Consider the following 60,948-nt stretch of genomic DNA (forward strand, 5'->3'; position numbering starts at 1 on the left):
CAACTTAAACGCAAAAGTTGTAGTTAATAGTGAATATGTATTCAGGCCTACTGAAGTGTGAACAGAATGTAATGTTTTTGGACACTTGATCGCATGTTTTAGTAATTACAACTAAATGAAAATGTATTATTTACCTTTATATTCAATTATATTGAAGTTTAAAGTGCTTTTTCACCCACTTGAGAACATCTTTATATGTCATTTCTTAATTATTGTATACTTCTAGTGTATTGCTGCATGTACTGACAATCATTATAGTAAACTAAAATATCCTTTAATGTCATTTGACACATGTATGTTGTGTATTTCAATATATTTGTAAATTGTAATTACACATTTGTAATGATGAAGTTGCACTTTCGTTTTAAATATGTATTAATTTTAAAATGTAATATCGAATAGGCCTAACACCCTACATTTGAAATTATAATCAAGTACTTTACGTGTGCACTTTAGTATTTTAGTCAACACATCAAAATAAGTGTACTTCTTTAAAGCACAACAAAATGTACGCTAAATTAGAAATACTGTCTCACTTTATATTAAATATCTTTAACAACTACTGTACACTGCAAAAAATGATGGTGATTTTAACGGTAAAAGACTGTAAAAATGCTACAGTGAAAAACTGTTTAATTGGTTAACAGAAAGTTTTCGTACTATATACGGTAAATAACTGTGATAGATCTAATGGTACATTTAATGTAATTTTACTGTAAAATACCGTTAAATTTACAGTTTTTGAAAGTGAAAAAGAGCAACTCATTGTATATTTTACAGTGAAAAAACGTAAATTGACATTCCCACAATTCCCTGCATGACACTTCACATTTGATGTATTTTTGTTAAAATAACTTTCTTCATAGTTTTCTTTTTTTAATCAGTTATGTACATTAGGGTTTCATGTTATATTTAATGTTGTTAAATTAATGTTTACTGCATTTTTTAAATTTCAACATGTTACCATGATGGTGTTTAGTGTTAGTGTGAATTACACTGTGCAGCTTCTATAATAGTATTAATTATCTTGTGGAAGATCTGCTTGTGATGAGCTTTTATTGATCATGTGACTCTAATCACTGCTGAGATTGGTGGTTGTCAGTGTATTACAATGGTATAAAACAGATATTAATACTTCAATAGGACGGTAAATTAACATTATATCAGATAATAAAATACGGTTTATTACTGTAAAATTTAAGTTAAGTCTGTAAAACCAATAACGTTGCTACCGTATATTTGATGGTAAAGTTCTGGCAACCACAGTTGCCAGTTTTTTACTGTAAAAATTACGGTTTATTTTTTACAGTGTAACATTTTAATTAATCATTAGATACAATGCAGTATTTACACACACACACACACACACACACACATATATTTACCGTACCCTTATTCCACCTAAATAGCAGCAAATGTGATTCGCAATACAACATGAATACATTATATGTGTATTATAGAAGTGCATTATACCTAATAATGTTTTGTTGATAAAAGAACGTAGTAACACCAAACATAAAGTGTGGCCAAATACAGTTTTTAATACAAAAAAGTTACTATTTAATGTGTATTAGAGCAGTAGGTAAGTGGTAGAGAGGAGGAGAACGAAATGAGAGAATGGCAGAAGAGATATATTATACTGCATAAAATCGAATAATGACAGAAACAATATATCACATGGAGAGAATGGACAGATAGAGAGATGGCTTTGGGATGTTTCCAGCTTGCCACTGTGCCAACTCACTAAATGACATCACTGAGAGGGAATGTAATAAGTGATTCATGATCAGCTTTGAATCTGATACCTCATTTTCCACACCTGAAGAGCGATCTCGCCTGGCTGTCAAAGTTTTTATATTTTCTCTGATGCATTCATTGATTTTCTATTCTTCTTCATGAATACAGTATTTCTCTTTTTACTTTCACTATTTTTAAATCAAGTTTAATTACCATGTCCATTTTTCTTTTTCCATCTGTTCCCTTTCTTTTCACTCCCTCACTTCCTAACACTAATGGAGAGATGCCTGAGCCAAACCTCTGGACCACATAAGCAGGAAATTGCAGTTTGTTTTAAGAAAATTTGCACATGTAATGATATCTCGATGTTAGTTCTGACAGCGTGCAGCAGCGTGTAATTATTGTTCGAGGTTTGCGGAATATATTCCCATCAGGGTGATCACTTAAAATCTTGGGGCCCATGCAGGACAACATGTTTATGAAGGCCTCCCATAGCTCCATTGAGTATGTTATACCATAGAGCACTTCAGTGGGACCCACTTGCCCCTAAGAAAAGCTCGTATCCATTTATTCATTCAGTAGTCCATACAACTGAGTCATAAACCCTTGTGATAAAAGAAGTACACTTTAGCATACTTTTTAAAAGAGTACTTATTACACGATAGGATATCCTTAAGTGTGAACTGAATGTAATGTAATCGGACACTTAAAGGGATAGGTCACCCAGACTTTTTTATTCTTTCATTAATTACTCACCCTCATGTCGTTCCAAACCCATACGACTTTCGTTCATCTTTGGAACACAAATGAAGATCTTTTTGATGAGAAATCTGAGAGCTTTCTGTCCCTCCGTTGACAGCTACACTACTGACACTTTAACGCTTCAAAAAGTTCTTAAAGAGATTGTAAAACTAATCCATTTGAATTGAGCGGTTTAGTCCAATTTTTCTAGAGACACACGATCGCATTAAATGATGAATTGATTGAATTTAAGCCTTTATTCACATATAAACTCCTGGGAGTACACACACAACACACTTACAGTTTTAAAAAGTGCACTTTGTAATAAGGTGACACTAAAAGTTTTACTTTAAAACACATTTAAAATCATTATATCTTAATCTTGTGTTGTTCTTTAAAGAAGTAGCCTACACTTATTTTGATGTGTTGACTTACACACTAAAGCTCATGTAAAGTGCTTGATTATAATTTTAACTGTAGTATGTTATTTGATAACTGTCACAGACGTGTTTGCAGGCAGGAAGACGACGACAGATTAATAAAGTTCTAAACGTTGTTTAATAACAAGTAATCCAAAAGGCAGGCAGGCAGACAGGCATTAACACAATGCATCTATACTTATCTTTAAGTGGCCTTTGATTTCATTGATATTATATTATCTGCAAGTAAATTTGTATAAAAATATACTTTTAAGATTTTAAGTACAAAAAATGCACATTCACTAAAATGAGGCGCACTCCTTTTTTTCTAGGTAAAACAAAACGATCTTATTCCCAGTCATCTTGCGATATGTTTGGCTGAATGACTTGATCATTTGTACATTTGTGCTGTAAAGTTCACAGTCATGCACATAAATTGCATTTAGTTGTATAACAACTGAGAACCCGACAATAAGCCAGTGTATAGAACAATTCTGTACAGAAAAAAACAGGCATGAGAAGAAAAAACAATCTAAAAAGAGACAAACAAATAGACAGAGACAGAAATAGAGAGAAAATATTCTCCAGGTTTAAATTACAGTTGTTCCAAGATTTCACTTCTGGTCACAGATAATGTCAAAGTTTACTTAACCGTCCTGGAATATTTTTAACTGATGTAAACAGTCTGACCACAGAAACAATGAGAGCATCTGTTTTCTAGATGACTGTTCCTATAAAACTCATCAAATGATTCTTCATACTTGACCTGCTTACAGTAAACAGCAATAAATCAAAAGTTTATTCACTGATCAGAAAAAAAGTCTGAATAAGAGAGTATCTTGTTGACTTTGTTTTGCTTCAATTGTAAGATGACAATGGCGGTTGTGGTGGTCAGTGGGTCTATGGATAGAGCTGAATTCAATAAGCTACATTTATTTCTTATTACAACACTGGGGAAGGACAAATGTGCACATTAGGAGAGAGAAAGGGAGAACGAGAGAGAAACATGCCAGTGTTTGAGGTTTGTGTTTCCTTTGGCCTCCTCTATGGAATTCACTTATTTGTGGAAATGTTAAGAATTCAAGTAATGGGCCCTACTAAACACAGAAAAATAAATGCAATGCTCAGCATATGAAGAACCATGACAACCATAACTGTGAACGATCGTCTCTTCTCTCTCATTTTACCTGAATCTTTGATCAAATAAATGTAGCCTTGGTGAACATAAGAGACTTTTTCCATTTATACATATTCTATATATCTATAAATCATCTAAATATTCTTTATAATCCAACATATAGAAAGCTGTTGTCATTGACAATAACATTACATTGCAAGGTTGGTTCATGTTCACATATCAAAAGAAATAACCTCAAGAAAAGTTCATATTGTCACACGAAGTGTGGCAGGCAACACGCACGAAGAAGGAATACTTTAAATAGTCTTTAATAATAAAGGCAGGAGATCGCTTGGAGTACAAAGGAGATAAACCACAAGGCTAGGAGATAAACTGAAGGCTTATATACACATGGGAGGATAATCAACACAACAGGGAACAGGTGTGGAACTCAATTAACGTCCATAGAAACTCATGCCATAAACAACTAACAAAGTCCAACAGAGGAGGGAGGGTGCACGTCCTGATTTTGCCAAGTTAGACTCATTCCTAGGTCAACATATTTTGTTGATCCTGGAACAACATTCCTGTCTGAAACTGTAATCATAACCAATATCTCTACCCCTAAACCTAAACCTACCCATAAGTCATCCCTAAAATCAGAGGGAAATGATAGGTGAATAAGAATAACACTGATGTAGAAGCACCTAACCCTGGTTGTAAGCATAAACTTGACATAAACTGTGAATTTAGTCCTCAAATCTGAGGGGTTGATTGGAATGTTGTTCCAGGATCAACAAAGATGTTGATCCAGGAACATGATGCACTTGGTGAAATCGGGTTCTACGAGGGAGGGTGGGGGCTAGAGCTGTAGAGGTAGGCATAGAGCTGGAGAGGGATGTGACCAAGGTTGGACTGGCAGAAGGAGACACCATAGCGGAGGATCCAAATGACAACATAGAGTACATCCAGGACGAAGGCCCATGGTGGGAGGAGCCATAGTGGAGTCAGAGGTCTGTCAACCATTGAGCCAGGAGAGCTGGAGACCTAAGCGGACACGAGGAGACACAGAGACTGGGCGACACCGTAAGTCCTAGAGGCCAAGGTGGAGCTGCTGTGACGAGTGGCTGAGGTGGAGCCAGTGTGCTGGAATACTAAGGAGGAGACTTGGAGCTGGGCTGGACCATCAGAGATGAAGGAGACTTGGAGCTGGGGAGGACCAGAGGAGACGAAGGAGACTTGGAGCTGGGCAAGACCAGCGGAGATGGGAGATTATGGGGATAACTTCTTCTACTTCCTCATCAAATAATACAGAGGCCAGGCACAGCTCACCCTCAGCAGCGAGAGTGTTCCCCCATGCACTCGTAGGCCATGAGCACACCCACTGGGACGGGCGATGTTGCCAGGTCGCACATCTGGTCAGACATTCTGTTGGGCTCAGGCTCCAGGCTCTGTGTCTGTGGTGGATCCTGGCATATGCTCCATGCAGGGCATATGTTTGGAACTCATATGTGTGGAGTTAACGTCCATAACGTCCAACGTCAGTTAACGTCCATAGAAACTAACAAATGGAATTATTAGCCGCTTTTCCACCGTAGGGATGGCTCCAGTTATATTTCCACTTGAGCTTGGTCCGGATTGGCATGGAATTGAACGGTTAAGCAACAAGAACAGCTATTAATGGCTACATGTTCAGGTTCATGCTGTCGGAATGTCGAGAAGATGCTGTTTTCTGCTTAAAACCAATCCACTTTGCATGCACTTCCAAGGAAGAGGTCTTGGGCTCAAATTGATATGGTTAAACGGACATCATTATTACTGTTCGTATCACTGAAATTCATGTAAGGTAATACGTGTTTTGTTTCTGACATGTGCTGTAAGAGGTAGAGCAATCACAACAGACTGGTGCATCTGACCAATCAGAGCAGAGTAGGCTCTCGGAAAGGAGGGGTTTAGAGAGACCAAATTGTTTATCAAACCATTTCAGAAAAGAGGTGATGCTGCAATGCTTTGGAATGCACAGCTTTGTATGATGCGTTGATGTAATTTCCAGTGAAACAGGAAGCTAAAGTGGGATATATTTAATGGCTCCTCCCCCTTTTAAATAGCCACTAGCGTTTAATTTACCTCACAGACTGCAAGTTGTACTTGACAGCACCATGGAAGCGAATCTGAGCGCTGATGATACGTTGGATTCAATAGTAGAGATGTGAATAAATTCTAGCCATTTCATTCTTAACCAACGTACAGTTGGAGAACGGAATAAAACTTGAGCGTTTGAGCAACGGAACACACATCTCCAACCACATCTCCTTGCACCATGTCAATGGTCGCTTTGACCAGTTCGTATTTATAGCATAGGGGGCGGGACGCTTTAGATTCTAGAGAGAATTTGATTGGATGGAAGATGTGATGAGAAGCTAAAGTCCAGCAAGTTTTGAATGCTTATATCTCCTAAATGTGAATTTTGACATTGTTTTCGAACACACCAGCTTATTCATAACCTTAAGGCTAACATATTCATACTAAAAGCTTAAAAACTTTTTATTTCAGGGGGCCTTTAAAGGTGCCATGCATAAAATATCCTACTTGGCAGAAATCACTGAAATAGTTGATAAATTGCATCACCTTTAAAAATCAAAAACTTACTTTTTAGAAATGGAATTTTTTCAATAAGATTACATCTATGACATATAGGCACATGGAATTTAAACTATAATTATAATTTTTTTTAAATGATCTTTTCATCACCCTGGAACATCCTTTGTTTGTCATGAGTTCTTGTTTATCACACACATTGACATGTATAAGGTCATAATCAGTGATCCACTATCCACTTTTACACAAATGGAGAAAGTCAAGGTATCAGCTGAAGATTCGTGAGCAAGATTTTCTTTTTACACTATTCCACCCTGTGAAGCGGTGCCAGATCATGTCTCAAACATGACTTCCAAATTGCCGTCACTGTCACTTTGATCTCACACCCCAACTGCCCGCACAAGCGCTAAAAGTGTGCATGTGTTTATGGTTTTTGCACATTTGAGAGTGTGTGCTGAGACAGTAAATATTTAGTGTCTATACAAGAAGGTGTGAATGTGTGTTTGAGGGTGTGTGTGTGTGTGTGTTTTGCAAGGAGGATGGCGGCTTTCTTTGGGTGACTTGATCAACAACTTCCATTACCAAGAGACAGTCTTTGTAAGAGTATCACAGTTTCACACTGACAGTCCAGCCTGGGAAAAACATGTTCTGAGATCTTCCATGGAGTTCCAGCTGTCACTGCGGCAGCCACAGATGTCACCCTGGTTATGTAGCCTATAACTGCAATCATGGACCATCTAAGATTTCCATTTGCACGTTGGTGTGAATCTCAGCACTCTTGTCCTCTAGCACATTTCATAGGGCATGCCATTCTGACCTCATTAACCTTAATCAGCAACTAATCTCTAAGTGCATGCCTGCATTAAAAACATATGAGCATATGATCTGTCTTTGTTGGTGCACCATAAGTTAAAACTAAAAATAAACTAAGTTAATGTAGTACCATTCAAACATTTGGAAATACCTGACTTGATAAAGGCTTAAATGGCTAAAATTAATTTGGTAGACAAATTTAAACCATGGATATCCATATATGCATGTACTGCAAGACTTCACAATAAGGTTCCATTCATTGACATTGGTTAATGTATTATGTCATGAACTAACAATGAACAATAATTAATTTGCAGCATTTACTAATCTACAGTAGCTTAATATTAATTCATAAATACAGTACAACTCATTGTCATTTCTTCATAATGCATTAACTCTTGTTGAAAATGTATTAAATACACAGAGAAAAGATCATCAACAGAACAGGGAACAGGTGTGGACTAATTAGAAATGATATATCATATATTATATATATTATATAGAATAAATATCTGGACACAGGTAAAACAGAGACCAAGAAAACCAAGACTAGAAATAAAACAAGACAGTGAAACAGAACTTCACCCAACTGTATTGCTAGAGTGTTGCCTAATGGTATAAAGGAGTCCATCCACAAGCCTATTGATTCTTTAGTGTAGGTACAGTATACAGGATTGTAAGACTTTTTTATTGTTTGTCAGGTGAAAATTCAAATTCAAATTTGTTTGTATAGCGCTTTTCACAATAGGCCTACATATTGTTTCAAGGCAGCTTTACAGAAAGTGCATTTCAGAAATGTACGTAGAAAAAATACAGTTAGTTAATCATGTATAAATTTAGGGCATAACATATCGCTGGCGTGGAGTCGTCTTTTCACAGGCGTTTAGTCATCTCTTCACAGGCGTTTAGTCAGCTCATCGCAGGTGTTGGGGCATCTGAAGTCTCCGTGAGAAAATCATCGGTTACACTTTATTTTAAGGTGTCATTGTTACAGTGTAATTATATATTTAAGTTCTGAGTAATATTAAGCAACTACATGTACTTAGGGTTAGGGTGGGATTAGGATGTGGTTGAGGGTTAGTTATGTAATTATGCAAAATTTACTGTTATTACTATGGTAAGTATGTGTAACATATGTAACAAGGACACTGTAAAATAAAGTGTTACCAAATCATCTTAGAAAAGTGATAGCACTCCTCTCCATAACAAGCTGTACAATTTGAGATGCCATTTATTTGTGTAAGATGAATTATATAAGTTTAATACTTAGGTTAGAAGACTTTCTAGCAATAGATAGTGATGCTTGCTTTAGTCCTGTATTAAATGATTCTAAAATGGAAGTGTCTCAAACTAAGTGTACAGTATGTCTATGCATATGTATAAGCACTTTCAAAATTACATTAACCTCTCTGAAATGTTGTAGGGCTGACCGCAGTCTGTTAAAGTGTGAAGCAGAAGGCTGAAGTGGAGGGTTTCATGAGAGTATTCTGTTAACAGCCATATGTCAGCTTGTTAAATGAGATTAGAGAGCACTGTCTGTGCCGCTGTGGTGAAATCTGAACCTAATAATTTCAATGTAAAAGAAGATACCCGAAGAGGGGGCCTTCAGATGGCGGTTTGGATAAAACGGCTTAATATCCACCACTAAACACTTAAGAACTGCAAATTAGTCCAACACAAGCAAAATCTCTAAGCAATTATGCCTATTGTATTCAAAAGCAAGATCAATTGTTATAAACGCTCTTTCAACCAGTATTAGAACAGACAAGATCATTTGTAAGAGGTGCTGACACCACATAAAGTCCTCTGGAAATGTAACATGTGTTGTCAAGCCCAGAGGAGAATCTCCTCATTCATATAAAGCATTCTTGTGTATTTGCCAGCCTAATAACGAGATTTATTTCAAACTGTATGGCATATTGGTATGCACAAAATAGTTTACAGGAATGCCCTTGCAATGGAAGTCTATGATGCAAAGCAACGATGTGCACGTCACATTTTTGTTAAAGTGCTTATTAATTATTTAACATAAAAAAAATTGTTATTTGAGCTGTGAAGATCCATTGTCCTTCAGCTGCTGTTATTGTCTGCAATGTAGAAATTAGCCTTGCATAGCCAGGCCTTCAGACTGACAGCAGAAGTTTTAGACTCCATAGCAGCTTTCCATTGGCCAAGGACCACCCAAGAGGATGTCCGAACTCATGTAAAGCAACCAATCATAGTTCACTGTGTTCAGCGTCATGTTTAGCGGTGCGAAAATGTAAAGTCGATGTATCCACGATAACAAACCCGGCTTGCAATTAATTCGAGAACGTCCTGAAAGTCTACCACAACAATGGTGCTGTGACCTTCACATATTTTGAAAATCCAGCGTTTAGTTGAACCTGAATAGCGTTTATTTTCACAGTTGTAAACACAACTTTGGATACAACGGCTTTCTTTTTCTATGAGGGGGTTCGGCATCACAACGACTTTGTTTCCAGACGGACCATTGAAGAACACGACACACGTTTCCCAGAAATCCTGTAGGATTCAATTAATCAGATTATGACTTCGAAACTCCCGAAGTTTTTATCATTTTGTGTGCTACCTGCATCAGATGTTCTGCGAACTGTCCGTGGGCGTGACGTTTGAGGCTGAGACTACGTAGAAAAAGGATAAGCGTGTGCCCATCACTCCTCACATGCTATAAGAAAAACATTTTTGATGACGAATGGGTAAAAAATATAGCACTAAAGAGTATAGGCCAAGTTAATATTCATTTTAACTGAGGTATGAGTTTTTCTGTAATCAACAGCATGTCACAGATGCTGTTCACAGAGCTTCACTTGTGTTGAACCCAAATTAGGGTGACCATACATCCCCGTTTTCCAGGAACAGACCCGATTTTGGTGTCCTGTCTCTCTCTGAAGCTGTCCCCGGAAATGTCCCCATTTTACGTTCAAAATAGCCTGTGAATACACTGCAAAAAAGCCTGACCAATATAGCCTGCTGGTTACCAGAGAAATCGTCTATTGATTGTTTTCACCAACAGAGGAGGCTGCAAGTCACACTGATTACTTCATCGTACGCTGCTACTTTAGCCATGAAGAACTTAAAGTCAAAAAGACAAAAAAATGTATGGAATATTGCAGTATTTATTGTAAATGATTTATCTGTGCACGTCATTATTTATCTGCGCCCTTGTAATCTTCAATCAAAATAACTTCCCCTTCTTTTTGCAGGGACATCTCTTGGCGGGGCAACCTGTCACTCACATGAAATCACAGCAATAACAAACCACAACATCCAACGATGCACTCAATTTCTGATGGTCAAAATCAAGTCCCACCCTACATTATTTCTTGTTCGAGAAGCTGTTTCCCTCAAATATACTTCACAATAGGGACTATTGCAACTTTGTTTCTTGTCAACTTCAAGGATTTCTGAAATGGATTCCAGGGACATTTTCTATTTCAGTGGTCAAAATATAATAAAATGCAGGACAGCACTTGATTTTGTCTATCAGGAATGAATTGGATCATTGGATCGTTGTGGTTTGCTATGGCTTTGATGATCTCATGAATTCCGCACTCACGCCAGTAAACACGTCATCAGTGAAGAGATGTCACTGCAAGAGGAAGGGGAAGATATTTTGATTAAAGGTTATGAGATTATGATTATTAAAAAAAAAAAAATCATGTGCATGGATAAAAGAGACTCAGACACGTTCAGGCACACATTCCAATAACGGAACAGTCTGTGGCATGATGAAGAGCAAAGCAGCATAAAAATATTCACATTTAATAACGTCAACCTTTGCCCATAATGCAAACAGACGAGGCTTGTTTTCCTAATGAAACCACTGGCTATTTCAGTCGGTTCCCGTTAGTCGGGGACAAAACACTTGAGCATGTGGTGCAGGGTGCAGCGCAGTGGGTCTGAGTCTGTCTGGCCGGACCACACCCAGAGATTTCCACCCGCCTCGGGAGAGCTTGTGTATCACACAGCTGAGGTGTCATCCAGGAACATGGAGAAGAAGGGCAAATATCTGCACCCTGTCACAAGCCTCTTTCCCATGCCGTGCCTGACCCCATCCTTCATCATATTTCATTAATAATCCCCCATGACAAGAACAGGATTTATGATAATCTACTTATGAACACAGCTAAAATATTTACCAGCTCACATAAAAAAAATATTCCTTTGAAATGGATAAACTTTCTTCACCATGGATGAGTTTATCAGTGCAGTTGCTCATATAAGTCATTTTCCCGCCTAATATACAGCAGTATCTCATTGTGAACAGTGACCTCTGGTGTTCGGATAGCAATCAGTAGATTCTGCATCTTCAAGAGTGTTTGGAAGTGGCGTCTGTTTGACAAGCGTGTGTCGGCACTGCAAGCCAGTGGCAGAACTTTCCACTGAGCTCTGGTGTTATTTTAATGGCCGGTTTATTGCTAAAGGGACCTTATCATAACTGACACAGCAATTCACACAGACATTAAAGACATTAAGATATATATTTTTTAACACATTTAGAATTTCAATTGGCCATTAGGTGTTTCTTTTCGATCAGACTTCTGTATATGAGGAAAAAATAAAGTATAGACATGGTAAAAAACATAGTCGTTCAGAGCATACAGATACATATCAAGTAAGCGACTAATAATGTCTCATGTCAAACTGTTTAAGACGTACCGATGAAACATGCTAAAGTTCATGCATCAGTAAAGCATCAGTCACTGAGATCTGTGACTGTAAAAATATTTAGCTAGAGACACTAAATTTTAAATTATATTTTCAAAAAATGAACAATTTCAGAAAAAAATATTAACATGTCTATTAACAGCACAGCAACAGCACATTATTTTGCCAATCCATCAACCATCAGAAAAACACACAATTCATAATCTTTCAAACCAATGCTCAATAAAAGCACTTGATATTAAAAGAAAATAACACTACAAAATAATAATAATAATATGTATTATTATAACAAAAAAACTTAAAAGTACAGTTACTGTAAGCTCTTTTCTTCAAAAATGTGAGCTTACAGGAAAAGGTCTGAAAATCTAAAAAAAAGGGGGGGGGTTAAGTTAGTTAATAAAACCATTTGTTTTGTTGTGCAATATATTCTTATTTTGTCACAGAAGAGTGCAAGATTTGGATTTTTGCTCATCATCATCCAGTCCCGCTGACAATTTCTTCCTATTTGGGTCATTAAGCTCATCAAAGAGTCCACTGTCAATCATCTCCTGTTGCCATGGAATTGGCACTGCCCCTGTACTGAATTCCTTAAAAAACTTCTCATCATTGGCATCAAATTCAACCCCCTTAACCTCAGAGAAGTCCCGGATATCACCTGTGTCTTTAGCGTACACAACATTGGGTTTGGGCACCCATGGAGGTGCAATAAGCCCCGCCTCCAGCCGAGGGATGTTGATGGATTTGAAGATCTCGTGTTTCCGAGGGTCATCCCTGTGGGCAAAAAAAAAAACAGTTTACAGTCAGAAATAAGGCATATACGGATAAATTTATGGTTACGGCATTAAGTTTACCTGCAGTTTACCTAAAGCACTAACTCAACTCCTGGAGGGCCACTGTCCTGATTGTAGCTCCAACTATCTCCAAAACACCTGCCTGGAAGTTTCTAGTAATCCTGAAGACCTTGATTAGCTGGTTCAAGTGTGTTTAATTAGAGTTGGAGCTAAAGTCTGCTCAAGCTCCACACAGAGAGGCCTTTAACTCGAGCCCTTATGTTGTCGGTGCGGAGGCGCAAACCACTGAGCCACCTATCAGTCCCAGTATACGAGTCTTTTGAAGCCATGCAAAGCATTGTGATAAATAGACCAAAGTCATATTATACTGAAAATATTCCCCTCTGTCGCAAACCAAAATCAAAAGTGGAGCCAAGACTGAAAGGGTTAGTTCAAATTCTGTAATTACTCACCCTCATGTTGTTCCAACCCCGTAAGACTTTCGTTCATCTTCGGAACACAAATTAAGATATTTTTGATTAAATCTGAGAGCTGGCTCACTCCTCCATAGGCTTCTTAAGGGATCGAAACTGACCGCCCCAAAAGTTATGAAAGACATTGTTAAAATAGTCAGAGTGACTACAGTGGCTCAATCTTAAATTTATCAAGCGACGAGAATACTTTTTGTGCGCAAAAAACAAACAAAAATAACGACTTTATTCAACTAATCATTTCCTTCTCTGTTCGGCCGTGATATTTCACGTAGTGAAACTACGCAAAGCTTCTAGGTTGTACGTCACGCATCACACACATGACCAGCGTCGGCCAATAGTGAGCCTACGTGTGACGTGCAACCTAGAAGCTTTGCGCAATATCACTACGTGAAATATCACGGCCCACAGAGAAGGAAATGATTAGTTGAATAAAGTCGTTATTTTTCTTTGTTTTTTTGCGCACAAAAAATATTCTCGTCGCTTGATAAACTTAAGATTGAGCCACTGTAGTCACTTGGACTATTTTAACGATGTCTTTCATAACTTTTGGACCGGTCAGTTTCGATCCCTTAAGAAGTCGGAGGAGTGATCCAGCTTTCAGATTTAATCAAAAATATCTTAATTTGTGTTCCGAAGATGAACGAAAGTCTTACGGGGTTGATACAACATGAGGGTGAGTAATTACTGACAGAGTTTTCATTTTTGGGTGAACTAACCCTTAAAGGTTGGAATTCGATGACATCAAAGGTCATTGGGTTTTGCAGGCCTTGTTTCTAAACCCATTGACATTAAATCTGGTGTGACACATCTGTCGGCACCATGTTTGATTTGAGAGCTGAAGATTGTCAGTGAATAATAACTAAAATTTGAGTCTGTTCACTCAAAACTATGAAATGACTTCAGAAGACTCAAAAGTGCATATTGTCTACTTCTATTGATTAGATTTTATGGTTTTTGGCCATTTTTTAACAGATGTGACAGGAGCTGCATAAAGATTCTTAAAACAATTCTCCTTCTTTGTTCAATGGGAAAAATTGGATTTGGGCTGCCATAAGGGTGAGTAAATATTGACAAATTTTTCACTTTTAAGTGAAAGTGTTCCTATAACAGGATTCAAATAAAAATTTTAGTGGGTTGAAATAGTTTCAGCAACAGACATTGGGAATAGTATTATATGTTAAAATGTAATTTAAACCTATGAGCAATGAAGCTGGTATTAAATATCTTTGTGTCTTCACCCACAGAATGAAAAAAGACTCAGAGCTATTTTGTTTTAACATTCATGCTTTGCTCCATCCAAACCCAGTGCTGCGGCTCCAAAACCACTGCTCTCAATGAGAAAGGCTGACAGAAATGGCCTGTTTCTTCGATTTGCTGCCACACTGGCTTAAATTTGCTGACAGAGTAAAGCTTCTGCTCCTCTGTTGGCACATGGAGGGCAGTTGGACTGACCATGTCCTAATAATGACCTAGAGTGGAAACAGTGTGTCCTCTTGCCATGAAACACAGAAACGCTGCCACTTACTTGCAGCCGAGGCGATCTTCAATGTTCTTTTTCAGAAAAAGACTGATGATGTCCTTGGAGGGGGCGTCAAAATTTTCATGTTCAAATTTGCACTCGTCTTCAAGAGTTCTCCTTACTATCTCTTCTTTAGTAACCTTCTCTTTGTGATCTCTAAAGGGCAGACGGCCGGCCACCATCTCATAGATGCTGCAGCCCAAGGCCCACCAGTCCACTGACGTACTATATGGTTCACGCTTCAGGATCTCTGGCGCCATATACCCCTTGGTGCCAGCCTACGATGGAAAAGACAACAAGAAGGGTTATGAGAAAAACCATTCAGCCTTCTTGAAGCCACCTGAAAAAGCATTTCAAATCATATTTAAAGCCATCTATCATGGTACAAACTCTTTGACCTCTTCTTCATTCTCACTAAAATCCCATTTCAGAAGAGATTCCTGAAACAAGTTACAGACACAAAAACAGTCTCTTTCCATTTAACCAGTATCTCCAGGGACTTAAGTCAAACCCTTTGTAAGGGTGTGCTCTGCCAAGCCAGATGCCAGCTTTGAGTAATACTGTGATTAGCATTAGCAAGGGCTTATTCAATGTTTTATGGTATTGGCAAAAATATTTGTTAATAATGAAATAGTCAAATATTTCCTCTTTTTGCCACTTGGAAAAATTAGCTCAGTGTTTTAATTATTAGAGTCAATCAAAGTTTTACCTGTGTCGTCATGAAACAGTTAACAGAATACTGAACTTAGTCAAGTTATTTGATACTCTAGTGGTTTGTAAAATGGTTGGATGGATTTCATGGGTTAATTTTCTTTTCAATTATGTGTGATGTATAAGGTACACCAAAAGTACTCGATTAATTCAAAAGTTATCTATTCCAATTACATCAATTCTAAACTTACTATGACAGGATTTAAATAATGCAGCACTTTAGGCCAGTGTTTCCCAACCCTGTTCCTGGAGACACCATTACTACGGCTGCATCAGAAAATGCATACTTCACCACAATATAGTAGATGAAAAACAGTATGAGAAACAGTGTTTGTGAAACAGTAGGCAAAATGTACCCGAATGACCTTCTACTTCTGGCAAAATGTATTTGATGGACAATTTACTATCCCATGAGGCCATGAGAGAAAATTTGTGAATGGCAGTAAAGCGTTTCTAATGCTGAAAGGTCACATGACAATGACAACATGACAAATGTAGTATGTCTGGATTACATTCATACAACACACATTCATACTATACAGAACATCGCAAAGTAAGTACCTCAGTGGACATGTTATTTTTGGATACAGCTAACACATTTTCAAACTCTTTCTAATCAAGCACCTCTGATGCAACGCATCAGTTTGTTAGTGGAGACTTCATAGATGGGTCAGATAAATGAGACGTGAAATGTGTACATCCAAAATGTGTACTGCTGGTGTAACGGAGGCCAGCTAGTCAGAGCTGTGCAAGTAAACCTCACTTCTCTGGCGTGCTAGCAAATTACGCTAGTGGCTGCAGTCTTTAGTGTCCTGTTAGTGTGCCCGTCTCCCATGCCAGTTGATGTTGGTTCATATTCTGCTCAAAATTGCTGCTCAATAATGGGTATGCCTCCAGGAACAGGGTTGGAAAATATTGCTTTAGCGCAGTTGTAGCCAACCCAGCTCCTGGAGAACTAACCGGGAGTTCAGCTTCAACCCCAATCAAACACAACCTGATGCAGTTAATCAAAGTGTTCAGGGTTACTGAAAATGACAGGCAGGGCTGTTAAAGCAGGGTTGGAACTAAAGTCTACAGGAAGGAAGTCTCCAGGAGCAGGGTTGGCTATCCATGCTTAAGCGTTATAGTATCAATAAGTACTTTGCAAAGCTGTAAGCACTCATTTATGATTGGGGGTAGTACTGGGACTTTTTAGGACTCAGGTGTTCAGCAGTTACCTTTTCAGGTGCCCACGTATACTTTAAAGTTCAGTCTTCAAACTTTTCATCTACCAGCTCAGATTAACCACTAGTCTACAACTTCACCTCCCACATTTTCCAGGGAGATAATATTTTCTTCATAAAAGCTTGTATTATCTTCCTGTCCTTACCTTTTGAGAGATAGTTTTCCCGTTTGGTAGTTCCACAGCTAGGCCCAGGTCTGACAACCTGCACTGGCCCTGACTGTCCAGTAGGACGTTTTCTGGCTTCATGTCACGGTACACAATATCCATAGCATGTAGGTGTAGGATACCAGTGGTGATCTGAGCTGTGTAGTGAATGATTCGCTCCATCTCAATGCCATTATCCCCAATGTGGTAAATGTGGTACTTCAGATCTCCTCCATTCATCAGAGTCATGACCAGACACAGGTGTGTCTTTGTGGTAAATGCATAGGCCAGGTTCACCAGAAACAGGCTGTTCACCTTCTCCAAGATTTGTTTCTCCAGAAGAGCCATCTTTTCCCCACCTTTTTTCTTCAGGCGTTTCTTGTCCAGCTTCTTGCAGGCATACATCTGACCCGTGTTTTTGACCTGAACAGCACACACCTGTACAGAGAGAGATTTAAAAGAACATTAAAAAGAGAAACAATGCTGTTGTTGAAATTGAAAGTATTGTTTTATACAAAACAATACTGTTTTTTTATTATGGAAAAACACAGAATATGGGGCGGCAGTAAGAATACACACTTGAAAATCTATTCAGATGAAGGAATTATTTTATTATGTGCACTGAATATTATGTCAAAGGTATCAGGAGTATTATTTCCAGGGGATTTTATTACAGTTGGCATTTGGGATTCAGCCAATGTATTACACAATTCATCAAAGGATATTCACCTTGTGTATTGTCTCTTTAGTTTTGTCTTAAATGTGAAGCAATCTGCAAAATATTTCCTGTAATTCGAATGAATTTCCAGAACATTCTCCCCATCTGCCAACAATTGGAATAACCACAAACTCACACAGGTAAGTATGGTGACAGTGGACATGCCAGCTTCTGAAACTAATATAGCAATGTTTGATACCACAGCGATTAAATATTAAGTGAAATCAACCTATGAATGGCTGTATCTGCATATTGAACATATTGAATCCTGAGCATGAGGGAGAAGTTGAGCTTTTCCTACTGTGACATATCCAAATGAAACTTCTTCTTGAACAAGGAAAAATGTAGAGCATGACTTGAATTTGTCCATCAGGAATTGATTGATTGATCTCATGTAGGTGATAGGTTGTTATTGAAAATGTAATAAATTACTGTTTGTTTAAAATCACTTGCCTTTTCTGTTGACATCACTAAACAAGCTACTGGACATGATCTAATCCATTCCTAATGGACAAAATCATGTACTCTTCAACATTTGTTTCTCATTTAATATCCTGCTTCACTCTGAAATACCGTTTGAAATATTTCACTGTTGAAATATATAATAACATAAAATTACACACATGACCTCTAAAAGTTAACAAAAGGATAATAGCAGGCAATTTAGTTTTATAATAAACATTCATAACACATGATGTACTATAACTGTAACTAGAGTTAAACTGAACAATAACTATCAAATTATTCAAGCTGTTAACCAAACCAAGAATCCGCAGCTAAAACAGAGAACTTCTAAAACAATTCATTTTTAATATATTTCAACAGTAGGTTTGTTTGTGACAGGGTAAGAGGTGCAAACACTCACCTCTCCAAAGCCTCCCTTCCCCAAAGTCCTGAACTCATAGAAGTATTTATCAGAGATGGGCTGCTTCTCGAATTCCTTCCACTGCACAAATCTCTCAAAGAACGGGCTAGTCTGATACTCATTGAAAGGGTTTCCTCTCAGAAACTCTTGCGTGGCTTCTTTCACCTGTCCCATCATCACTTCCTCAAAGTCCTTCTCAGAGACGGCTTTACACTTCTCCACCATGTCCTCTGTCAGATAAGACAGGAAACTTTTGGAGTCAGTTTTGCAGAATTTGTTAATGATATTCTGCCTGGCTTTTTCTTTAGCACCTGCCTCTGCTAAATTCCAGTCATTCAGCTCCTCCAGGAACTCTGCAGCGGCAAGGTATTCTGGATTGGAGGCTAAGAGGAACTGTTGGAAGCATGTTTTCCCAATGGGCTGCCTCTCGCAGATGTCCTCAAAGTCCTTGGGAATATCTGCACACACCCTTGTACAGTTTTCAAGTTGGGGAAGAATTAGGGTACGCCTTCGTTTCCTCATCTCCTTGTCGTCTTGACTCTGTGCTTTCAGGTAGGCTGTGTTTGCCACTAGGTTGCCCAGTCCCCCCATGTCACACATGGCTGTGGCGAGGTGAAGGGTCAACTATGTGATGCTGCAGGTAACAACGAAGGACATGGAATATAGGCAGCACAGTGGCAAGCTGTGATATGCAGATGAGTCAAAAAGAATGGGGCTTCAGCATCTCAAGTCAGAGTCTTCCCTGTGCCACTCATGTAATTGCTTAGTCAGAATTAAAAACCTCAATAGGGGTTTTCTCTTAAGTAAGTGTCTTTGTATGCTAATTCGTGGATACTGCTCACGGAAGGAACTTATGCCGTACCCAACTTAAGAGGATTTGTGCTATGTTTAGCCACAATGCTAAGGGATAGACAATGTAATTGTTGCCTGATGTGCTCAGTCCTCTACTGTCAACTTCAAGTTCGAGAAAATAACTTGATGGGTTTCTGAAGAAAATGTGAGTGGTGCTTGCCCATGCAAAATTTGCTGCTGTAATGCAATAGGGTGTTGCTATCCAGTTTTTAAGCCAGTGGTTCTCAAAATTTTGCCCAAAATGTATCTTTTTTTTGGATCTCTACTTTCACGATAATATAAAACTCTCCTGATATTAGAGTAACAATTACAGAAGAATAACATAAACAATATTTTGTTAACTTTTGGAGCTTGGAAAGGTTCAGTTCGAGCAGATGTTTATTTTATACCATCATCACTGTCCTCGCCATAACTAATTTCCCAGTACATTCAGCATCTGGCTCATATTCACTATCTCAAAACGATAATTTTCAACATCTTCAAAATCAATATTTCGATCGCTAACAGCTTCTTCACCAGATCCACAATCAAGTGACAGTGACACTAATATTTGATTGCATTCAGTACTTCAAGCACTTCAGTACATTTCAAGTTGTGCTGATGATACATGCTATTCTTTTGTTTTCTGCCTGCAGTAACTATGAGTGAAACGTCACTTCATCATTGTGTATCAGACATTGTCACCTTTTGGAATAAAGGTGAATTGGACTTATTCAGTCATCTAAGATTCATTATTGTCATATACTTGGGTAGTTAGAGACCCTTATAGGCAAGGCAAGGCAAGGCAAGGCAAGTTTATTTATATAGCACATTTCATACACAATGGCAATTCAAAGTGCTTTACATAGAAGAAATTAAAGTAATCAAAACAAGAATAATTAAAACAGTTTAGAATAAAAAATCAAATAAAGTAATACTGGTCCACCCCTATCTGAGATTATATCTTATACACCCCTATCTTATACAATGTTTTACAAAAGAATTACTTGGGAAAACAGGCATTCTTTTATTATTATTTTTTTCTTGTGTTGTTTATAATGAATTGATTAAGGAATACCAAGAAGGTTGATGTCTAACTTTAAAAAATGAATGAGGAGGAGGGTAGTTATCGATGTCCTTGATCAAAGACTCAATGTATGTGTTCAAGGGTTAATGATGCATGATTACCTGCCAGATGATAGTAAAATAATAGCTCTTTTTATGTTTGAAAGTTTAATACTTTTAGAGGTCTATTCAAATTCTGAACCCTATGTATGAGCCACATTAGTGATGCCTGCCTTAGCTTAACTCCAATTACATTTTATTGATGCTGTTATAAGCTCATAGATCTTCGTTGTTTTCAGTTCTTTGAGTCTGAAGACTTTAGAATCATACATGGGACAGTTTTAGAGCTCATTATGACAGTAGAATGAAAATAAGCCTTCATTATGTGTAAACATTATAGTAAGATTACTTGAATAAATTGCTTGACTGCTTTAATCAAGCTTTGTGCACTGGGGCAGCCATGTTAGCATTACTAGGTTGTCTGGCAGACAGCTGTCATATTGCAATGATGCAGCCTTACAGTACTTGCATTTATTAAGATGGCAAGCTTTTTCTTTTTCTAAAATAAAAATCTGTAATGAAGTGTTTTTTTTTTTTTTTGTTAAATGAGTGAGAACAGATAGTAGCCAACAATATAATAGACATAATTAGACATTTAACCCATTTATACTAAGCTGTACTCTTGATGATATGCATGATGGGCATTGGGTATAGACTGCATACATAATATTCAATGAAAAAATATGTTGGGCAAGCCTTATTTCAAAAGCAGGTTTTATGTAGTAGAATGCTGCCAGACCTGAATGTGAACTCCCTAAAAAAATGTCTAGCTTTATTCTGTTAACATTATCTATAGCGTGCACAGCCTCAAGTATTTTTACATTAAGTTATTACATTACATATTGTTTATACAGGACACTTTTGTCACACTAGCTGCTTAACATGTCATGTCAACTACCAAATACAATTTAGTGTATAATATTTAGTCTCGATTGCACTGTTGAGAAAAGCCCTTAACCCCAGAATGCACCAGGGGGGATATCAGTACAAACAGTTTACAGTGCCGCTGGCTGAAAAACCTGCGTCACATTTCTAGTAACTAAATCTTTGTCTTGGAAATTGTCCTTATGGGTTCCGGACTAATCATAAGCACTCAAATCCTGAGCTAATTGTTTCACTAGAATTAGCAGAGGATGGAGCAATAAGAAACGTACTGCCGGAAGACTCACGAAATGCTTTTTCACTGAGGTCTCAGTGTTGCATAGAGATTTTTTTCCCCAGTTTTGTGCGGTAAAACATTTCATAGATAGATTACTCTCTTTGCAAGTACTCATCTAAAAGTAAAATTTGCCTGCAAGCCAGCTTTATAAATATTGAAGTTTATTGATGACAAGAACCATTCCTTTAAATCTGCCCATTGAGGGATTTTTAGAGACCTGTACACTAATAATGAATAATAATTTAAACAACCATCAATATATAAAACGTAAATGCTCACCAGAAATACTTACAACATGATTTTGAAAAAATCCTCATCCAGTAATCAGTATCACACACCAATAAAACATTAAATTCTTTTTGGAATTTATTTCTAGCACACTTAAAACACGCATTCATAGTACAACTTCAGTTAGAATGTCACGCATGATGCCACAAACACCCAAGTGAATCTGCTGTTTCCCGGAGCTCTTCTGGCTGGTTCTTGTTAATGCTGTGTGAGGTGACAGAAGGGTAAAGCTAACCAGTGTCACCTGGATTTCTGCCTACATCCATGGTTTCACTTTGACAGTCAAATACATGCAGATAGGTATTCCTACACATTCAGCGGCTGGAGATGATCTGATATTCAGTCTTGTCTCCCTAAGGGGAGAAGTGCCAAAGTGGACGGAGGAAATGTGGGTACAAAGCTCCAATCCTCACTTGCCGATCCTCTGTACCACCCAGTCCTGTTGGCATAGTGGGCATCTATTGTTCTGCTTGACCCAGAGGGACATGCAGCAGTTGTGAAAGGAGTGGTTGCACTCTCCCCATACCACTGAGAGAAAGACAGAATAAGAGACGGTGATGTTTTGGACCCCACTGACTTTTATTGTAAAAAAAAAAATAATAATAATAAAAAAAAAAACACCCAGACATTCCTCAAAATATCTATTTGAGTTCCACAGAAAAAAAATGTGAGGGTGAATATATGATGACAATTTTCAGTTCTGGGTGAAATACCTCTTTAAGTCTTTGCTGCTATAAATATCATAGTGTGAGACTGTGCTTTGATTTTACCAGTTGTCTAACCTACCAGTGTGGAGGCAGGGCGCGTTTGATGACACAAATGAATACTATGGATTGTGCACTTGGTCAAGGTACTTAACCCCTGGTTGCTTCAGTTGGATTGCCACTAATAAGTGTTCTGTAAGTCATCTGTTCTGTAAGTCAAGTGTCTCTGATACAATCATCTGATAAATGACAAGGTCTTTTTTATTATTATTGTGCATTAAAAATTAGAGAAATAAAGAGATACAATGTGACAGAAAATATTAGTGAAGGGCAAACTGTAATGGCAAAGGACTGTGGTGCCATCTGCTTCTAAGGGCTTAATGCAATTTATTAATTAGGCAGGTAATCAGTATGCCAGCAGTAATGTTACAGTTGACTCACCAACGCAGTCCTCTTGTTTGTTTTCTGCCTGGCATCTCAAGCATGCATCTGAAATACATTAAATACACACCGTTCATAAACATACCTAGTTCTTTATATTCATTTAGGACAGAAATAAGTTTTAATCTAAATCATGTTTATGAAGAAGTCACAGTTTGAAGTTGTGTACAATTATAGTTTGATAAGGTTGAGGTGGACACTAGGCTACATTATTTTGCTTGTCTTGGTTTGTCTCAAAGCCTGAACTACCTACCTAGATTGCATTTTGGTATATTGTTTATTTATAATAAACGCATTTGAATGACAATGTTCAATGAAATGACAAGTGCATTTTGCACATTCAACGCAATCTTCTGGACATTGTTCGATTAAGTGTTTTTTTGACGTCTGCGTAGATGCATTAGCAGTTGAATTTGATGCAGCATTTCTGAGCATCACAGGTGTTCAAACGTTCGCTTCAATATTCTTAAAGATTTTATTCAGCAGGTTACAGCATCATATTGCTAGCACATTAGGTTTGGCAATGTTTGTAACGTTAGCATCATAAAGGTGTCGATTCAAAGAATTGATTCACGTTTTTGGGCAATATAACGTAAGTTACAGGTTCACTCGAACGTTTGAAGCGGCATTTAAACGACATATTTTGAGCAGTGATGGTGGTTCATTCGAACGAGCGATGAGCATTACTGTTGCAGAGAGTTTCGATTCTCGGATTTCTCGCTTTTTTTTTTTAGAACTAACGTTAACGTTAGCAGGTGCATTTGATCGTAACACTTTGGCCATAATACGACTTTCCAACGTTTGAGTCAGCATTTAAACGACCACTTATAATTTCCACAAATGTTGTCTGTGTAACGTTAACGTTAGGCAGCAGTATGATCATTCACTTTTAACGGTTCACAAGTTTTAACTGTGTCAGACGAACGCCATCTACGTTCATGGTCTGTTGAGGTTAACCAGCTAACAGTCACATAAATGCTAAGTTACCTCAGGTAACGTTAGCTTGTTAGCTAGAGACACACTCACCCATTACTTGAACCCGACAAATAGCGCAGGTGTCGCACTCCACGTCCCAACTCCACATTGCCACAGCATTCCACTTCTTGAGGGAGAACATCTTATCTCCCCCTGATTTGGATCCAGAAGAACTGCTGTGAGTGTGCGCTAAACCCGGCTCATCACCATCGTCCATCTCCGCCATGGCGAAGAGGCGCAGCAGAAACAAAATGGCTGGGATAGGCGGGTCTGCAGACACGTAGATCGGTCTCTCAGTGGAGTTGTCTGTTAACAGGCCCCTGGATGGATGTCTTAAAATCCATGCCTAATACGGTGTTTTTAACACACGCGGTCAAGTTCATTTTTACCATTTGCTCTAATTTCTCCAGATTTCTAATTTATCTTTTTGAAACAAGAAAAATGAAGAGTTCAGAGAACAAATTGCATATTTTTTTAATTCATGGAATTATTTTTGGAATTATGGTCTGCATTTGTACTGTATTATAGTTTTCATGGACATTTATATATATATTTTTAATTTATTATTTGACTTGTTCCATGTCTTTGTTTAACCTCCACAAATTTTATTAAATGTGGAGAATTAGGTCCTACACACACACACACACACACACACACACACACACACACACACACCAATGTTAGAAAAAATGTTTATTCATTTGGTCTTACATGCAAGCATTATTATTTAGCTAAAAAAAATGTTGAAAATGACAAGCAACATGCGGCATGCACAAGAGTGCTGTTGTTGTGAATTTTAACATGGCTATTGCCTAAGTTCATGCCTACTGCCGAATCATGCCAAAAGTGCTATTGATTATTCACTATCCCCCATTTTCCATGATGCAATTGTGACATCACATTATTCACTATCCCCCATTCTCCATGATGCAATTGTGACATCACATCAGTAAAATATATAGGCTACTGTCAGGAAAACAAGGTAAAGGAATAAAGAATATAAGACGACATTCATTAAAGTATAGCCTACATCCATACAAAATAATGTTTACGAAGGATTTTGAAAGTTTTAAAATTCTAAAAGAAAAATCTTGAAAATTGGAATGAAGTGTGGCACTTTTTTAAATCAAGGTCAATAAATTAAAAAGGTCAATTTGCTTTGTTTTTACAAATTCATAATAATGTATTGCAGCGTAAAAGTAGCCATTCAGAGTGCTGAATACATTGACATTAACACTGACAACGTTATATATTAAATCATTTTCATCCTTTCGGAAGCAATCTCTTCAAGGTTATATGACCCTATGTCAACCCTGTTACCATGATTTGGGCTAAATTCACAAAATTTTGTTTAAAAATAAAACCCTTTCTAAAGACACAATTATTTCAACTTTTTGTCTACATTTTCTCTGTATAGCCTACTACACAGGCATTCAGTACAATAGTAGCCTGCTATTTAGGCTGCTGTCGATGCAAGTTCCATTGTTATGTTTGTCTGTAGGCTATTTGTTTTTCTTGTAGGCCTACTTTAATGATCAAACTTTGTAAAGTAAATGTATTAGCCTATAGCCAACACAATAGCATCAACATGCCAGCGCCCATGAGGGGGCGACTCGCTCCACTTAGAATAAAACAGCTTTTTTCTAGTCAGCTGTATGGATTTTTCACCTTATACATGTAGGCTACCCTCTCATATGCGATCATTTTAATTTATCAAAAGTACTTTTGTAATTTTTTTTTGTGCAGTTTTCCCCGCATAGGCATACAGTGTCTAAAATCTTATAATAATTTATTTTAAAAATCACCTAATAAAATTGAAAAAGGTTTCTTTGAATGACTCGTAATGATGTAGCTGTGACATCATCACACATTCGATTTGTTGAAAACACTTGACTGAAAAAGCTTCCCAGGAATCCGCGGGTACTTTTACGAATCAACCGCACACTAGAATTCGCTTCTTTAATAAAAAATAAGTTGCGGAGAATTTTGCTTAACTCTGGATGATCACATCTATTCCTAGTGAGCGGCTCTTTCGTGCGCCAGTCATTCATGAAGACAGCAAACCGATGTCCACTGATCACACTTCTGTTCATCAACGGATGAACACCGACATTGAAAAGAATCCTTTACCACGCTTTTACAAGAGGTGAGTTCTGTTTATTGGACATTTTGGAGATAGGCTACATAGAAATGCTGCAACATTAACCAAGTTAAGCAAAGTTTTAGCCTACCACTAGTTAAGCTAATTGTTTTCCTGGTTTTTGTCATTGTATTTATTTAATGCTCTAGCTGTAGCCTACATGTAAGATAAATGATTGCCACCCTCTCTGACAAACTGACATGTTAAATGCTCCTGAAGGATTGATCTGAAAACATTGATACATAATTATAAAGAAATTACATAAATAACTCTGTTGTTTGTCACATATGGCTATTTTCTGACAAATTTAATAATTTGGACCTAATGGAAGGGGAATTAGGGCAATAACCACTGCATCTGCCTAGCTGGAACTGACAAACTGAAGATTATGATGTGACCTATGAAACATTTTGAGTCAAAGGTTCACAAATGTCTTTTTTCTTCTTGACTTTCATCTGTGGTCTTTATGTGGTCTGTTTTTGAATAATTGGTTAGCATTTCAGCAAGCATGTTATGGATTCTTGTAAATCTATGGCAAATTTGAAAGATTTAACCACTCATTGTCTACTCTGGCCAGTCCTACTTTTTATTTTATTTTATTTTTTTAGATTAATGTCACTCAAAATACAAAGATGAAGTTGTAGATGCTTGTCTTGAATTTTAAAGGGAAAACATATAATACATAAATGTGAAGAAGAGAACATTGACACTGATTTATCTAACAGTAGTTAGATGCCCCTTGGCTTCTTAAATGAGTTTTTTTTCTTGAATAACAAAGACAGCATTAGTGTAGGAGGACTCATCAATCTCTGATTCAGCGCTGTTATTGCTACGGAAACAAACAAAATAATTTTAATTAAAATAATTGGTATTAAATTAAGCAATTTAAATGCAATCATTCAGGCGCATCCTCTAGCCTATTCTTCATAGTTTTTAAACTACTTTTAAACGACTCTGTAATTTTTTTGGTCAATCTTAGATGATTCACATTAAGAATGTTTTTTTTCAAAATTAATAAGCATCTTAGATCCATTAACATGTACTCAAGTATAATCTGAAAAAGAGATTATAAACATCTCATCTGTACAGTGAACAGTCATTCCACAGTGTTTGGACACTTAACATTTAAGGGTTTCATTGCAATACTAAAATATCATGAACCAAGTGTTATCTGCAAATATGCTGCTAGAGGTTTTATCTGAACTATCGTTACTATTTATATTTTTTTGCAGCGACTTTAAACCAACTTGTCCCAAAGTTTTTTTTATGAATTTATGAAGTTCTTCTCAAGTTCACTGAGGTGTCCTATCAGAGTAATCACAGGTGTAGTTCATCACATGTGAACATGATCCAATTTGTCAACCACCAGATGTCCAAATATTTTTTGATTTCATGAAACTTCTTCATTCTGAATCTGAACACAGCCTCGGAATCCCATGAGGATGATATGCAGCTAAACATTTTATTAGTCAAAAAAGTTCATTATAGCATGATAATGGCCAAGCTAACAGGCTTCGTTCTTAATATAATTCAAAGTAGTTAAATTAGATACTAACAAATGTAGACAACTATATTAAACTATTCAAGGGGACAGTATTTTTAAATACATTTTAAAATCTACAAAATATTTATAATCATATTATATCATTATGCCTCAACCTATATAATATGACTCCACAAAGATACCTACTGTATACAATTAACTGCAGTTTTCAACCAAAATTACCACTAGTGGTGGTAAAACACACACACAATAAAATGTTTTTTTTTTAAACAGTCTTTTAGTACGGTAAAATATTACAACTTATTTTGTGTGGTTCCTGCTTCCTTGCACCATATACTATATTATGATCTCTCAAACCACCTTTACCATAGTTTGTGATTTGTGAACTAATTAATTTTGTCATTTGCATCACATAACCAGCTCCGTATATTAGTGATGCGCGGGCCGACTCGTAACCCGCGGACCCCGGGGTAATTGTCACTGTATTTGCGGTGCGGGTTGGGGCGGGTCATTATTATTGTTTTTTTAATCCATGTATGTTGCTTGCAATTTCCAGCCTATATTAAATATTTGGGAATATCTATTTTCGTATTTTATTAGGTTATTTGATAAGGTTACAATACGAATGCCGTAGCAACTATAAACCTTTGGCGTCACGTGACACGTCACGAAAGCAGCACGCCAAGCAGCTCCCGCCGCCAGCCACGACAACAACAACGGAGAAATAAAAGTGAAGATGGAAGACGAGGTGCGGGAGAAATTAAGGTCGGGAATTAACCTGATTAAATTGAAAAGAAAAATAAGGTTAGGCTGCTAAATCTAATGTTTGGGAGCTGTTCTCAGAAATAGACAGCAGGAGACAAGTAGCTAGATCGGCTACCTGAAGTGCAACTCGTGTGAAAAATATACAAACAATAGCGCCACAAAACGGGCACTTCCAGCATGTCAAGACATATTTGTGGGGGGTCTAAGAAATAAAAAATGGTTTAGCCTATTAGATGAATACAAACGCTGCTTTGTAAATGTTGAAAATGTTTATTAGTATCTAATTAATATGACCTGATTTATGATTCATATTCATAATCGTCCCTTGTTGTTGCCAGTTTACAGGGCGATGTTTCCAACCACTTTCAGGCTGAAATAAAGGCTGTTTTCATTTATATTACAATGCCTATAGTATGTCTATTTAACGGTCGCGGGTGCGGTGCGGGGCGGGTTGTAAAAATAGATACAGTGGTGCGGTGCGGGCTGGGGCGGGCCAAATAATTTCATAAAAGCGGGACCCTCAGGTTGGGAAAAAAGCCGACCCGCGCATCACTACCGTATATGGCTTTTCTGATATAGTAAACTTGCTCGATAGTTCACCTGGTACAGCATGGCACTTGCAATATGAAGTGCTTTGTAGGTATGAAACATGAGTCACAATAAAAAAGATCAAATATTTTTAGGATCAAGCTAAAATGGCATGGGTGCTTCAGAAAATGAGTTTTTATCTCACAATTGCTATTGTTAATACTATCTGTTAGGTCTATTTTAGGTTACATTTCCAAACTACCATGATATGTTCAACAGCCAACATAATAAAACGGTGCCAGATTCACATTCATCTGTTTCAGATAAAACTGCTTTTAGCACCACTCACTGAACATTTCTCTTTGAAAGTGTTGCGAAATGTGCAAGAAGCAAACATTTTCCATTGAGGCTGGGTTGCTTATCTCAAACAAAGGGCATTGATCAGGGTGACACATGATGATTTTTTTTCTGGTGAAAACAGATACTTTTTGAAGAATCTTTACTTAGGTCTTTTCATACAACAGCAGTTCCCTTTTTGTCAGTCATGTTCGACGTTACAGTACGTCAGAGTGACTGACGAATTGGGATCTTGCTTGAGATTGCTTCAACATCAGAAAAAGCAATTTCCCTAAAAGAGTAAACACGGGTATGACGTTGCATATTTAAATATGTCATTCCACCCGTGTGTTTCTGGATGCGGTTTGTTTCCTGGCCCCGTCTGACAGCCACGATCTCTGCCTCACGTGTCTGGGCCGTAAGCACGCTGAGGTGGCGTTCCTTGAGGAGTCATGCACCCACTGCAGGAAGGGGACCATCGCGATGTTGAGATCAAGAGTTCCCCTCTGCTATTGTCAAGCTGTTTCTTTTTCCTGCACAATTTTCCCGCTTAAAAGGGACAGACACATCATTAACAAAGGCCTTAACTGGATTCCACTCTTCTTTTTATTGCATCAATTATGATGAATGTTCAAATAGGCAGACAGAAGAAAGGTGAAAAACCTTTAACAGAAATAAAAATACTAAATATGTAAATTAATTGCAAGTAAATCTTATTAAACATCTGTTGTTGTCATTTAGTTCTTTGTATCTCTTTTGATATGCAGCATTCTCAAATAATATTATTAATATGGTTTGAGTATAATCTGCAACATACACAATCCATAAAATTAACCATAACACTTTATCACAATGTGTGTATATGAAATCAGATTAATTACGTTATTTTAATGATCTGCTCAATCACACGTGAACTTCCGAAATAAAATTGTCACTCTCTCCCGCAATTAAATCGAAATACAAACAAAAGTACACAAATCTATTCACCAGTAACTTAATAACATTAATATTTTGCACGGAACTAAATTTCAGTTTACAGTTGGAGCGCTCCCGCCCGGTGAATCCCCGCGAACCTCCCTCTCTTTTCCATCGCAGGCTGTGGAGTTTCAGGCTGTGGTTGCTCGTCCTTCTCATGGAGGACCCAGCATCTCATTCGGGGCTCCTGTGGAGGACCGGTGTCTATTGCTGCATCGGAGGACAGGCTAGAGTTCTCTGGGGATGAAGATTTGGTTGCGCTGCCCCCTTCGGGGAGAGTGGCATTGTTTGAGTCCGACCCGGAGCTGACTGCGATGCTTTCCCGGGCTGCCGCAAGTGTCGGGCTCAAGTGGAATCATCCACGTGTCCCGAACCTTCGCGGTTAGACGATTGGTCGGGGCGTGCTGAACAGCTGCGTCCCGGTCTAATGCCAATCTTCTTTTCTGCCAGCAATTGCCCAGCTACCTCCTCAGCTCTCACTTCCCTCGATGGTGGGGCGGTTAAAGGTAACATGGAGATCCCACAGGTGGAGTGTGCAGTTGTGCCCGCAAAACAGCGCAGCTGGACAGGCCGCCTCCGCCCTGCATGCCATGGTCCTCCAGCAAGTATACTAGGCCAAGGCGCTAAAAGAGCTGCACGAGGGTAGTTCTGACCCCGGGTTGATTCAGGAGCTTGCCTACAGTCAAGGACCTCACCCTTGACCGGGCGACGAAAGTCACTGCGCGGTCCCTGGGGCAAACAGTGTCCACGCTAGTGGTCCAGGAATGCCATCTCTGGCTGAAGGAGGTAGACGAAGTTCGCTTTCTCAACTCCCCCATCTCCCAGGCTGGCTGCTTAGGCGACGATGTTGAGAACTTTGCCCAGCAAATTTCGGCAGGACAAAACACATCCTGCTCCGGCGGGATGCTGCTGCCAACACATCATCTCCGTCAAGGCCAGAGCAGCAGCCTTCACCTAGGCCACAACATCGAGCTCCCCGCAGGAAGGTGATGCAGTCTGTTTTGGCGTCCGCCAAAGCTGCAGGCAGCAGTCCCCGAGATGGGCAATCCCGAGAGCAATCCTCCCAGTGAAGGACCAGGCGGAGAAACTTTAGTTTTTTTCACAAATAGTTTATTTATGTTCTGCCGAGGTTACAAGGGGTGTGGGTTGACTGTGAGCGATGCAATGCCTTGCCCCTCTCTCCCCCCTCTTCTTTTGCCATCAGGTAGGAGTCTGCGGTTTAAGGACGCAGCACTTTCTCACGTATCTCCAGCCACTCCCTCACAGGAACCATGGAGCCAGCCACTCCCTCCAGCTGCTCCCTTGATGGTTGTGCCTTACTGGCCCACCCGTACCTGGTTTCCAGAACTCATGCTCCTCACAACAGCCCCTCCCTGGTGGATTCTCCTGAGGAATGACCCTGTTTTATTTAAGCTTTGCTTTGCATGGAAGTGGAACCTCTTTATTGATTGATGTTCTTCCCGCAGGGAGACCCACGTACAGTAGATGCAGGCAATGTCGTGCTTTGCTCCACCCTGAAAGTGAATGTTGCTGCTGTATGAGACGGTAAGTTGAGACGGTAAGTCTCTGGGGAAACACGACTTAATCATTAGGTCCCTGAGAGGTGCCAGGAGGTTGAATCCTCCTCTGCCATGCCTCATCCCCTATTGGGAACTCTACCTGGTCTTGACTAGGGATGAGCATCGTTAAGAAATTATCGATATCGATGCCATTGTCGAGTCTGCTTATCGATGCGATTCCTTATCGATTCCCATATCGATTCCTGTACCATTTGCTGAACACTTACAGGGTGGCTTTGAGAGTTTTTGGCTTTGAATGTCTAATTTAAAGTGGTTTTAGAGAATGAAAACCAAGTGTGCAATATCTAGGGCCCTATGAAATCAGTTTTATTTTTTCCCAAATTCCGTTTTATTTTTCCCAAATTCCGTTTTCCGTTTTAATTTTTGGGACTTCATTTTTTTTACCCTTTACTGTTATTTTAGTCATAAAAAGAGTGTGCTTTTAAAGTTAATGATTAAAATGTATACAAATAAAACAGAAATGACCTTAAATTACAGACATTTAGTGAGTAGCCTTTTCATGACAAATAGGCCTACTGCATGATGCCACATGACACTGCACTCTTCAAGTAACAACAACATATGGTTATGAGCTTTAAACTGTCCAGTAAAATAAATTATATTAGTTTATATAAGTTTAAATAAAAGTCACACTCTGTCTCTCTCTCGTCGCTCGCGGAGTTCGCTTCGCTTTAGTCCAGTCCGGCGTCTCATAGACAGACGCGGTGTGTGTGTGTTTGTGTGTGCGTGCGTGTATGTGAGAGAGACGCGTGAGTGATAGAGAGACGGAGGGAGAGCGGGGAAAGGAAATACAACGGAAAGAATACGCTGCGTGTTTTAAATAGCATAAAAAAATGAACGAAACGCAATATGTGGCGGCCGGAGTTGATTTTGTGGCCGCGAATGAGTCTATGTGTGGGAAACACTGCATAGCCTACAAGTCACATGCGAACTGCTTGGCTCGGTACTGAGGGCTTATAGCGTCGAGTTTCTTAACTTTTTCGCAGACGAAAGCAGAGCCGTGGAGAGCCGCTTCGCCATGCTTTCATTGTTTTGATGCCGTCATTGGAGCTGATACCCAGATTTGCTTCCCCCGGTCTGCATTAAAATGAAGCCACACTCTCGATCGTCTCGTAGCCATCGCGCTTTTGGGGGATTTAAAAATCCAGTCGCATACTGTAACGTCATGCCGCGACGCGGGAATGGATGGAACGGAACATTCGGAATCGTTAGTGGAATCGTTAACGTGTGGACGTGTACGATTCCGATGGATCGGAACGTTTGGAACCGGTTCCAAACCGGAACCTGGAACCGATTCCCAAGCCTAGTCTTGACGGCCCTACAGAGAGCACCCTTTGAGCCCTTGCAGTCAGTAGAGACTAAGTTCCTGTTTCTCAAAACAGCGCTCCTGACTGCACTCACATTCATTTAGAGCTTCTCTAACACGGCACCTCTCTGGCAGACATGCGCAGAGCTGCGGGCTGGGCGACACCTAACACATTTGCGAGATTCTACAATCTCAGAGTGGAGCTGCCATCTTCCTGTGTGTTGAGTACAAACAGATAATGGGCCCTATCTTGCACCCAGCGCAAATGACTTTGTACACTGACGCATGTATCATTCGTATTTTGCACCCACGCAAAGCGGGCTTTTCCCTCCACAGACGCACGTCGGTAAACTAGGAAATTAACTTGCGCTCCCTGGGCAGGTCGGCGCAAAAAGGAGGCGTGTTTCGGCGCAAACATTCCCTAGTGCTACTTTGCAGTTCCAGAAAACAATTCCGCCACTGACCAGAAAAAACCTAGTCTAAAGTCAGCGGCGCGTTGCGCGTTGTTCATAATGCTATTTTAAGCGCGCATGCTTGGCCATAATGTAGCGGGTGCACAACGCGCATACACTTTGATTCTCTCATCAACACAGGTGCAGCAGTTTTTATTTTTTGCAAATCATACATTTATAACACGGAAAAATATTAACACATGAGGGAAATCATTGTGGTGTCCAAGAAGATGTTTTTTTCCTCCCACGCCTGTTTAACCGACGCTGATTTGGGTGGGTTTCTCCCATCCCCATACAACGTCACTTATCTGTCTTTCACTGCCCTGACAAGAATGTCGGTCTCCTCGGCTGTGAACCGCTCCTGGTGCGCACCTGATAAATCCGCCGTTATAATAACAATCCGCCATGCAACATGCGGACCTGCTCTTAAAGGGTATGTTGGGTGACGCACTGATTGGTTTATTTCACGTTACGCCCAAACCACACCTATGAATAATGAAGCTATTTCAGACCAACCCCTTTTAAACTTGCGTCGGGCGCAAGAGTCATTTATCCCGCCGGTAAAATAGCAATAGCGCCCAAGACCCGCCCACAAAGTTACTTGCGCTTCGCGCTTGATAATTGCGTTTCAGATCGTTAAAATAGGGCCCCATATGTGTGAGGAATGGGTCACGTGACGTTCCTCAAGGAGGGAATGGAGACATTACATCCTGTCGCCCCAACTCCTTTACCCTTCGCTGGCACAGTCGGGAATCCGTTTCGGCTCCTCGGCAGAAAACTTAATGTGAGCATTTGAACACTGCCTTATATACCCGGAAGCGGGGAGCAGATTGCGATGCAAATCTCACTCGCCAATGTGCATTGGCTTGTTCTGTTACCACTCCAAGGTTATTGGGCTCTCAAGCGAGATCCTGATTCATCAGTCGTTCTGACGTAACGTCTTCGTTCCTTCCTTCGGGGATTACATTAGTAACCTGGACGTTCACAAAGACTATGTGTCAGGGTTCTGTCTCTTCGGTCTGTTTATTCTTGGATTGGTGATAGAGCTCTGACACTCTGTCTTGTCACTCATTCTTTGTGTGCTCTGTCTTTTGTTTGCTCGGGCCATACACTCTTCTGTCCGCGTGTGTATTGTGTTCGATGTAGCATGCATTTCGTGATTATTTCGGTGAGAGCTTTCATTGGCTGCGTGTTCGTGTCATGTTTTGAGCACATGGCTTGTGATTGTGTTCACTGGCCATGTGCTCTTGTTTTTGTTATGTTTGGTGTAAGCACATAGCACATAGAAACAAACATGACAAGCCATGTCTCTCCTGTCTATTGTCTAACCCCACCCTTCTTTTTATCTGATTATTGGTTAATTTTCCACACCTGTCCTCCCATTATAATAATAATAATAATAATACATTTTATTTATATTGCACTTTTCTTGTACCCAAAGCGCTACAAGTACAGTACAAAAGTAAATAAATTAATAAAAAAACAAGAGATATAATACAATATGCATCCAGTGTCACCAATTAAGACACAAACACCTTCTTAAAAAAGACGGTGTTTTAACTGTTTCTTAAAACTTGTTAATGTTGTAGCATTCCTAACAGTTAAAGGAAGTGCATTCCACAACCTGGGGGCTGCCACAGAGAAAGCTCTTTCACCCATCATTTTCAGTCTGCAAGAAGGCTGTTTGAGTAGAAAAGAGTTGGCGGAGTGGAGAGATCGAGAGGGCATATATGGCGTAATTAAATCACACATATATGATGGTGCAGTTCCATATACAGCTTTATATGTTAAAATACGAGTTTTGAAATCAATACGGGCATGGACTGGAAGCCAATGCAGGTTCTTAAGCACACCAGAGATATGCTGACGAAAAGGAGTATGTGTAAGAACACGTGCAGCTGAGTTCTGTATGTGTTGCAGTCGCTTAATAGACTTTGCAGGTAGGCCAAGATAAAGGGCATTGCAATAATCAAGCCTAGAGGTCACAAGTGCATAGACAAGCCTTTCAGCATCAGGTAATGAATGAAAAGGCCTGATCCTGGCAATATTCCTTAAATGGAAAAATGCTGATTTTGAAATGCTCTTGATATGTGCTTCAAGTGTTAAGTGAGAATCAAAAATTACACCAAGGTTGCGAACTTGAGGTGATGCAGATAGTACATTATTTTCAATGTCCAAATTAAATTTTTTACCATTACAGGTAGCTGCAGGGGTACCAACTAAAAGGCTTTCCCGTTGCCTTGTGTTTTCCCCCTTGGGGTAGTTTTTGTTAGCATTGTTTTATTTTTGATTAATAAAAGACCATATCTGTATTCTTGAATCCTCGCCTCATCCCTTTACCCCAAACCCTGACACTATGATCCAGTAATTTATCAAATCTAAAATGTGGGCTAAATACAAGGGGAGATACTTCGTATAACTACATGTTTTGGTTTGAAAGTGACTTCTGTGAGCTGTGCGTCATACTTTGCTACACTGTCTGACAGTAGATAATGGACCTTTTTTTCTTCAACAAAATGTCACTATGTTTACACTGGTTACTTACCACTACTGTGTTTTAAACAAGTATGTTATTAACATTTTATTTTCTCTCTGTTGGAATAGGTGGAGCAATGATGACATTCAAAGGCACACATTGGCTAAGAGCCGGCGCATGGCTATGCGAAGACCAGCCTACATGTTTAACGCCCGTTACAATAGTCTGACCTTAATTGAAGAGCGTTTCCTAGAGGCAGCTGAGTATGGAAATATCCCTGTCATCCGTAGAATGCTGGAAGAACTTCCGGAAATTAATGTCAACTGTGTGGACTACATGGGCCAGAATGCATTGCAGCTTGCAGTTGCCAATGAGCATCTGGAAGTGACAGAACTCTTGCTGAAAAAAGAGAACCTGGCCAGGATAGGTGACGCTTTGCTTTTAGCCATAAGTAAAGGATATATTCGTATTGTGGAGGCCATTTTGGTCCACCAGGCCTTTGCAGACACAACCAAACTCACTAGCAGCCCCCTCCAGACAGAGACACACGACGACTTCTTTGCCTACGACGAGGATGGTACTCGGTTTTCCCATGATATTACACCCATTACACTAGCCTCTCATTGCCACGAATATGAGATTGTGCACATTCTGCTAAGGAAGGGTGCTCGCATTGCACGCCCACATGACTACTTCTGCAAATGCAACAGCTGCCTTTATCACCAGAGGCATGACTCTTTTAGTCATTCACGTTCCAGAATCAATGCCTACAAAGGGCTGGCTAGCCCTGCCTACCTATCCCTGTCCAGTGAGGACCCAGTACTGACGGCTCTAGAGCTTAGCAATGAACTGGCTGTACTAGCCAACATAGAAAAAGAGTTTAAGGTAGGCATAATAGGATGTAGGAAGAGGAAATATAGATTGTATTATTAACCCCGGGCCCTCACTAGACATCCCCCATTTTGGCAAGTGGGGCATAAATGACATACCCAAAATAAAAAGGTTGCTGCTCATAAGTCATTCTGGATAGATACATGCGAGCAGGACAAGGCCGAGGACAGTGAGCGATACGAGACTGGTGTGTCGCATAGGTGTCGCTCATTATCAATCATGCCACTGGCCTCACGCCATTCTCCCACGGCCCTCGGCCTCGTACTGCTCGCCACAATACATAATCAACATTTATTTAAAAAGATGACACTTGGGAGATTACAGTTCCAGACTCAATTACTCAGACTGCTATTAATATGGAGATATATAAGCTCAAATATAAAAATAAAAATATTAAGAATATAATTTTTAAATCTATACAAATATTATATAAATGTGATATAACTCATACCCATAATTAAAGTATGGTCTTGCTTCATTTCAAATCTAAGGAATTTTATCTCTAAAACTATGCATTTTATTAATCATTTCATAAGATTATATCGTGTGTTTTTAGAGAAGGCTAATAAATGGTAATACAATTATTTATGGCCATTATAACTCTCCTGCACTCTAATGTCTGGTGCAGAGAACTGCCCGTTGTTAGAACCTCTGCCTGTATCAACACCACTTTCATCCCAGATTTGTTAATCTACCTATTACCTATTACCTGAAGTCTTTCTAAAAACAAAAGAAAAAAGAAAGAAAGGAAAAGGCCTAATATGTGAATTCTTGTAACAAAATAGTGAAATAGGTAGGTCCTGGCGCAACAGGTGGGTTAGAGCTACAATTAGCATCAAGCTATAACACAATTTAAAAGATTAATATTACACTTTTACTCAATTCACTTTAAACCACCAATGAGTGTTTGTAATAACTTCCGATGATCATTTAATATGGATTTTGGTCATATAATGTTGTTGAAATATGTTATATTTACCATTTTTTATGGAGCTAATCATTAGACCTGCTTACCATGTATATTGTAAACATTCCTTATTCAAATGAATATACCCCAAATCGCATGAAAATCCAGATATGGAGGAGTACTCGTGTCACATGACTTGACTCAAGTCTGACTCGAGTGGCAAATTTAAGGACTTGAGACTTGCTTGACTAAATAAAAAAAAATTACTTGACTAACCTTTGACTTGAGATCCAATGACTCGAGACTTGACTTGAACTGTATGACTCAAGAATGACTTTATAATATACATTTTTTATATAAATCATCGCAACATCAATTGATGAACAAAATTAAAGCAACTGCGTGATTGCGTGACGGTGCAGAAGCACAGAAAAAACATACAGCGCGGTGAGCACGCTAAATACAAAATAATCTCCCAGCATCGTTTCTTTTTGGATATAAACACTTCGAAATTGACCATATTCATAAAAGGAGATTTGCTGTACGCATAATAACTGGAAAGGGATATCGGACAAGACCATCACAACTTCGAACTTCATTCACCACCTGAAAAAGTAAGCTATGGCTTGTTTAACCTGTTTGTTAATTTGACTAACGTTAAATCCAGAGAGAATAGTGGTCAAAACAGCATGCCTCTTTAAAAATTATGTTTTCAAATGTAGCTTAAGGCTGTCAATAGATTCAAATGATAATTAATGATGTGTATATAACGTGCATAAATTCACAGACATTTGCCACAGTTTCTTTCAAATCATAGTGCTTTAATGCCAAATATGTCGCTCTTTCCAATGACGAAAAACAACATAAAAAACTGTTAATGATATTTTGTTTTATGTTTGTCTTGAAGCAGGGTCAGACGTTATCAGCAAAATGCCAGAAGAATTAATACAATGCACCCAAAATTCAAGATATGGTGGAAAAAATTTCCTTATCGTTATTTTTATATTTATAACATTATATTAAACAATATTTCCAGCATATTGGCGCGATTGCAAATGTGATAATGATTTTATACAACAGTTCAATAAACAAAGGGTGAATATTGTGATGTGACATTTTAGACATAATATTGTCATTACTCTCTGTTTTTGCTCTATTTCTCCAACGACAATAGTTCCAAACAAGCCACAGAAAAAGAGTTGAGTTGCGCGTATCTGAACGAATCCGGGGGTTTTCTGATTCAGTGACCCAGTTGCTTAGTTCCAGAATGAATCTGCTGTTTTGAATTTTAAGAAATCAATTGAATGAATGCCTCTATGACTCGTTCATTAAGGCGGTGATTTGCCGCCACTTACTGGCGGTTTTAATTTCATAATTAAAAATATAATTTATTATTTTTTAGTGTCTCATTTTTTCTATATTAAAATTATTATATTTATATCATTAAAGGGCTCCTATTATGCTCATTTACAAGTTCATCATTTTGTTCAGTGGGTCTAATAGAATAGGTTAACATAATTTAATGTTCAAAAACCTCATTCTTTTTCTTATAATTTATATTGTTGCAGCACCTGTTTTCACCCTCTGTCTGAACGGTCTGTTTTAGTTTCGGTTTCTTCAAAAGATGTCTTCTGAAAAACCCAGTCTTCTCTGATTGGTCAGCCTGCCCCCATCTGTGGTGATTAGTCTACTGCTTAGAGCGTGGGTTGGAAATGTAACTTCCCTTTCCATAACCATCGAGTCCCAAGTCTTCCTGAGGTCCTGTAAATACTACTGTAATTACATTATCAGTTTGAGCCAAAGTCCGATAATGACAGTTTCAAAGCACCTTCGCAAGCACAACTTAAGCAGGACATTTGAAAGTGGATTTTTTTATTTTTATTTGATGCATCTCTTACATTTCAGTTGTAACTCATTTCTCTTCATCATGCTAAAAACTGTATGTCCGTTAACGCACTGGATTGAAATGCATTGTTCAGGAAACAGTCGTTAGAAAAATGTCGAGAACACAACAAAAGGTTGTGGTTGTACGGCTGAGGAATAGTGTTAAAAATTAATTTAAAACATTGATTCTTCAATTCCTCTGCCTTTGGAAGTCCAGGTAATTGTTGTTTCCTTGACATGACAAAAACTCTCCCTATAGCCTTATAAATATCGTATGCAAATGTGTTACATGGTAATGTAGCCATGTCATGGAAATAATGGCAGGACTACAGACAAGGCATTTGATTTCAGTTTAGCGTTTTCTGTTGGAGTGATTTTACTTTGTGGTTTGAAACTTTGCAGTTTACATGCACAAACAGCTACTTGTACATGTAAGTGTATATATATATCACTAAATGAAAGGTAAAATAAAAAAAGCATATGTCCCCTTTAAATGATGGAACATGAAAGAATAAGATATTTCCCAACGTTTCAATAGGTTTTATGTCATTGTCAACACAGTAAAGAATGAGTGTGTCCAAACATTTAATTGGTTATTATCAATAGATAGGTATATTGATATATTATTAATATCAGACAGGAAGTTAGAAAAAAGACAAGCAACAAATGGGTTTAAGAAATATGATTATTTTAACTTTTTATGCAGAGTGCATATGGATGTGGGTGTGCAGTCTTGCCTGGTAGTTAGTGAGTTTGCAGCCTTTGCCATAGAGTGGGTGGATTTGCTCTTCTTGCTTATATTATTATTGATGGGTGTAAGGTTTTGTATGCAGATTCAGTCTTAAACAGATGGTAAGCCTGCTCTCTAGAAAGAAATGAAAAGCATATTATCTGCTACGAATAACATGCCAGTTGCATTCAATTTCCAAGTATTAAGGATATCATAGGTGGCAAACTTTTGCTGTAACAATAATTCTGGCAAGAAATGTTTTTGTAACACTGCAATATCTTTCATGAAGTCAATTAAGTGAGTGGCACTCACCCAGGCTGCTGGTGGTGTGGGGATATTTTCTTGGCACACTTTGGGCCCCTTAGTACCAATTGAGCACCGTTTAAACGTCACAGCCTACCTGAGTATTCTTACTGAACATGTCCATCTCTTTATGACCACAGTGTCCCATCTTCTGATGGCTACTTCCAGCGGGATGACGTGCCATAAGCTCAAATCATCTCAAAATGGTTTCTTGAACAATGAGTTCACTATACTCAAATGGCTTCAACAGTCACCAGATCTCAATCCAATAGAGCACCTTTGGGATTTGGTGGGACGGGAGATTAACATCATAGATGTGCAGCTGATAAATCTGCAGGAACTGCGTGATGCTATCATGTCAATATGGAGCAAAATCTCAGGAATGTGTCCAGCACCTTGTTGAATCTGTGCCACAAAGAATTAAGGCAGTTCTGAAGGCAAAAGGGGGTCCACAACCCCTTTTGGGTATAATAAAATGGACGGTGATGTTATATTGTGGCCACAAATTAATAATTAATTTCCTTGTTTTATTAATTTGTTCCCTCGTTTTAGCAAATTGTGCCCATCTTTAATAATTCATTACCTCTTTTAAATCATGGCCACGAAGTAATAATTCGTTCCCTCTTTTACTAAGTTGTGGCCACGTTGTAACAATTGTTCCCTTGTTTTAGTTAAATCAAAACGAAAATTAGCATGATTTGCTAAAACAAGGGAACAAATTCAAGTCATGGGAATGAATTCTTAATTCATGGCAATAATATATATATAATTATAAATTATTATTATTATTATTTTTGTCCACATGTCATTTGTGGGGCTCCGTAGAAATTTACTTGAAAAAATAAATTCACATTTTATTTTAAGGTGTGTTTAGGCTCAAAATGGTGTCATTTTTTTATCATACTTGTGTGTGTATATTTTCAACAGATCTATGCTAATTTCCATTCACAGAATGATTATAAGAAGCTGTCAATGCAATGTAAGGATTTTGTAGTTGGACTTCTGGATCTGTGTCGGAATACAGAGGAGGTGGAAGCCATTTTAAATGGAGACACAGAGACAGGTGGCCACTTTGACAAGAGTGGCAGACCTAATCTAGTTCGATTAAAACTGGCCATCAAATATGAGCTGAAAAAGGTGGGTTTCTCTCATAACAAACATTAATAATGCACACAATGTTTTCGGTAAGTGATATAGTTATTAGGCAGATTGATTCAGAATGATAAGTGCCCTTCAGTGTTGAAATACACTGTGGATGATAGTGCAGTAATATTAACATATCTGTTTACTGTCTCTCTGCCTGCTCTTATGCCTCCTACACAGTTTGTAGCCCATCCAAACTGCCAACAGCAGCTTTTGTCCATATGGTATGAGAATCTGTCTGGGCTCAGGCAGCAGACCACAGCTGTCAAGTTACTTGTGGTTTTGGGGGTGGTGGTTGGACTTCCCATCCTGGCTTTACTGTACTGGATAGCACCCTCAAGCAAGGTCAGACTGCAGTAACCTCCATCTTTAGTCAATGTGAATTCAGCCAAGGCATTGCATTCTGCTACATAACAATCATTCAACAATGCAATTTCTTTTTATTTGTTTTGTGCAATGTTTTTAATTCTAGATGGGGAAGATCATACGTGGTCCTTTCCTAAAATTTGTGGCACACGCAGCTTCTTTCACAATCTTTCTTGGCCTTCTCATCATGAACGCTGCTGACCGTTTTGAAGGGACAACTCTCTTACCAAATATGACCATCCACGACCACCCCTCCCAATTGTTCCGCATGAAGATCACACCTTTTACTTGGATGGAAATGCTGATCATTTCCTGGGTCGTAGGTCGGACATCTCACTGTGTTACACAACAAATCAAACATTTATTATAAATCACATCACGATCTCCGGTTCTGACGGTACCACTTTTAGCATGGCTTAGCATAGATCATTGAAGTGGACAAGACCATTAGCATTTCTAAAAAAAAAATGACCAAAGAGTTTCGATATTTTTCCTATTTAAAACTTGACTCTTCTGTAGTTACATCGTGCACTAAGACTGACGGAAAGTGTAAAGTTGCGATTTTCTAGGCTGATATGGCTAGGAACTATACTCTCATTCCTGCGTAATAATCAAGAAACTTTACTGCCGTACCATGAGTGCAGCAGGCGTAATGATATGACGCAGCGCCTGAAAATAGTTCTATCGAAACTCTTTGGTCATTTTTTTTTTAGAAATGCTAATGGTCTTGTCCACTTCAATGATGTATGCTAAGCTATGCTAAAAGTGGTACCGTCAGAACCGGAGATCGGCTGAATGGATTCAAAAACGGTAAAACTCAACAGTTTAACTCTGGGGGAGTTGTAAAATGAGCCTATTTCCAAAAAAAGTGGAGTATCCCTTTAAGGAAAGTTCCCACAGTGATGTACTAAAATGAATCCCAAATGACTGCTGCAAGCACACAACGAATCAGAAGGGACACGACTCTTGAAACCGTCTAACAGCTGTCACATCTGCCTTATCAAAATATATTGGATATATATTTGTAAAAATGATCTGTAAAAGAGATATAGTTCATTTAGAAAAAAATAAACTTTCACTAGACTCAAACCGTTTGCTTAAAAATATCAGACACGAAATGACTGGGTGCATGAACATTTTTAAAATAAAACTAATTACCTCTTTCTTTCTTCCCATTAAAGGAATGATTTGGGCTGAATGTAAAGAGATATGGTATCAGGGTCCTCGGGAATATCTGCTGGAGCCTTGGAATTTGCTGGACTTTGGAATGTTGGCCATTTTTGTGACTTCCTTCATTGCTAGATTTATGGCATTTTGGCATGCAAATGTTGCACAGAGTTACGTCGACAAGCGCTACACAGATCTATCAAACATTACCTTGCCCCTGGAGATAGAATACTATCGTCTTGGTGAGTACTGCTGTCAAGCTTCACTGAAGAACTAATGCTTCGTCCATTTAAAGGGGACCATTTATGCCCCTTTTCAGAGTTTAGATTTTGTTTTTGGTGTCTACTAGAATAGGTTTTCATACTTGAATGTTAAAAAAACAAAAACATTTTGCACATATTTCACATTGTTGCCACGTAATAGCACCCCTTTAAAAATCACTTTGCTTTGTTTTGACATTATCACAAGAATGTGGTCTATGAGGGGTCAAAACTGCCAAATAAATAAATAATGATTATGTTTTCAACAACATTACCTCAACAATGCAAAGATATTTTTGCAAAACATAATTTTTTTGTTTAATGGAATGTTGATCATACATAATATTGGATAATAGCATCTATCAAGTAAATAAATGTAATATGCTTATTTATGCATTTATTTATTTACATTTTTGTATTTCCCACTGCTATATTATCTACCAATATGATAATGAGGTGGTGGTAAAATTACCTCTATTAGCTGATTGATTACGGAATGTGCATTCAGCTAAACTCTGTACACAAAACATATGGGATGTTCTTTATTATTTGCTTAAAAAATAACTTTAAACACAATACTACACATATCGCTATTAAGCATCTTCTGAAATAGTACAGAACAAGCATTGCTCATGGATATGTAAGCCAATGCAATCATCAAACATTAACCAGCATATAAATCAAAACTGCCTCACGTTAATGAATGAAATGTTGACCTATGAAGAGGTATAAGATTGTGAAGCTTTGGGGGTGTTGATGGACTCGACACCCATGTCGATGTTTGTTTGTTCCATCTATGTTTTGAATCCCTTCCGGATGAAGTCTTTTACAAAAACGCGATTTTTCTCAGCTTTTTTTAATGAAACCAGCAATTTTTTTTTTTAAAGCAGAACCTCTGTTCTTTCTTTTAATATATTTTATGTTCACATATTTAACAAAATATTTTGGGGGCCATGAAATTTTTGTGAAAATGATCAAAAATACTGGCGCTGACTGGCAACTTAAAGGGTTAGTTCACCCAAAAATGAAAATTAAGTCATTAATTACTCACCCCCATGCTGTACCAACCCCGTAAGACCTTCGTTCATCTTCGGAACACAAATGAAGATATTTTTGATTAAATCTGAGAGGTGGATCACTCCTCCATAGGCTTCTTAAGGGATCGAAACTTGACGGCCCAGAAAGTCATTAAAGAAAATGTTTAAATATTCCATGTGCCTACAGTGGCTCGACTATAAGTTTATCAAGCGACGAGACTACTTTTTGTGCGAAAAAAACACATAAATAACGACTTTATTTGACTATTCCATTACTTCCTTGTGGGCCTGAGACGAGAGTTCAAGAGATTTCCACGACGCATGCGCGAGAACTGAACAAGAAGTAGTAGAAGAAGAACGTCCTCTTCTCAGTTCTCGCGCATGCGTTCTGGAAATCGTCTCGGGTTATGACTATAACCCTTGTTCCCTGAGAAGGGAACGAGACACTGCGTCGAGAATCGACCTTTGGGGACGCTCCCTTAGCGTGCGCCTCTGAAGTAAAAATGAAACTAATCTAATCCTGATTGGCGTTGCGTCCTGACGTAACATGTGACGGCATAACCGGAAGTATAAAAGTGACACTGACGCACACACATACCAGCCTCGCGATGAAGCAAGACGCTCTAAGACCTCAAGGGGCGTGGCAGAATGACGCAGTGTCTCGTTCCCTTCTCAGGGAACAAGGGTTATAGTCATAACCCGAGACGTTCCCTTTCGAGGGAACTCGACACTGCGTCGAGAATCGACCTTTGGGGAACGAGTGCCCACTAGGCCACGCACCGAATAGGCCTGTCCCGGAGTGAAACTGTTTCAGGCACTCAGCAAGGACTAAGTACATGTGCGCCAGGCGTACTGGGAAGGTGAAGACTGTAGAACCGAATAAAAGTGTGTGGAGTAGCCCAGCCGGCTGCCTCACAGATCTCCTGCAGGGGCACTCCCGAAAGGAGGGCCCTAGAGGAAGCCATACCTCTAGTTGAATGAGCCCTAACAGCTAAAGGTGAAGGCATATCGCGCACCCTGTAAGCTGAAGTAATCGCCTGAACGATCCAATTACTAATCGTTTGCTTTGATGCCGGGAGCCCCTTCTTAGGTGACCCAAAACACACCAATAATTGGTCCGACCTTCTCCAAGAAGAGGACCTCTCGAGGTACACGCTCAAGGCTCTGACAGGGCAGAGCAAATGGAGCTTCTCTTCTTCTGCCGACACATGAGGTGGAGGATGAAATGCCTGAAGGACTGTAGATCGAGCCGTATGAGTTGGTACTTTAGGCACGTAGCCCGGACTCGGGTGCAAAAAGGCCTTCACTTTGCCAGGGGCAAACTCCAAGCAAGCTGGTGTCACTGCCAGGGCTTGGAGATCTCCCACCCTCTTAAGTGAGGTAATAGCTAAGAGAAATACCATTTTTAGCGTTAAATCCTTAGGCAAAGCCGACTCTAAAGGTTCGAAGGGGGCCAGGGATAACCCTTCAAGAACTATAGCCATGTCCCAGGCAGGAACCCTGGACCTGGTTTCCGGTCTCATCCTCCAAGTTCCACGGAGAAAACGAATGACCAATTGGTGCCTCCCCAAAGGCCCATCACTTACAGGTGCGTGGAAAGCCGCAATGGCAGCCACGTACACCTTAAGCGTGGAAGGGGAGAGACCCGCAGAGAAACGATCTTGAAGAAATTCCAGAACTGAAGCCACCGGGCAGTTGACTGGATCTAACTCATGTTCTCTACACCAAGTGACGAACACATTCCACTTGAGGCCATATAATCTCCTAGTAGATGGAGCCCTAGAGCTAAGTATGGTTTCAACCACCCTGGCTGATAGACCAGCATTTAGGTACTGAACCCCCTCAGAGGCCAGACCCACAGCTTCCACAGCTCCGGGCGAGGGTGGAAGATTGTGCCCTCCGCCTGAGACAACAGATCCCTCCTCAGAGGAATCTGCCATGGCGGAGCTATCAGGAGTGATATTATGTCTGAAAACCATACTCGGGTCGGCCACATTGGGGCAACCAGAAGTAGACTGATGCCCTCTTGACGAACCCTCTCCAGGACTCCCGGGAGCAGAGCGATCGGGGGAAAAGCGTACAGGCGAAGCCTCGGCCAGGCCTGTACCATGGCATCCAACCCCAGTGGGGCTGGATGTGAGAGGGAGAACCAAAGTGGGCAGTGGGACGTCTCTCGAGACGCGAATAGATCCACTTCCATTGGTCCGAACCTCTCCCATATCAACTTCACCACATCTGGATGAAGTCTCCATTCCCCGGGCCTCAGCCCCTGCCTCGACAGGATGTCTGCTCCCTGATTCTGAACCCCCGGAATATACATTGCTCTGATGGACAGTATCTTCCCTTGGGACCAAATAATAATCTGATGCGCCAGTCTGCACAGAGGGCGCGATCTGAGTCCCCCTTGTCGGTTCAGATAGGCTACCACTGACGTATTGTCTGATCGTACTAGGACATGGTAACCTTTGATGTCTGGGAGGAAGCTCCTCAAAGCCCTGAACACAGCCATCATTTCTAGACAGTTTATGTGCCAAGATAGATGATGGTCCAGCCACAGACCCCTGGCAAAGCGGCCGTCCATGACCGCGCCCCAGCCAGTAAGGGATGCGTCTGTCGAAACGATTTTTCGGCGACATGATGCTCCCAACACTGGCCCTTGGGACAGGAACCAAGGTTTCTTCCATATTTGAAGAGAACGAAGGCATCTGCGCGTTACTCTGATCATACGAAATGGATTCCCCTTGGGAGAAAACCCCTTGGCTTTTAGCCACCACTGAAGAGGCCTCATATGCAGAAGGCCCAAAGGAATGATGTTGGATGCCGCTGCCATGAGGCCCAGCATTCTTTGAAATTGCCTTACAGTGATGGCCTGACCTAGCTTTACTCTTGAAACCATAGATAGGATGGACTGGACACGTGCGGGAGACATGTGTGCCCGCATCGTAGCCGAATTCCATACCACACCCAGGAACGTTGTTTCCTGAGCTGGTTCCAACACGCTCTTTTTCGTGTTGAGTCTCAACCCCAAATTCTGAATATGGCCAAGGACGACATCTCGATGCCGAACCGCCATTTCTCGAGACTGAGCCAGTATAAGCCAGTCGTCGATGTAATTCAGTATACGAATGCCCTGGAGTCTGAGAGGAGCCAGAGCTGCATCCATACACTTCGTGAACGTGCGGGGAGAGAGTGCTAGGCCGAACGGAAGAACCCGATATTGATATGCTTCGCCCCCGAAAGCAAACCTTAGGTACCTACTGTGACATGGAAGGATGGAGACATGAAAATAGGCGTCTTTTAGGTCTATTGTGACAAACCAGTCCTCGGACCTGATTTGATTCACGATGATGGGAATCGTCAACATCTTGAACCTGAATCTCCTCAGAGACCGATTCAAGTGTCTCAGATCCAAAATCGGCCTGGGCGGGGGGCGGGCGGGCAGCCCTCGGAGGTCCTATTAACTCGGCTAGGACCTCTTCCCTGAAGCCCTCTTAGCCTGAATGACGGCCCTCAGGTCGCCTTTCTGGCCAGAGGATTTAGAATGGGAACGTTTCCTCTGTTGCCAAGCTCCCGCGGGAGGGGCTCGAGAGGAAACGCTCTCCTTCTGCTCCAGGCGATATGCGGAGCTGGTGGACGGCTGAGACTGGCCACTTGGACCAGCCTTCCCAGATTTAGAACGTCGGGGGAGATATTGTTGAAAAGCTGCTGATTGTTTTTTCGTCTCCTGAAACCTGTCGACGACAGAAGATACTGCGTCGCTGAACAGGCCAGAAGACGAAACTGGGGCATCTAATAAAAAGGAACGATCTTTATCCTTCATACCCGACAAATTCAACCATAAATGCCTCTCCGTGGCCACCAAAGCTGACATGGAGCGGCCAATTGCACGGGCCGCCTCCTTAGTGGCACGGAGAGACAAATCTGCTGCTCTTCTCAATTCAGCAACATCCTCAGGTGTTGGCCCCTCCCCCTCATCCAAATCTTTTAGGATGTCGGCCTGGTACGCCTGCAAAATAGCCATAGAATGCAGGGACGCACCAGCCCGACCAGCCGCCATATAAGCCCTGCCCACCAATGCAGAAGTGTCCCTGCATGGTTTGCTGGGCAGCGCCGGGGTTTTAAGCGAGGATGCCGCTTCGGGAGAAAGATAGCTCGCTAAAGCTTCCTCCACCCGCGGCATCCTGCCATAGCCCGCCTCACTCGCACCCATAACGTTACTATAATCACACGAAGTGCTGTGCGATATACGAGACGAGTGAGGCTTTTCCCAGGATCTCGTGATTTCTCTATGGAGATCTGGGAAAAAAGGCAAACCCCGGCGCTGAGGTTGTGAGCGGTGCTGCAGAAATCTCTCGTCTAATTTACTCTGACGAGTCTCATCCTGCTTATTCTGTGGCCAACTAATGTTGAGTTTGGCCATCGCACGCGTCACAACCTCCACCAACTCCTCATACGCGGAAACATGAGCTGGCGAGTGTGACTCATGATCCGCGCTCCCGATGCTGAGCACATCTACTTCCTCGGAAGCGGACAGCTCAAGCACCGGGCACTCGTCACAGGCAGAAGAAGCCGCAGCGCGGGCTTCTGCACCGTGAGCGAGTGTCAGAGAATCTGCAGATGATGAACGAGAAAGTGCCTCGGCAGTCTCGTTCTCATCTGCGAGATCCTTTTGCGATCCCCACGATCTAAGCCTCCGCGCCGCCTCAACGGACGCGGGACCTGAACCGCAAGGATCGCGAGCTTGACCATCTTTAGAGAAAATAGCCAAGCGGGAGCGCAGCACTCTTAATGGGAGTGCTTCACAATGTTCACAGGCAACTCCCTCAAGAGCTGCCTGTGCGTGCTGCGCTCCCAAACAATTCACACACAATGAATGTGTGTCCCCACCCGTAATATATCTGGGGCAGGGGTGCACACATTTTGTAAATTGTTCACTCGCCATAATAACACTTTCACTCAGGACAAACAACAGTAAATAGGACAGACAGTTTCAACATAGAGCGCTTGCTGAAGAGCGATAGCTGGTATGTGTGTGCGTCAGTGTCACTTTTATACTTCCGGTTATGCCGTCACATGTTACGTCAGGACGCAACGCCAATCAGGATTGGATTAGTTTCATTTTTACTTCAGAGGCGCACGCTAAGGGAGCGTCCCCAAAGGTCGATTCTCGACGCAGTGTAGAGTTCCCTCGAAAGGGAACTCTTCAACTCTCGTCTCAAGGCCCACAAGGAAGTAATGGAATAGTCGAATAAAGTCGTTATTTATGGGGGGGTTTTTCGCACAAAAAGTATTCTCGTCGCTTGATAAACTTATAGTTGAGCCACTGTAGGCACATGGAATATTTAAACATTTTCTTTAATGACTTTCTGGGCCGTCAAGTTTCGATCCCTTAAGAAGCCTATGGAGGAGTGATCCACCTCTCAGATTTAATCAAAAATATCTTCATTTGTGTTCCATAGATGAACGAAGGTCTTACGGGGTTGGTACAGCATGGGGGTGAGTAATTAATGACTTAATTTTCATTTTTGGGTGAACTAACCCTTTAAAAAAATAAAAAAAAATAAAACATTGGCGGGGAAAGAGTTAAAGGGATAGTTCATCCAAAAATTAAAATTCTGTCATCATTTACTCACCCTCAAGTGGTTCCAAACCTGTATGAATTTCTTTCTTCTGCTGAACACATAGGGTGAGTAAATTATGACAGAATTTAAATTTTGGGGGGAACTATCCCTTTAATGAAGTGCAAAACTAATGCAGACAAGTGGGAACACAAATGTAGCAGCTCACACTTTTTCCACCAATGACTTTCCATGTTAAATTCCTTCAGCTTGACCATTTGAAAAACCTGTAGAAAAGACCAGATTCTCAGCCCTTACAAGTTTCCTTTTTATATATTTCAGCTCGTGTCCACTGGGTTCCTTCAGACCCTCAGCTGATCTCCGAGGGTCTTTATGCCATCGCAGTGGTTCTGAGCTTCTCTCGGATTGCGTACATCCTGCCGGCAAACGAGAGCTTTGGGCCCTTGCAGATCTCTCTGGGCAGGACTGTGAAAGACATATTTAAATTCATGGTGATCTTCATAATGGTGTTTGTGGCCTTCATGATTGGAATGTTTAACCTCTACTCGTACTATCGTGGAGCAAAGCAAAACGGTGCCTTCACAACGTAAGCAATGCACATAACTGGTTGATTCACATTAATTCCTTTGATGATTGTTTATCTCTTCCTTTGTAATCGTATCACATCCATGTCTTTATTCGTTATATAATTACAAAATGCCCAGAGCCTTTGGCAGCAGTGCACATGGACATACTGGAAGTAGGCGTTTGGCAAATTCAATTATCATGACTACCACACCATGACCATGTCCATGTGGACATGAGAGTCCTGGACTCTTCATGCTCTTGATATTTAAAAAGCCTCAGGTCGATATGAAATAGATAAGTAATTCACCGAAATACAAAATTAATTCATTAAAAAAATGTGAAATCATAATTGGACTGTTGTGCCATTTAGTAAATACAGTAGCTTTTTAGAACATATATGCGAGTTGCACCAACCCAATATCATGAGAAAATGTAACTATTTTATGAGTTGACGATTTTGCCTGAATTTTTACATGAAAACTTATGATTTTTTTAGAAAAAAGAAGTATATGTACTCAAACATTCATATGTTTATGTGTATGCAAGAATTATCCTTATCATAGCAAATCTTTTATTGATTTTTTTTAACGGACATTGATGAATAAAATACTAATATGTAACATACCCCCAGACCTAAAGGAAGTCATCTGTTTCTTCTCTTTCTTCTTCTCCAGTGTGGAGGAGAGCTTTAAAACTTTATTCTGGGCCATTTTTGGACTTTCTGAGGTCAAATCTGTCGTCATCAACAACGGGCACAAATTCATCGAGAATATTGGCTATGTACTTTATGGAGTCTACAACGTTACCATGGTTATAGTCTTACTCAACATGCTCATCGCCATGATCAACAACTCATTTCAGGAAATTGAGGTAATCATATTATGAAATGAGATTTGTGAAATGACCAGACGTTAGGATAGGATAGTACAGGCCAAGGGTAAATGTCCAGACCCCATCATTTCCCATTCGTATTCCTTTTCAAATGAGATATACTGTTACATTTGTTAACACAATGGGAAGTCCTCTTTGGTCACAGTAGAACTTTTCTCTCATCATCAATCAACAATCATTTGTTTAATAAATTACAGCCTGTTTGTGTACACTGTGTAGAAACAACTTGTCAAAACTGGCTGTTCACAATGTAATACAATAGCATCCAACAGTGAAATATAAATTGGTCATGCATTGATTGGAACATGTACAACAAATATAGCTGCTGCTGTAAAGTAAGAATGTCCTTGTTAATACGATTTATTGGGCCAGGGAGGTCTGATAAGGTAACAGGAAACAGAGGAAGTTATTTTTGATGCATTTTATTGCCAATCTGGGGATCTCATTATTTGAACATTACTTATATGGTAACACACTTAAGTGTTCAAATCATACTGTTTTAGCATGCTATGGTTTTATCAGTGCATTTATAGATGCTATAAAAAATAATTCCAGTTCCATGTCATTTAGTTCTTGCGTATGCAGGGGAAACTGGGGCTAGTGGTCACATGGGGAAGTTCTATATCTTAGTAAAGGTTTTGAGTCTTCCTACATGTATTACTGTGATTTACATATATGCATTTAACATATACTTTTTTCCAAAGTGACTTAGTTTTTTAGTAGTCATATTTGAGGATATGTTAGGACATCCACCAAGGACATCCATAGCCGTTTTCAACTTAATGGATGACAGGTTGTGGATCTATAATGTTTTTTTAGTTGTAGCACCCCCTATTGGCGGAATTTTATGAAACTTGGTGCGAGTCCTCAGAATGTCCTGTTGTCTTTATCTGTCAAGTTTCATTAAAGGCCTAGTTCACAAAAATCCAAAAATGAAAATTCTTTTATTAAATTACTCACCCTCATATTGTTCCAAACCCGTAAGACTTTCGTTCATCTTCGGAGCACGAATGAAGATATTTTTAGTGAAATCTGAGAGCTTTCTGTTCCTCCATAGACAGCTACGCAACTGACACTTTGATGCTTCAAAAAGTTCATTAAGGGATCTTAAAACTAATCCACATGAATTGAGCGGTTTAGTCCACATAAAGGTCTCAGATTTGATCAAAAAAGATCTTCATTTGTGTTCTGAAGATGAACAAAAGTTTTATGGGTTTGGAACTGCATGAGGGTGAGTAATTAATTACAGATATTTCATTTTTGGGTGAATGACACTAAGTTTGGACATTGCGTTCAGCAGCTTGGTAAAAATGGGCATTGCCTGACCAATTAATTAACTTAAAACTTTGCAATGCTTCGACAAATCAAAATTCTGTTGGTAACTTTTTGCCAGCACCATCCCTAGCTGCTGTGTGCTTATTTTGGGGAAGATCAGAGCAACGCCCTTGCAGGAGTTGAACTTTTGGGGTAAAAAGATTTGTTTCCAGCCCTTAGGTTTCCAAAGTTATGATCCAAAAGAGCAAATTGCCGTATTATAGCAACACCTAGTGTCGGACGGGTGTGTGTCTGTGCGCCTAAGTAGCGGTGCACGACTGGGACCATCCTGCCAATTTTGGGGTCTTTACGATTTATGGTCTCTGACGCCCATACACTTTTAGAGCAGAACAATAAGGAAGAGGAAGAAGAAAATCAGTACCAACTCAATAGGGTTGCAGCACCTTCAGTGCTTGGACCCTTAATTATGGGCCACTCTATATATGTATCAAATTGTATGCCATTTCCAATGAAACCATATAATATATCTTTGTGACAGAACGATGCAGATGTGGAGTGGAAGTTTGCCAGGGCTAAGCTGTGGTTCTCTTACTTTGAGGAAGGAGGGACTCTGCCTGTGCCGTTTAACCTCATCCCCAGCCCAAAATCAGTCATCAGCCTGGCTATGAAACTCAAACAGCTCCTGCTAATACCCCTCCACAGACACAAGGAGGACCTGAAGGAGGACACAGAGCTCAGTGAGGTGAGATGAAGGGGAGACTCTTTAAATAACTCAGAATTCATCTGATGTGTGAGTGTTTTTGGTCTGTCTGTGGGGTTCTCAATGAAAATTGTATACGTTTATTGGTATTTGGTGCCCTCTTATGGCCAGACAACATGAGAAGCTCTCATTTATTGAAAGAACAAAATAGTTGTTAGTAAAATATTCACAAATATTTTTTTTTTCTCCCAGTCGGGTAAACAAAAAGAGTCCAGTGAGAAGAATTCACCTCATACATCAAGTCGCTACCAGGTAATACACACAACTCTGACCAGTCAGCTGATAGTCTTATTTCATGCTGAAAGGGGTTTATTTTGAGATACCTGTACACTATCCTGATTATGACACAGCTACTTACTAAAATAAGTAAGCAATACGAGAAACAAGAATCTACCACAACTATGTAGATTTCTTGCTATTTTTTTGTATCCACAGAGGATCATGAAACGGCTAATCAAACGATGTGTGATCAAAGCACAGACTGACAAAGAGGGAGATGAAGTTAATGAAGGTACAATGTGTAATTTCTGTTCTGTTATATTCAGCACACATTCACACAAACTCATTGAGATAACCCTGTGAATGAGAATGTTAATCACTGAATATACCTAGTTATTTGGGGTCTGAGTTCATTTTTAATTTCTTTATTTTGATTTGTTCATTAAATTGCCCCTTTAATGCTGTATTAAATGTTCCTAATTTTGTATTGGAGGTCTCCTACAATGTTTATATGCATCTAAGGTCAAAAACACTTTCATTTTCTCATAATATACATTTCAGCATCACTTCTTTTCTCACACTGTTGGATCAAGGATTTAGTCTCTCTAAACCCCTCCTCTCTTAAAGCCTACTCTGCTCTGATTGGTCAAATGGCCAAGTCTGTTGTGATTGGTCTACCTCTTACAGCGTGTGTTGGAAACGAAATACCTATTACCATATTTGAATTTCAGCTCTGGAGGCTTTCTCAGCTCTTGTATACACAGTGATATGAACAGTAATTCTGATGTCAGTTTTATCGTAGTCTCAGCCTCAGACGTCACGTCCACGGACCATTGGCTGAATGTCTGATGCAGAAGGCACACAAAATGGGAATCACTTCTGGTTACTACAGTTTCAAAGTTGTCAACTGATTGGTTGAATTCTATAGGGTTTCCGGGAGACATGTGTGTCGTGTTCTTTAAAGCTGCAGTAGGGAGTTTTGAGAAAACGTTGACTTAGCCTGAAAATTTGAACAAGTACAACTTACAGGTCCCACCCCCTTGCTCTCTGCTGCGCTACAGCCCTCCCTCCACAGCTCGTCCTCCACAGCGGAGCCTGTCGTGAACGCGCAGGCTAGTAAACAGGGCCACCGATAACAGCGGATAAAAAGTTTTATGGCACATTTACTAATAGGGACTAAACGTCAACAATATGCTTTACATTGACAATGGCCTGCCCATACTTTGACTACAAACTTAGTCCTCAAATCATTATGTATTTTGCAATAGCCCACATGTAACTTTATAACGTTGCACTCTTTCTATAAGTTATAAATAGCTAGTAAGATAACGTTAATATAACGGTAACTAACGTTACAGTATGTAAGTAATTATTCTAGCGATATGCTAGATAAAGTGTGCTTGTACATTATTTCAGCAACATGACAAGCCAGTGAATTAGCAGGTTTCAATTGTTGCTTAGCAGAGTGCGTGACATTTTATCTACATGTTATGCGGCTAGAGTTTTGACACCGAGTCAATGAGCTCTGTGTAATTCTTTCTTTTTCGCTTGTTTATCGTCATCCGTCTTTTTCCTTTTACCTCTTTGTTTTATGAGCAGGTGTCACTCGAGAATTGGCAGTTTAGGTTGTTTCTCCGTCATAAGCACAGCTGCAGCACGCCGGCAATCTTGAGTTTGAACGACGGCTCGCGCTGTGCAAGAGAGGGGTGTGATCAGCGCGTACACGAGCGTGATTGACACTGCTAAGACATTCCTCCTGGCTCTGATTGGTTGTTTCTGACCGGGAGCGTGTATTTCTGCAAATGGCAATAGGACCACTGGGAGGAGCCAGAAGAGCTTGATTTTTTTCACAGATTATCTGTCTCATATTCTACTGTCAGGACATAATGACAGTTTTAACAAATATGTAAAAAATATTTTTTACAAAAGTTACCTACAGCAGCTTTAACCCACCTGGAAACAAAGCCGTTGTGACGCCAAACCTCCTCATGGAATAAGAAAGCCGCCGAGTTTGCAAGTATGACATTGAGCGCTTATTAGGATCAACTAAACGCTGGATTTTCCAGAGTATGTGAAGTTTGCGGTGCCATTGTTGCAGTAAACTCGCACAACATTTTTGAATGAATAATTTATTAGATGCATGCTGGTCTGTTTTCGTAGGGACATCGACTTTACATATTCACGCCCCTAAACATGATGCGGAACAAAACAAACTGTGATTGGTTGCTTTACATGTCAGTCAGACAGCCTCTTACTTGCTTTTAGAGAGCAGAAAACCGAGTCTTCTCGACATGTCAGTAACACAAACCAAACTCTTCCAGGCCTCAGATACAACAACTACAGTGTTCGAGGTCGGGTCAAAGTAGATGATGTTCCCGGCAGCCAATGAACACCATAGGCTGGCATTGTGCAAATTTGTTACAAACCTACGTTGGCTCGTGCAGGAAGTAAGACTGGAATTACCGAAGACTCTTTTCAGGCATCTCAGAATCTATTGAGAGACAATAACTTAATTTATCATGCACTTTAACTTTGAAACTTTGCAGTCCTTTTACATTCACAAACAGCTATATTACACAGTACATGAAGGTTAATATTCGAAAAAGCATAATAGGGGCACCTTAAGCTTTGCTCTTAAAGGTATAGTTCATCCTACGTCATACATCGCGTCAAGTGTTATTCTTCTAAGTCTACTTGCGTAGGCCGTCTGCCGGAAGCTAGTTATTTTAGTCAATAAAGTTTACAATATGGATATTTTTCTTACACAAACGCATCACTTCACTTCAAAAGGCCTTTATTAACCCCCCAGAGCCGTGTGGAGGACTTTTATGATGGATGGATGCACTTTGATGGACTTCAAAACTTAAACTGCCATTATAAAGCTTGGAAGAGCCAGGACATTTTAATATAACTCCGATTGTATTTGTCTGAAAGAAGAATGTCATATACACCTAGGATGGCTTGAGGGTGAGTACATAATGGGGTAATTTTCATTTTTGGATAGTTGTAAAACTATCCCTTTTAAACTTACCGTTTATAAAAAAATACCGTTATATTTACTCACCTTCATATTATTCCTAACCAAAATTTGTGCTGTTAATTAAACAGATGGTCACAGCACTTTTTGAGGGCTCTTATCCCTGAAAGGAAATAAACCTATGGGGAAATGCAATTATCACCAAAAAAAAAAAGGTTTTAATGATCCAGTTACAGAATGTAAGCATGTCTCTGATCAGAGAAGGTCTTTATCACTCTCTTGACTTTGTGTCTTACAGGGGAACTAAAGGAGATAAAGCAGGACATCTCAAGTTTACGCTATGAGCTCCTGGAGGAGAAGTCCCGTCAGACAGAGGAGCTAGCAGACCTGGTCAGGAGACTGGGAGAGAGGCTGGCCAGTCAACAGAAACTGTAGTTTTTCTCAACAGGAGCACTCTTTTCATTTTTCTCAATGATGATTCTCATTAGATAGTCAATAGATTTTTTTTTTTTTGTGTGTTTTTGGGACTGAAAATGCTAATAATGCTGCTGTTTGCCATTGTGTTGCCATGTTGTGTCATATTCTAAATATGCATTGTTACAAATATATAAAACATAGTATCAGCAAGACTAAGAAAAAAGCTTCAAAGTTTTCAGCCAAACTTATATCACAGAGCAGAACACAGTCTGAGACCTAATGTTTCTAATTTTTGACCACTGTAAAAGTGTAGTTGCTTTGTTTTGCATGGTGGTATTGATGTTAATGAATGTGTCATATTTTAACATGTTATGATTTTATGTTTGAAAATCAGGGTACACTATTTGTTGCAACCCCCTCAAGCATGCTTTGTTAACCCTAATTATTAATTATACATTTTGTGAAGTCTGACAGTTAAAAGGTGTCAGTGTTACTACAGAGTCAATGGTATATTTATAATAAAAAAATGGGAATGTAAAAATAAATGTTTTTTTAACACAAGTGGTAAGTTGTGCTTTCAACTCATTTGCTCCCTTTTTTTGCATTCTCTTTTATGTTCACACATGCGCACATATACAGTATAAAGCCTTATACGTTGACTTCACTTTGTTATTTTAAGGCAATGAATCTATGGAGATTCTCAGTAATGCCTCACATTGTTAGTCGGGCTAAACATGATGTTATTAGACAGTTTAAGTTGTTGAGAGAATAATTCCTGATCCACTTATTAATTATAGGTCCTAGACCTATTAAAATAACAAAATTTGTTCTGCAAGGTTGTTGCATTTACAAACTGGCCAATGATCAAGACCTCCCTGCAGGTGAAAAAGTGAGTTTGACCAAATTGAATGAGCTTAACTGACTTGTAATATACACTGTATGATTGTACTGTATCTTGAAGATTGTATATTATTATAAAGATTGACTTTTAGTTAATTAAAAAATAAGCACTTTATTGTTAATATATGTATTGTATTAAATCTCTAGGTAACAAAAATATAAAAAAACATATTTTAGAAGGGCCTCATTGGTTAATTTTGCCTTAAGGTTTGCCTCTGCCCACACACGGGGTAAAAGGATCACCAGCATGGAGCAAAATGCACAAAGTATTGATACAAATACTTTGGCTATAATATGTTTTTAATAATGTGTCTAAGTTAATACTTCTTTAAAACAATCACTTTAGCAAAGTTTGTACTTTTTTTTTGGTTTATTTTAATAATTAAAAAAAGTAAAGATTCTGAAAGCATTGAATGAGATGCCATAATAATTTAATAAAGCTTTACACTAGTAACAAATAAATTATATTTTATTACATGATGAATATAATTTTTTGCAAATATGATGGTTTCATTATAAATATGGGGATGTCTCTAAGGTGGACACCCAATTTGATATATGATATTTACCGTCTGATCTAACCATGTCATGTCAACAAATGGAAAAGTCAGCCAGCTGTTTATTACCATGATAATTATTGTGCCCTTCGCCCCAACAGCAGGGGCGCTTTTGAATCCAATTACCATATTTTTACATATTCTTCCGTTATTGAAAAACTGTTGCCTTAAATTACCTTGAACAAAACTGAAAAACATTAACAAGACCTTTGTTTTCGATTCTCATTTGCTGCATATATATACAATAAAAAAAATAAAAATAAAATAATAGATCAAATTAGCACAGAGTCAACTTTACGTTCTGACCGCAATTGCGTCAAGGAGCAGGCAAATTTCCTCGTGCATCATCAAAAGCGGAAAAATCATCTTTACGAAAAAGCTGAGCTGAATTTGTGCCGTCTAGTGGTTTAAAAGAGATTAAAGTAAAATGCCCGTGTACATTTAGCCTCATTGTACCCTACTGTTCAAAAACGACACATCGGCCTATATGGCAAAAATAGTCAGATTAGCTAGTATGCCACCCCGAATTTGACCCTGATTCAACCAGTGTGTCACGGTACGAGGAATCACGGATCTCAATTTCAGGAGTCTTTATTTAACTAAACATAAAAACACTCTGGAAAACAGGTGAACCGCAAGGCCAGACCAAACTGAACTGGAAACACAGGGTTAAATGTGCAGTAAGCCATTTCTGAAAAACGCTGTTGAAAGTGTATCAGGCCGAGCACCACAACAAACTAGTAGCCAATCAGCAGTAGGGGGCGTGTCCACTCATGATAGGGGAGGAGAGAGAGTGAGCAAGAGGGAGATTTGAAGAAAGATTGTAGAAAGAGAGATGGCTGAGAGACATTACAAAAGAGAAATGGTCAGTGGAATATCACTGGGAAAAAAGGGTCATGATCAAGCAAGAGTTTTACGACCTGATGCGTTAATATTAGAAAAGCCTTCCAGCGCTGGAGAGAGCTAAGCGGGAAGGCCTGAAAACGAATGCTGAGGTTGTGTTGTTTCTGCTACATACGTGAGTAACGTTGGTTTTGAGTGTGTGCTGCTGGCGACTAACAATGAACTCTTGCTTGTGTATAATCTTGTGCACGGTTTTCATTTTTTGTTCTTCCTTGTCGTTTGTTATCTTCACTTGATTTTTCCCGAAGCTTTATTTTGCTTCGCTTCTACTATGATAAAGAGACACATTGTGTGTTTGTGGATTTGCAATGAAGGGAGGGGTGTGTTTGTTTGGGTTGATTTCAAATTTCAACAGCTGTTCAACAAAGATTCTCAGAAATCGGTCACTGGACACAGAGTAACTAAACCATGGCAACATATAAAAAGCAGAAACATAGGGAACACAGGGAAACCGTGAAACAAAATGAAGCAAACCAAAAGTCCATAAAACAGAACATAACTGTGACAGTGTTAAAAACATAACTGTGACTCCACAAGGTACACTGTTAAAAATATATATTTTTCAGAAGTTGTAAATAAAACAAAGATAACTGAAGTAGGTTTTACAAGAAAATACTTTTTTCAGTCTTTGCCGTTTCTTTGTATTTATTTGGGAATTATTACTAGCAATTTCTGAGTGAGCATTGTTTTAATTCTTTTTCAGTGTATGTTAATCTACCACGTCACAGCAAAGTATATTATATTCTGCTGTGAGCCTATGTTCATGAGTTGTGATCTTGCAGTCTGAAATGAAAGTGACAAGACAAAAAGTGTACCCCAAAAAAACTAAAACAAACATGTATTTCTGACTTGTCATTGTGCTACACTGGTTTGCAGCTGGACTGCACATAAACCCATGCAGCGTTACCAGTAGGGCTTGATTCACAAAGAGTTTTTTTCCAGCAGGGGAAAAAAATGATGAGGTTTAATTCGGGTAAAGAAAATCCCCAAGCCCATCTAAAACAACCCAAACAGACCAACAAAACATATTAGACTGCATGGTTTAAGCTGTTTTTCTTCCTCGCAAGATT

The 60,948-nt window shown here is 39.5% G+C and overlaps 3 protein-coding genes across 3 annotated transcripts; 1 reads left to right on the forward strand and 2 right to left on the reverse strand.

Annotated features, from left to right (window-relative positions):
• Nucleotides 1-12,498: 12,498 nt before the first annotated feature.
• Nucleotides 12,499-19,496, reverse strand: grk7b (G protein-coupled receptor kinase 7b). Its single transcript, XM_056239384.1, has 4 exons — nt 18,561-19,496; nt 16,978-17,415; nt 14,904-15,175; nt 12,499-12,885 (listed from the first exon to the last, which is right to left on the reverse strand). Exons 1-4 carry the CDS (start codon nt 19,158-19,160, stop codon nt 12,552-12,554), a joined length of 1,644 nt encoding a protein of 547 aa, XP_056095359.1. The 5' UTR covers nt 19,161-19,496; the 3' UTR covers nt 12,499-12,551.
• A 2,527-nt stretch (nt 19,497-22,023) lies between these two features.
• rnf7 (ring finger protein 7) lies at nt 22,024-24,343 on the reverse strand. Its single transcript, XM_056239375.1, has 3 exons — nt 24,135-24,343; nt 23,109-23,156; nt 22,024-22,491 (listed from the first exon to the last, which is right to left on the reverse strand). The coding sequence occupies exons 1-3, from the start codon at nt 24,307-24,309 to the stop codon at nt 22,373-22,375; spliced, it is 342 nt and encodes a 113-aa protein (XP_056095350.1). The 5' UTR covers nt 24,310-24,343; the 3' UTR covers nt 22,024-22,372.
• A 1,720-nt stretch (nt 24,344-26,063) lies between these two features.
• trpc6b (transient receptor potential cation channel, subfamily C, member 6b) lies at nt 26,064-57,699 on the forward strand. The gene is made up of 12 exons (XM_056239373.1): nt 26,064-26,229; nt 36,274-37,030; nt 41,812-41,997; nt 42,184-42,348; nt 42,476-42,692; nt 43,551-43,778; nt 50,734-50,998; nt 51,654-51,849; nt 53,684-53,887; nt 54,098-54,157; nt 54,341-54,416; nt 57,400-57,699. Exons 1-12 carry the CDS (start codon nt 26,084-26,086, stop codon nt 57,534-57,536), a joined length of 2,637 nt encoding a protein of 878 aa, XP_056095348.1. The 5' UTR covers nt 26,064-26,083; the 3' UTR covers nt 57,537-57,699.
• Nucleotides 57,700-60,948: the final 3,249 nt, after the last annotated feature.

This window comes from Rhinichthys klamathensis, unplaced genomic scaffold (assembly GCF_029890125.1).
Source record: "Rhinichthys klamathensis goyatoka isolate OS25496 unplaced genomic scaffold, OSU_Roscu_1.1 h1tg000561l_1, whole genome shotgun sequence".
Classification (NCBI taxonomy): Eukaryota; Metazoa; Chordata; class Actinopteri; order Cypriniformes; family Leuciscidae; genus Rhinichthys; species Rhinichthys klamathensis.

What these genes read in the sequence shown, in the direction of transcription:
- grk7b (XM_056239384.1), bottom strand. Translation starts at nt 19,160, where the DNA reads ATGTGTGACATGGGGGGACTGGGCAACCTAGTGGCAAACACAGCCTAC. An exon ending in GGAAGGGAGGCTTTGGAGAG is followed by an intron (nt 17,416 to 18,560) that starts GTGAGTGTTTGC and finishes CTCTCTGTACAG; the next exon opens with GTGTGTGCTGTTCAGGTCAA. An exon ending in GGAAAACTATCTCTCAAAAG is followed by an intron (nt 15,176 to 16,977) that starts GTAAGGACAGGA and finishes TTTCCATCGTAG; the next exon opens with GCTGGCACCAAGGGGTATAT.
- rnf7 (XM_056239375.1), bottom strand. Translation starts at nt 24,309, where the DNA reads ATGGCGGAGATGGACGATGGTGATGAGCCGGGTTTAGCGCACACTCAC. An exon ending in TTGTCGGGTTCAAGTAATGG is followed by an intron (nt 23,157 to 24,134) that starts GTGAGTGTGTCT and finishes AATGTATTTCAG; the next exon opens with ATGCATGCTTGAGATGCCAG. An exon ending in CAAACAAGAGGACTGCGTTG is followed by an intron (nt 22,492 to 23,108) that starts GTGAGTCAACTG and finishes TCTTTCTCTCAG; the next exon opens with TGGTATGGGGAGAGTGCAAC.
- trpc6b (XM_056239373.1), top strand. Translation starts at nt 26,084, where the DNA reads ATGATCACATCTATTCCTAGTGAGCGGCTCTTTCGTGCGCCAGTCATT. An exon ending in TCAAATATGAGCTGAAAAAG is followed by an intron (nt 41,998 to 42,183) that starts GTGGGTTTCTCT and finishes CCTCCTACACAG; the next exon opens with TTTGTAGCCCATCCAAACTG. An exon ending in GGATAGCACCCTCAAGCAAG is followed by an intron (nt 42,349 to 42,475) that starts GTCAGACTGCAG and finishes TTTTAATTCTAG; the next exon opens with ATGGGGAAGATCATACGTGG.